The sequence below is a fragment of the Euprymna scolopes genome, chromosome 46 (genome assembly GCF_053919585.1).
Source record: "Euprymna scolopes isolate OS-2025 chromosome 46, ASM5391958v1, whole genome shotgun sequence".
NCBI lineage: Eukaryota > Metazoa > Mollusca > Cephalopoda > Sepiida > Sepiolidae > Euprymna > Euprymna scolopes.
Window position 1 is genome coordinate 54,878,123 of NC_136527.1, and position 72,089 is coordinate 54,950,211.

Sequence of the window (72,089 nt, forward strand, 5' to 3'; positions counted from 1 at the left end):
ATACCTACTTTGCAGCAAATTTAAATGCGATATTCGTTTTCGTTTTCAGCATATCCGAAAACCTATCGAAGTCGTATTGTTAAAGATGATTGTTAAGGTGGAAAGTAAATAACAATTTACTAAAACGGCTTTCAGGCAGTCCAACAAAACAAAGAAAAAGTTAATTAGCCCCCTCCCCAAAGCGAGAGTTCAGTAAAAGACCTAGCTTCACACAATCAAAACAAGAGACAATGCATCGCGGATAAGTTCTACAGAAACCCCAAAATGTAAGAAAGTCCATTTTATTTTATACCTTGCTTTTCCCAGTTGTTAAATATGCTTAAATATGATCTTTTACATTTGTCCAGATTTCGTATATATGATTATAGAGTCGTGATGCCAAAAGTAATAAAAACATATTTGGGTGTCATCAGCTAGAATCGAAACCAAAATCAAAACTGTAACATTCAAAGCTGGTGACGTTACCACTGTACAAATATAACATTCAAAGCTTACCACTGTACAAATATAACATGCATATTACCACTGTTCAAACATAACATACATATGAACTGATTAAAAATAAACTAAGATGAACGTACAAAATGTGTAATAATTTTTGTTTAATTCTGACCCTATAGAACTCATGAAAGTGGTGCCAATTTGTAAAAAAACTGACCGTGGAGTCATTCACTTCTATGGAGTCAATTTTTAAGACTGAGGTTGCAAGTGCAGGTATCTGTTGATGTCAAAAGTAGTAGAATATCTGCAGGACCATTAAAAATAAATTTAATAAGATCACTGATTACTAGTTTCCACCGAAGCACATCCTCACCAACATAACATAAAAATATAGAAATAACTCCGGAAAATAATGACACTTCACAACGAACTCAAAATCACTGTATTAAGATGGAATATTAATTCAAATCATTTAAACGTAAATGTTTTCTTGTAACGAGTTTTCATTATGCCGGCTTAGCTAAATGTGGACCTCGTGAGAATATCATGAAGTTTAAGATTTTTATGAATAGAGTGTCACACGTGGCTTGAAATGAATGTGAATATTTTCTGAGAGAAAAACAGTCATTAAACTAGGTACGGGCAATTAATGTCTACTTTAGTAGGGGGTATGGTTTTTAACGCCGGTTAATCATAATATTTTTTTTAATTGTCGAGTACTTTTTATTGTATTTGAAAGATTATAGTTTAAAGTTAATTTCGCAAAGAAAAAAAGTGTGTGAAAAAAATACATGGAAAAATTTTATCTCAAATCTGAAAAACCATAGATTTCACGTAAAAATTCATTATGGCAAAAATCGTGTTTACATTTTTCTGGCAAGAAAAATATAAGTTTTCTGGAATTATTTCCAAGTTAAGTATTTAGTTAAAGTCTTAAGATAATGAATTAATACAATAAATGTACTTAACTTTAAAAAAAAGTAATAATTATCAAAAAATGTATCACTGGTAGCAACGAGACTTGTAATGTGGGAAAATTAATTTCCTAAAAGTAATAAGACTGCTCAGAGTTGCGAAAGAATTGCCCTTCCGCGACGTGACAGTCAGTTAACAAAATAACTAAATCAATGTAATCATCAGCATCATCAGCAAAAGTAAACACCACTGAAATTGTAACCATCAGCAGCAAATTTCTAAATACAACTGAAATTGTACCAACCACAAGGCGGTTGATTACCTCCCTTTATAGGTCTGAAAAGGTCATGTGATCACCATCACATGACCAAGGTAAAGCTTTATAACGCTTCTAGGAAACAACAACTCTTTTGGTTAGTAACTGCACCTACTCCCCTCTCTCATGAGCAACCAGTAATTTCTAGTTTTCTCCACACTCTGGCGGCAAAATTGAAATATGTATGGAAGGACAAATTAGACATAATTCATGTCTTTATTCCGGCATACCGAGCGACTTTTTTTTTTAGTCGAAGACCCCCCTTCCTTCATTTAAAAATGCATAAAATTTAATTAAATTCATTAATTATACTACTGACAATTTATTCTTTGAAAAAAAAGTTAGCACGATTATTTATTAATATTAATACAGAATTACGATTGGTTAATCATTAAAAAAATTACACACTAAAAAAATACAGACATACGTAAAAATTTATCATAATGTTTACGTGAAATGTAAAGTTGATAAACACAAACAGGCATGGAGTTGAAAAGAGGATGAGGAGGAGGAGGAGGAGGAGGAGGGTGGACAAAACAGACTGGTTTTCTTTTCAACTCTGCACATCCGTACTTACCACCATGGAACATTCGTACAATTTTTGCCATTTTTTAATTAAATTATTTTTCTATGTTCCTGTTTTTCCATTCAATTTTTTTTACTTTATTTTCCAAGATTATCTGAACATTATTTTACGTTGATAATTATACGTTTTGCGTGCAATGGAAATATTAAAATCTTACATGTAAAGATTACGTTAAAAATGTGAGCGTAAAAAAAAGTAGAAATAATTTCTGCTATTTTTTGTGAAAATATTAAATAAACAATGCTGAATTCAATGATAATATTGGTAGTTCGAGAAATAAATTTTTCTTCGAGTTATATCGAATTCATTAACACGGATTTCAGGGGCTTTTTCGTAATGTTCCTGTAAAAATTATTTTATTTTTATTGTTACAAATTACGATGCTTTATTTACATAAAAAAAATAGCAAAAAAAAAAAAAATTCTTGCATTTTTTATTTACTACTGAAAACCATAACTTTAGTAAGGGTGTTTTTTGTTTAAACAAAATAATACATTTTCGCTAAGATTTAAATAAAAATAATTAGTTCATTATATTTTGTGATCATTATTTGATAAATACTGAAAATTTCATTAAAATTGGTTAATTTCCTGACTTTTGGTGATTTTTTTAAGTAAAGGGACGGGTCAAAATGTTTATACGTTTTGAGCATCGGCATTAATTTTGCCCGTACCTAATAGAAATAAAACGAACTTTTTAAAGAAAAGGAAATAATAAAATCCATTCAATAATTGATATTTTAAAGTTTATTATCCATTTTCATATTAAGTTAGGCACCGCCAAAAATGGCCGCAAAATGAAGTTGTTGTTGTTTTTTAAAACTAAATTACATTTATTAAAATCCATTATTTCTGAGTAACTTTTTTTTTTCCAGAAAGATAAAACCCTGAATTTTATCATATAGAAAACAGAATAATGTAAAACTTTTTCTACTATTTTTAATTAAATTTTAAATGTTAAATTTTCCCAAAAAGTTAACAATTGACATTTTTTGTCTTGCACAAAAAACGTACTTAAATATTTAAAAAAAAAGGTTTTTGAAATAATTAATTTATTTATTTATTGTCTAACTAAGATTTAGGATGATTTTCTAAGAGAATATGCAAAAATATTATAATATAAGTACCTGAATTTCAAATAATTCCACTTATTCATATAGGTAACCAGATATTTCGCGTTCATGTAGAGTCGAGATCGACTCTGTTTACGTTTGCGGATTATAAGAAGAAAACTATGGAAGACCAAACAGGCCAAAAAAACTTATTTTTCAGTGACGAAAATTTCAATGTATTATAAAGCTGAGGCTGGCCAGTACCAGATGGGTGACCATTTGTATGAGTTTGGTTTTTAATGTATATGTGTGTGGGGGCCAGACTCCCCAAAATGGGGGGGGGGCAATTTAAAGCAGAATAAAAAAAAATTATTTCAGCGCGTTTGGTCCACCGTAGTCGAAAGGCGGCAAACGTTTTCAAACGGGATCGAAAAAAATGATGCTATTTTTAACACAAAGGGCACAACATTTATCGAATTTTTTTTTTTTATATCAATTATTCAAAGCATGCCCTGTTTAATAATGGTCATGCATTATTCGGCTCGCTAAAAAAAAATTGTTAATTTATTTATCAAAAATTTTAAAATGGCTTTTTTCGTATAAATATTAAAAAAAATTTTTTTTTGTTTTGCTTAACTTAAATTAATTATTTTACTTAACATATTCACCGAATTTCACACTTCAAAACTCAAAAGCGGGATAATTAAACACAATCGAAGTTCTGATATTCAGACGTCAAAATAAGGTATGCAAACAATTTTTTTTTTTTTTTATCTATAATTCTGTCCCTTACAACAACACAATATGTTTTGTTCAGTTTCAGATGATTATTTTAAGCATATTTGTTCCCACTTCAAAACAAGGGGGGTTTTGTAAGCAAAAAAATATATATATATAAATATCGTTTATGAAAAATAAGTAGACTGTTATAAAGTTCATTCTTCTCCTAATAATCGCTGAAAATTTCGTATTGATCGGATAATTACCTGATTTTTGGTAGATTTTTAAAAAGACGGTCCGTCAAAAAGTACTGACCTCCCCCCCCCCAATTTTGGCGGTGCCTATATTAAGTTAAATGAAATGACTAAAGAGAAAAAAAAATAAACCACGGTAAAAAAAAATAAAAATAAATAAAAAATGAAAATATAAACTACGATAAAATATTTAGTTTAAAATGCAAATAACGATTTAGCGACGTTTTATTTACTGGATATTTCTCCGACATTCGCCGGAAGTTATTATCTTCCCTAGTAAGTTTGATTTGTTTCTATTTTTAATCCTTTTAATTAACACACGCTTATCGAGAGTAGATAAAAAAAAATGAAAATGAAAGAAACAAAACAAAAAAACAAAAAAAAAATATTGTTGATAACACAAAGAGAAAAGATAAGAATCAAGAAGTTATAAAAGGCTGAATGGGGAATCGTATGTGTAATGAAATAAACAACACAACTAAAAGTAAGGGGGGTCAGCCATGTGGGTAAAGAAAATAAACAAAGTTCGTAGTTAAGATGGAATAATAAAAAAAAAATTACGTTAAAATTATTAAAAAGTGTTTTTAAAAAGGAGATATATAATGTTTCTTACCGGAGATAGTTTTAAACGTCGAAGGACAACAGAAGATAAAAGAAGACAGAGACATTTGAGACTAGAAGGGGAACCGACTACAACTATGGAATGAAACACCGGTCAACCTGCCGGTGTCGAGTAAGAGGAAACTCTAAAAGAAAAATGTCCGGCCAAGAGAGATAACTGTTAAAATGCATGCAAAAATAGACAACTATTTTAAAAAGAAAACAACTTTTATAATTATTGTAATTATTTATAATAAAAAAAGTTTTTTTTTTTAATTGAAAAGAGAGTTTAAGAGTTTATCTTGGAACTTAACTCTACTGTTTTGTTAAGTAAACTACTTTTAATTTATTCGATTTCAAAATATATTTTCACTTAAAATTATTTATGCATGTATGATATATATATATATATATATATATATATATATATATATATATATATATATATATATATATATATATATATATATATGTCAGGTCATGTCATGTGCTACTGGTACAATGTAACCCAGTACTACCTGCCTCATGGTCGGGTCACCGGCGACTAAACTGGTTCCCCCATCAGACTTGTTTGGTGAGGAGGGCAGCTAGTCTCCCTGAAGGATTAAAAACAAGACCTTCCAAAGGGCGAATGATTCTTTTTCTGGGTCAACGGCCAACTAGCACCATGTATATTTGTGTGTGTATGTGCGTATTGGGGTGGAGAGGGCTCCCGTAAGCCGTGGTGAAGGCAACCTGTCCAGGAGAAGCAAATCTCTGATTTAAAAAACCCATAAAGCGGAAGACCATTACTCGCATTAAACTGGTCTGAAGTTTAATTTGTTGCTGGCTATCTTGCTCTTGCTTGTTGCTGGATCTCAACATTTTGAACCGAGAGAGAAACTTAGCTGTCGTACAAAGCTAAGACTCTGTAACATCATATTTGTATAGATACTCCCTGAGGCATTTGGGCTCATGGATTTTAAATGTCTGAGGGAGAGGCACTCGTCTGACAAGACGTTGCAATCATCAGCATATATATACATATGTATACTGCTAAATTATATAACAAATTACTGTAACATCTACAAACAAAAAAAACATCCACCTCAAATCTTCATCTATCCCATCTTTTACTGCTTAATCCTCACAGAATAACTTATATCTCAAATTTATTTTAATCCCATTTAACCCTATTTATCCACCATACAATTATCCACTGTCATATGTCTGTTGTTCAATCATATCGGTGTCACTGGTCACATGTGTTTAAAAAAAATTAGGTATGGGCATTTTAATGGCTGCTTCGGTAGGGGAGCATGGCTTTAAACGTTGATTAATCATAATATTTTTAAAAAATTTCGATTACTTTTTTTTATTGTATTTGAAAGATTATACTTTAAAGTTAATTTCTGAAAGAAAAAGTGTGTGAAATAAAAAAAATACTCGGAATAATTTTATCTAAAATCTGAAAAACCGTACATTTTACGTAAAAATTCATTATGACAAAAATCGCGTTTACACTTTTCTGGCAAGTAAAATATAAGTAGCAATATGGTAGCAACGAGACTCGTCCATTCGCATCAAATTAAATTCTTGCGGCAAAATTGAAATATATAAGAGTATTAACAGGCATTTCCACCATACTTGGTTTTAAGTTATTCCCGGGACATAAACGGTTTAGTGTTACGTAAGAAAAGAAGGATTTCTAGCCAGCCGTATCCAAAAGACAGTAAAAATAGACTGAGCACACTTTCGCCTTCATTGATATTTTGAGGAAATATACAATTTTTCTGTCCCGATAATGATGTACGTCCCATAATGGGTTTGGGACTTTTGGGGGCACATAATAGAAGAATGGTTCTTAAAACCACAAACGGCGCAATGATGAGGAAAACCCTCTATCCCCTTGCAAACAGTCTCGGGGTGCTCACCAAGGCCCGTTCGTAAAATACGCTTAAATATAATATTTTAATTTGTTCAGATTTCGTAAATAATATGATATTGTTTCGTGATGTCAGGAGTGATAATAAAAAAGTATTAGTGTGTCATCAGCTAGAATCGAAACCAAAAGTTAAAAAAAAGTATTAAAAGCTGGTGACGTTACCACATTACAAATGTGGCATGCATATAAACTGATTAAAAATAAACTAAGATGAATGTGCAAATTGTATAACTATTTTTTTTAATTCTTACCCTATACAACTCATGGAAGCGGTGCCAATTTGTAAAAACTGACCGTGGAGTCACTAACTTGTAAGAGTGTGACTCTGTGGTCACCCATTCATAATCGGGATCTATCAATTTTTAAGACCGAGGTTGCAGGTGCAGGAATCTCTTGAAGTCGAAAGTAGTAGAGTATCTGCAGGACTATTTAAAAATTTATTTAACGTGATTGCCAGTTATTAGGTTTTCACCAAGGCACATCCTCACATACATGAAATAAAAATATAGAAATAACGACACTTGACAAAGAACTCGAAATCAATGTATTAAGATGAAATAACACCATTTATTTATGTGTTAGGAATATTAATTCAAATCGTTCCAACGTAACTGTTTTCTTGTAATGGGTGTTCATTATGCAAATGAGGATCTCGAAATTTAAGATGACTGATTTTTATGAACAGTGTCACGTGAAAATTTTTTGTGAAAATTGTTATCATTAAAAGTACAATTATATTATTTTTGTGAAAATATTGAATGAATACTGCTTATCGTAATGTTCTTGCTTCTAGCAGCTCCTGCCCAGATGTGGCAACAGTACTTCATCCTTGGACGCACTTGGCTCTTATATATGTAGAGAATCGCATCAGCAGTGGGATATTAAACGGAATGGTAGAACGATCCCACCATTTCCCCAGCAGCCCTGGAAACGGATTTGATGTATGTGTTCCATCTCAGATCAGGAGGAGTAAAGGTCAACCCCAGAAGTTTGTCCAAACATGGAGCCTACTCAACATGAGAACCATTCATTTCAATTGATGCCAGACGCGGATCAGAGCGTTGGTGATGGAAAGATAAAAGTTTGGTCTTAGATGCATTAAAATTTACCAGCAACCTCTTCCCCAATTGCACCACGTACCCAAGATCAGAGGAGAGAGAATACGAGAGAACTTGGTCGTTTACGGCCTTTGAAGTGTTGCCATAGATGGTAGGGTCGTTAGCATAAATCTTTACAAATGATCTAAGAATGAGATTTGGGAGATCATTGATGTAGATCAGAAATAGACAGTTGGGCCCAGGAGCGATCCCTGAGGGACTCCAGCATTAATTCTGTAAGCTTCTGATTTTTGCCCATCAACCACTACTCTTCTGAACCTAGAAGGGAGAAATGATTCAATACTTGAAAAGACGTTTCCAGCTATACCATAGCTGGAGATTTTGTAAAGTAGACCCCTATGCCACACCCTATCAAAAGCCATTGATATGCCAAGGGAAATTGCCTTAAAAAGGGAGCCTTTATCTAGAGATTCGCTAATCTTATGAGATATAATTGCTAACACATCAACTGTAGATCTAGCAGAACGGAAACCATATTGCATGACACTGAGGTGGTTGACTACTTCTCCATTTAATACAGATTCTAGCAAATTACTCATGATGCGCAGGAGACTGATTCCTCTGTATTGAGAGATAAGTGATCCCCTTAAGATAACGTTTAAATAGCCTTGTAAGTATGTGACCTAGTTCTGGTTGAAGCTTTTGGAGCATTATAATAAAATGCCGTCAGTTGCTTTACTGGAATCGAGGTTTTTGATTAGTTTGGCAACACCATGGACAGATATTTGTATGTTTCACAATGCGTTTTCATAAACAGGAGGAAATACGGGATTGACGGCCCTGATCTCATAGGGTAGAATTAACTGCAAAGTTTTGGCAAAGAGTTTGGCTTGTCGGATGCTGACGAGATTACTTCCGGTCCCATAATAATGCTTGGGATAGAGCACCCACTTCTATTCAGGATCCTGTTTGTTATTTGCCAAAATTGGTGGGAAACAAGCCACTGTTCATCTACTTTGGACTTGACAGACTGAGCATATACTTCTCCCGCGTTCTTTATTACTCTTTTACAGTGGTTGCTGGCTGTTCTGAAAGTCGTTTTAGTCTCAGTACATATATTACGTTGGAAGCAATGGAAAAGTGATTTCTGGGCGCAATGGCAGACGCCCATTCTGGAGAGAACTACGACTTGCTGTTAGTTTTTTGCTGAATTTCTTGGAGGGTGTGAATCGGTCTATACTTACAATAAAAAAAGGTAGATCTTATATACATGTACGGAAGCTATCCCAGTCCGCCATAGAGTATCAATACACTGTACAATGCATAGGTATGCCGGATGACTTATTACATTGTGTTTTTATCTTCACAGAGTTTGAAGATTCCAGTGGAGACAGAACGGAAGACGAACATAGCTCAGGGCAAAATGTGATAAAAAGATCTAAGAGACTTGCATATTGACAATGAGTATCTTGCACACGGGTGGGTTCATGAACAATCTGAATAAGGTCATAAGCATTGGAGAAATCGTGACAGAACCTACCCTCATCGTCTGTCTTGTTTGACTGGGCTAACCATTCCACATTGTGAACATTGAAATCTCTATAGACGTGCATGTTAGCCGAAGGATTATCAGACAGGATGTGATCAACTTTCTCAGATATGCTCTTTAATATACTAACTCACCTGTTATGGGGGCGATAGAGGGCAAATATAAACGCAGTGGTTTGAGCAAGTGCAATCCGAAAGCACATATATGACAATTTAGGGCCTTCTCTAGAGATGTCCGTACCAGATGGAATGCACTCTCTAATGTAAGCATAGATTCCATGCCCATGTCGATCTTGGGGGGGTCAGATTTGGATGTTTAATTAGAATATCCTTTAATTAAAAGCTCCTCTAGTGAAATAATCGGTCCAATGCTAGTTTCGCTTAGAAAGAAAAGGTCAGGCTTTGTCTCCCATAATTGGATTTCAATCCCTGGAAAGTTGGATCGTAGACATCTGATGTTGGAGAAGAGAAAAATGGTAGTGGAGGTCTACGTTGGAAGTTGGAGTGTATTTTTTCTGGATGATGGAGTTTTGGGATTTGTGGAATAGGTCAACAGATTTGGTTAGAGCAACCCAGAGAAGGAAACTAAAGGAAGAAAAAGAAGTGAAGAAATATGTTTTGTTTGTAGAGAGGGAAATTGTTAAAAAAAAGAAACTGATAATAAATATAAGTACAATAGGCGATCGGTTCTCACAAACTGAAATATAGAAAGAATTAAGTTGACAATTTTTTCCTTTGTAATTCTTGGATAACTCGGCTAGAATTCCCTCGAGTCTTTCCCGGCTTGATTTGTATTGAAAATAATCTACCCTCGTAATTTCTCGTTTGCCTTTGTCACATAAAATTAGTATTGTTAACAATGTGGAAATTATATACTTTCAGAAGACAAATAAATAGAAAATCTCTCTCTGTTGTTAAAAAAAAAATCTGGAAGTAAAAGTTGAATACATTAATTGATAGAGAATCCTGAGAATCCAAAGTCAAATTCTGCAAAAGTACTAATAATCCAATACAGTTATTTTTTATGAACATTTATCCCCAACTTTCTTGTTTGAGAATTTCGAAATTAATAGCAAACGATGTCATAGATCTTCGTTTGCCTTTGTTAAATGAAATTAGTATTGTTAACAAGGTGAAACTGCTATGCTTTTAGAAAACAAATGAATAGAAAATCTCTCCCTGATGGTCAAAAAATTTAGGAAAGGCAAAGTTGAATACATTATTTGATATTTCACATGCTCATGCAAGCTGCCTTTTTTAAGTAGTGACAATACTAATGTAAAATGCAACAAAGAAAATTGCCAGACTAAGCACATCATATGCATTTGCCTTCTAAAATAGAAAGTTATTTTTGTTTTTAATTTATTATATAATATCTATATTGTGAAGGGGGTAAATATAATATCTATATTGTAAATATATCTATATTGTTCAGATGTTGAAAGAAATGAATTTATATAAAGCCGTATCTTTAGAACTACTCTTATTTTAATCCCAATGCTGCTAATCCAACACCAACTTTTAACTTCCTTGTGACATGCATTAAATTGCCACCCCCTCTCATTTTCTACATCTCATTTGTTTTATTTTAATATTTTTTTACTTTCTATATCTTATACTCCATATCTTGATAAACGGCATAATCACATCAAACAACACGTATCTATTTAACTGCTTATCTCTTTCTTTCTTTTTTTCTTCTTCAATAACTTACACCTCTCCTGTTTATTTTTTCCCTTCCCTTTGTTATCTCTTTGTTAAATTTACCGATGTTTTGTTTGAATCTGTATTTCGTACTTTTTAATCCGTTGTAATAAATATTCAGTCCGCCAAGTAAACTGATTAAACTATCAGATCATTAATTCGAGCCTGGTAGTGGAAACATGGGTAACTAAGCAGACAAAAACGGTAATAAAACATATTTTGCTCTACAGTAGTATTGAGCTCTTTTTCAGGTTTATTTACTCATTATATTTACTGTCCTCTTTTGAGAAACTTTACTTATTATATATATATATATATATATATATATATATATATATATATATATATATATATATATATATATACACTCTTCTTTTCTCTTCCTCTTTTCCTATTCAATAAAACAATGTAGTATTGAGCTCTTTTTCAGGTTTATTTAACATTTACTCATAATATTCACTGTCCTCTTTTGCGAAACTTTACTCTCTCTCTCTATATATACATATATATATACTCTTCTTTTCTCTCCCTCTTTTTCTATTCAATAAAACAATGTGAATGAAAATATTTTTATTATGTACAATATATATATATGTGTGTATCAACCTTGAGAATAATTTTTTGAAAAAAACTTCTAATGAAAACAGGAATTTCTGACAGAAACTAGCATTGCTTTCAATTGAAAAAAATATTCTTCACTAATACACAAGAGGTCAAGTTGAAAATTATCTTTTCTTGCAAATTAAAACAAGAATGAAGTAAAATAAAATATTTATTTCTATGTAAGATTTTATTAAGTTTATATATTTTATGTGTATGCATATGTATATATTTTTATATGTATGCATATGTATATATTTTTATATGTATGCATATGTATATATTTTTGTTTTCATTTTACAAAATATTTAAACAATAGGTGAAACTTTTCTGCAGCAGTGTAACAGAGCACATGTTTTATTATTTTATATTGCCACCACTTTGTTTTACGTGTGTTTTGAACGTATATAAACATATGGAGGCGTTGTCCCGCGTTTAAACAATTATTGTGCTATCCGAAAACTTTCATTTTTATCTTTTATTTTCTTAACAAGTTTTTGAATAGAATTGATTTTGTAAAATTGTCGTTTTCATCTTGCTTTAAATAATGTCGTATGGTCTTTTCTTCCAGGTATTGCATCATTCTTTTGGAGAGTGGATGTCTTTGCGTCTTACCATCTTAATTGCTGTCAGGTTTAAGGGAGTGCCGGATATACAAGCCAGGCTCTGATAGCATAATTGTGTGAAATTGGAAATTCTCATATGCATAGATCCAAATATAAATTGAATAAAATTATAAAACTAATAAATAGAAAATCGAAACAAGTAATTGTATTAAGAGAAGAAACATTATTAACTAAAAAATTAACTTGGATTAAAAATTAACAAATTCATCTATAGCATTATTATATTTAAATGGGAATTGTCTTTCCATTCCGATTAAATATCTTCATTCTGTTAAATCTCCATGGGCACGTTTTATCATCTCTAAGTCTTATGTGTGGCTAAGCGTTCATAGATTAAAGATTGAGACTTCAGTTATTGGTACATAGTGCTCCACCAGTTGAGTCACTAAAACTGCTTTTAACTGAAAGAAACTTGATTAGAGTCTTCATCTTATCCCGTTTCACACGACGGATTAATGAGAGTTAGTGAGTTGGAAATAGGGTCTAGAAGTGTAAGCCATTTTTAGTTTCAGAACAGTTTCAGATGGTTTGCTGTTACATACAAGTTCTGGGAGGTGACGTACAGTTCCACAGAACAAAATATTCTTACCGTGTCGAAACCCGGGAATAGAACATGTGAAATTGCTCCAGAAAAGGTTTAATATTTATGTATCAATTCTGGTTTCTGATTGGTTGGTAGCAGAATGTGAATTAATTTAATTCGTCAGTTCTTAACAGCAGAGATTTATAAATAGAATCGTCCGACTGTGTGGGATCATACCCCATTAATCCCAAAATATTGCAACATATGGATATAAAGAGTCAGCGCCCAAGTGGAAGAACACGCTAGCCTGCAAAACATGCATGGGAAGCTCCGTCCGCATTCCATGTTAAAGGTTTCTCAGGGTATTAGCAATAATTATAATAAGTGATTGGTGAAGTTCAAAGTCAATTATATGTTTCGTTTCATTAATCCATTATCCCAGGCATTATCTACTTATTTCGGATCACAGATATCATATTACTTATTGCGTGAAATATGGCGATAAAATTAAGAAAGCTGTTTGCAACTGATAATTAATTTGATATTTTTAAGAGCTTAATTTTTAGAAACCTTAATCCTGAATATGAATTGACCTTGTGTTTAACTTATGCCGTAGAATGCATTTAAACAAATCATACTTTTGTAGTATTTCAGTGTGTGCTGTCCTTTCTGAAATGTAGAAGGTCTTATCTATATATTAGTTATAAACGATTAATCACACTCCACTCTAAAATTATTCCCAATGTTTCTTAGGGTGATTAAATTTTATTGTATGGATGAATAAACTTAGCAAACTACCTACGTATACTTTGTAGTGGTGGTAAATTCCTATCGTTATTTCAAAAACAAGTTCTTGCAAGAACATGTTAAAATATTCATCACAATTGTTTTAAACTATAACAATTACAAGGTTAGCATGAATATAAAACAATCCCACAAATTACAACTTCTACACAACTTACTATCTACGCCGAGGCTGTATATGACTAATCAGTTTACAATTGGTGATTTTTTATCGATATCTGATGCTGTAACAGTAAATAATAATGCCGCAGTCTAATTTCTAATATAAGTAGAAGAACGAAAATTGCCACAGTTATTAGTTTGTGTTTCTAGATAAGAACATCACAGAGTTACACATTTCTTACATCGTTTAATGCATCTCTGGAGATAATTTTTGCATCTTCTACACAAACTAAGAAAGCAAGCTGCATAATTTGGAAAACGATTTCCTTTCATAAACAACTTTCTGGCTGTAAGATGTGAAAATGTGATGGTGCAAGGTAATGCAGAGTAAGTGCATGGAAGAGGATTTTATAGACGTCTGCACTTCTGGTCTCGATCATGTGTGTTGTGCATCGGTGTGATATTTTGCAGAGGATATTTGCTGATTTGGCCCAACCTCTTGATTTGTATAGTGTTACATATATTTCCTGAAAACTGAAGCATAATAAACTTTAGTAAATGTGGGTACGGGTTTACACACCTACAGTGAATATTGCTTTGATACAGTATAGTAATCGATGCGTTTCTGCTTCTAGAAAATTGTGAGTTACCTAGAAATCCGTCAGATAATTTCCACAGACCCTGCACTAATCATGACCTTTTAGGCGATTTGGCGAATAGTCAAGCATGGATGTTCAAAAAAGGCAGCCTCACCATAGCTGAGAGTTTTTTATCAATGAGAGATGGAGGGCAACCAATTTGGGTGCTCCTACAGATTTCATGACATTGAAATTCACAATGACAACGTTTTACAAGATCAATATGATGTGACATCGGTTCTTTTAATTTCATCAAGAGTTTCCTGTGGTGTGCATGATTACAAATTAACAAGAATACCAACATACGCATATAATAAGAATACCGACACACACATATAACAAGAATACCGACACACACATATAACAAGAATACCGACACACACATATAACAAGAATACCGACACACACATATAACAAGAATACCGACACACACATATAACAAGAATACCGACACACACATATAACAATAATATCAACACACACATATAACAATAATAACAACACACACATATAACAAGAATACCAACACACATATAACAAGAATACCAACACACATATAACAAGAATACCAACACACATATAACAAGAATACCAACACACACATATAACAATAATACCAACACACATATAACAAGAATATCAACACACACATATAACAAGAATACCAAAATATGGTTTTAACTTTTTCCAAATTTTATCATTTGTGAATGTAACATACTACCAGATGCCAGACATTCACAAAATCCCAAAATAATACAATTGTGTGTTTGCATGTTTGTCTAAAGCTGATGTCATATAAACAGAAAAGCTACATTACAAAAAATATTTTCAGTTTTTCTTATTTTACTTTGTAGGGAAAATCAAAACTTACTTAGCTAGCATGTGTTCATGCTTCAAAGGGTCAGTTGTGTAACAAAAAAAGAAAGAAAGTGTAACCCAATTGGTTTGATGGATAACGGTCATGACAGCGATGGAGAAAGTCGCCATTTCTATGCAAAAGAAAAAGGTGAATTTTTAAAAAAGACGTGTACCGAATAGAGGACGAGTTAAAAGAAAATGTGCTACGTATGTAGGCATGTACAAGTGAACTTGAAAACTTTTTACAACAGAATGTTGAGTTTTGGAGTTGGACGTTTTACCAACAGAATGTGGAGTTTTGGAGTTGAAAGTTTTGCCAACAGAATTTTGAAAACATATTAAACACATCAAGTTTTGGATTTGGCATTTTACAACAGAATGTTGAGTTTTTGGAGTTGAAAGTTAGAAAACAGAATGTCAAGTTTTGGAGTTGACAGTTAGACAACAGAATATCGAGTTTTTTTTAATTTTTGACAACAGAATATCGAGTTTTCTTTTACTTTTTGACAACAGAATATCGAGTTTTGAAGTTAATAGTTTTGAAAACATTTTGAACACATCAAGTTTTGGATTTTGCAGTTTAGCAAACGAGTGCATATGACACAACAAACATTCCTTCTATGCAAAGAACCACATTCACAGGAATGAGGTTTGCTTTTTTTATTCAGTTATTTTATTTAAGGGGTGATGGCAATCCTACCGGATGCAACACACTCAAGCTCTCATACATTTCAACCGACCAATAATTTAAAGTTTCAGTCTCTTTTCGTTGAATCGTTTGAATTTCTCTTGCAATTGGTTCACAAGGTATATTTGCGAGGTAGTGGTTAAAATTTTTGTATGTTCTATTAAAGTTCTTTGTATTTAGTATATTTTTACACATGACAAAACAAATGTTCCTTCTATGCAAATCTCTCTTGTACTTGGTTCATCAGGTATATTTGCGAGGTAGTTATTAAAATTCTTTAGTCTGATTTAAATTTCTCCTATAATTACTGAAATACAGATTTTCTAAAGATTACAGTTTCTTCTCTATGTCATTCATAAAATCCTGGTTTTTCGTTATATTTTTTCTCACTCTAAGCAAATAATATTCGTGACATAAACTTCTAAGGTTGCTTCTTCCTCCTTCGCTCATTGTTTTATTATGTCAGCTTTAATAGCTTCGTTTTCTAAGCACGTAACTGTAAGAATCGTAGTCATAGTCGATGGTGTATATGTTCAACTGTTGTTCCCAGGACTTGCTGCAGCATTCAATATACATCATTTTATAGATGATGTGGATATATTTACACAATCCATTGTATTTCATTGTATAGAAGCCATCCTCTAGCAAATGTCATATTTGTAAGACGGTCTTGTACAAAATAGTTGGCTGACTATGTGATTGAGGTTGTCCTACTGGTTCTTGTTTCATGATGCTGGTATACAATTTTGAGGTATGGATTTTAGAATATCATCAGATATTGTTTTCCGTATGTGTTAGTATATGATGCAATAAATCTGACCTCTGTCCAAAGAAACTTCACAAGAATGTGGTTAGTATGTTTTAATTTTTTTAAAACTTTCTTTTCCTGAGATAGGACGTCCTACAGGATGTAAAATATTCTACCATTAGTTTAGTTACTCCGAGAGATCATTTTAAGATTCTAACTGTACCTTTAAGCGCTATTGTTTGTATTTTTACACTTAGTTCAATGGGTATATTAGCAAGATAGTTTTTGAACTTCTTTTTAATTAGCCCGGTATAATGACTGGTATAATTTATACCTTCTTAAGAAGATTCCAATTTCTTTTCATGTCCTACATATGTTCTTGGAATTTTGTTCTTTTCTCCCTTAAGGCCAACATCATAAAGAACGCTTACTTTAGCAATGGTTGCCACATTCCCCTTGTCTTATAACACTATGTTAGGCCTTGGTATGTGTTTTCATATGACGCAACAAATTTGACTTATGTGCAAAAGAAGAGCCACATACTTCACAAGAATGTGGTTTTTCACCCGTGTGTGTTTTCATATGACACAACAAACTTGACTTCCATGCAAAAGAAGAACCACATATTTTACATGAATGTGGTTTTTCACCCGTATGTATTTTCATATGACGCAACAAATATGACTTCTGTGCAAAAGAAGAACCACACACTTCACAAGAATGTGGTTTTTCTCCCGTATGTGTTTTCATATGACTCAACAAATTTGACTTCTGTGCAAAAGAAGAACCACATACTTCACAAAAATATGATTTCTCTCCTGTATGTATTTTCATATGACTCAACAAATATGACTTCTGTGCAAAAGAAGAACTACATATTTCACAAGAATGTGGTTTTTCACCCGTATGTGTTTCCTTATGACGCAACAAATTTGACTTCTCTGTAAAAGAAGAACCACATACTTCACAAGAATGTGGTTTCTCACCCGTGTGTGTTTTAATATGACACAACAAACTTGACTTCCATGCAAAAAAAGAACCACATATTTTACAGCAATGTGGTTTTTCACCCGTATGTATTTTCATATGACGCAACAAACTTGACTTCCATGCAAAAGGTGAGCCACATACTTCACAATAATGTGGTTTCTCCCCTGTATGTGTCTTCATATGACTCAACAAATTTGACTTCCATGCAAAAGAAGAACCACATACTTCACAAGAATGAGGTTTCTCTCCCGTATGTGCTTTCATATGAGTCAACAAATTTGATTTCTGTGCAAAAGATGAGCCACATACTTCACAAGAATGTGGTTTCTCTCCCGTATGTGTTTTCATATGACTCAACAAATTCAACTTCCATGCAAAAGAAGAGCCACATACTTCACAAGAATGTGGTTTCTGTCCCGTATGTGTTTTCATATGACTCAACAAATTGGTCTTCTGTACAAAAGAATAACCACATACTTCACAAGAATGTGGTTTGTCTCCCGCATGTGTTTTAATATGAGTCAACAAATTTGACTTCTGTGCAAAAGAATTACCACATACATCACACGAATGTGGTTTGTCTCCCGTATGTGTTTTCATGTGACGCAACAAATGCGACTTAAATGCAAACAAATAACCACATACTTCACAAGAATGAGGTTTGTCTCCCATGTTTGCTGTCATCTAATTTCACAAAAATTATATAACAATGGATACATACGCTAATAAATTTCGACTTTACCAATTTATATGAAGAAATGTTATTATTATAAACTTATTTAAATTACCAATGACGTAAGTTCCTTCTCAGCCATTAATGGATTTCTTTGTATTTTTACAAATTCTGCAAATATAAAAAACAATGAAAAAATACAGTATATTTATCAAAATTTCATTTAATATGTTAATTTTTATAAATATGAAGTTATTATTAATAAAATTTAAAATGAAATTAGTACAGTTTTAATCAATACTGGTTTGTTAATAAAATGTATTTGTCTCTATTTTTAAATATTAAACTAAAAATCTTTACATTAATTAATTTCAGAGATGAAGATTGATTATTCATATTATTTTGATTCTTCAGAATACTGTTTTCATTTTGGGTGTTATTTTCACAACATTTCTATGTTACCTCCGATCTTATTCAGGTGTATTTTGTGGAACTTAGTAACCTTTCTCTTGAACGCAGAACTATATACAAAATTATGATGTTTGTTTGTTTAACCAGCATATAGAAATATATACAAAATTATGATGTTTGTTTGTTTAACCAGTTACATATAGAACTTCTGTTTTTGATACTTTTGATGACGATTTTAGCTGGGTATATTCGAGTAGTGTTTTGGAATAGTTTGCTATTTGATGGCATTTATACTTATGGTAAAGATTTAGCTCTTTAAAGGAAATTTAGAATGGTTTTAGGTTTTCTTTTTCGAAGAGTTTTTTAAAGTTTTTTGCTTTGTAGTAGTGTTGATGGATTTGTGTGAGGTCATAGCAGAGTATGCGAAGTGTACAGATTGAGTTATGTAATTAATTTTTTATTAACTCAAGCAGTAAGCACGTGTTGTTTTAGCAGGTACTTTAATCATGTGAATGTAACTAACACCCCAACTGAAAAATAGTACAGTCCGGTAACATTATTGATGAGTGAGCTGACATTGTCATTGTCAAAGAAATTTCACATCGCATTGTGGGCCAACATGGACTCCAATATCAACTACTTCCCCAGTGACAAGATCAGCTACTTCACTCATTAATAAATCTCCAGACCGTTACATTTGTATTGTAATAATTGTTTTCTTGAATTGTGTAACATTGATGACACGCAAGACAATGTTGAGACAGAGGAGGAATGAAAAAAATATATGGAATATTTTTTGAAAATAGATAGGGGAGGGATTCCGTGTGTTGAATATGCACACACACAAAGCAAAACATGACAGCTCGTAAAAAACGCATGGAAAGATGGGCTCAGGTTGTCAGTATTGATATGGTCACTGGTAGAAAAGTTAACTATTTGATGCATGCAGCTATTGAAAATAAGCGCACTTGCCAAAAACAGGTCACATATATAGCCCAAAGGAAAAGGCAAAAGATAAAAGAAGCTTACACTCAGCTGACAATCAACATTGCACATGTGTGGCCTAATCCATACTAGCTAAGAATATCAATAGCATATCTCAGAGAATATTGGCTCATTTTAACAATGATCATATCACTCGAGTACTGACCACCAATACCCACAGTAGATGTCAATTTTAAAGTTTTGTAAATGGTACTCTGAGAAATGATGTCATGTTAGCAACCGATGGAAATAAGGTGCCCTATATCCAAATAGAACTAACAAGCACGTCTCCTTGTGACGATCATTAGGAGTTTTTCATCTTTAACCTCAAGATGAGGAAGGAGATTAAATGTTTACTTGTTTACATCCTCCCAGATGATTATCAAAGGTAACATTTGAAACGTATCCAAATTTCATAACAAACACATGGCTATGTATGAATCTAAAAGTTAGATACACAGGTTCGTTTACTCATAGCCAAAAGAAAAATAAAAGTTCATACAAATAACGACTCCTTACTTAATTTCCAAGGATACAAGGCTATGTTCAATCATAACTGGAAGAAAAATAAAAGTCCATAACAATAGCAAAGTAGAAGTAACAGCAATAGTAATAAATAGCAAGAAGAATTAACAATGAAACTTACAATCCAGCACCAATTAATCACTATTAGAAGTAATAAACAAGAAGAATTAACAATAAAACATATAATTTAATACCAAGCACATATAATTCAGCTGAAAGAAATTATGAAAGAAACAAGAGATATAATACTCAAATTTTATTTAAATGCTGCACATATAATTCAGCTATCCAAAAACATGTTTTTGTAATATAACGTGCATGGTGCTCATGTGAGAAAATCAGCAGCAACTGTAGAATAGCTGACTAGTGAAAATATAAGCAGCCGCCATCTTAGCACATATGCAAATAAAGCAAGTGTGCACATGCTGACGTTACAAAAAGGAGAAGAGAAAAAGGCAATAAAAGGACAGCACACGATAACAAAAGGCAGCAATCAGACGCGTTTTCATTCATATGTAGTGAGAGGAAAAATGTGCTGCATGGTCGAAAAAGTAGAAACGCAGGTGAGGAAAATGACACATACAAAAAGGGCATTTTTTACAGAAATATACAACGTGGAAATGATATTTTTAAACACAGTGAAGTGGGTTGTGGGAAATTACTAGAATAAATGCTTTTGTATCCACCTAAAAAAATGATAAGTCATATTTTAATGTATTTCCTTCTTACATTTTCCCTGCGATGGTATCAGACAATGTGCAGGTCTGAGGTTTTTTAAATGCATGGTTCAAGTGCAAAAGCTACATTGCATATTCTCATCTCAATAACTGATCAGTGAGATTCGAAACCAAAACCCCAGTGTCTTTGTTAGGTGCTCTACTTCTGAGCCATAAACCCTACTATAAACAGTGAGGTATTAAGCACATTTATATTTTATTTGTGATAATTGAAATTATTCAGTTAATTTTATACAAAAGCAGTGCCTCAAGACTGTGGAAGCCATTATTTCTATAGCAGCAGCACCGACATCTCATGGTTTGAGATTTTGAATATTTGTTTTGTAAGCTGTGCTGATTGCTGCTAGAAGTCAACTTCCCTTCTAGCTTACCAAATAAAAAGCTATTACTCGGCCAAGCTGAGCATATGACAAATGCAGTTCATCCACTTATGAAAACCTCATTAATAATAATTCCAACCTTTTAATCTATCACAATTAATAGTTTAATTTTATGTCGGCTTTATTTTCAAAACAAAATTATAGTTAAAGTGTACAATCACAAGCCGGTAAGTAAATATTCGACAAATGTTATTTTTACAATGTTTGCATAATAAATAGCACTCAAGATGAGAACAGTAGTTTAATTTTATGTCGGCTTTATTTTCAAAACAAAATTATAGTTAAAGTGTACAATCACAAGCCGGTAAGTAAATATTCGACAAATGTTATTTTTACAATGTTTGCATAATAAATAGCACTCAAGATGAGAACAGTAGTCTTAATAATCTAAATAATACAAAGAATCATTCCTCCTCTAAAAAAATCCAGAACCGTAATATTTAATTTGTTTGAGAATCATGATTATTTTTTTAATTTAGTCAAAGTTATTTGTGAGGTTTGTTATTTTGGTCAATGTCTAGAATGTTTTCAAGCCCCCCAAAACTCTTTACAATGACAACTTTTATAAGTTTTCGAGGGTGCTGAAAACAAATATAGATTTCAAAAAATGGTGCAGAGAAATAGTTTTCATGATATGAAAAAATGACTTTTTCAAAAAGTGAGGGATCACATTTATGGCCATGTATATAGGGGGTCAACTTTGCCTTTATTTTTTGAGCGAAAAGTATTTTTCTTTTCTGATTTCCTCTTTCAATAAAGACACAAAGACATTAAAGATCAAAAATAAAGTAGATGTAAACAGATACGTTTCATTCATTATGTAATCAGTGGTGAACATTTTTGTATGTGCAAGTGCGCAAGTAGTTTTCCAAATATTAAGCATTGTAATTCCTTATGTTATCAATGCTGGTCAATTTTGTATGTGCAAGTGCATACTTGATTAGCTACCACTGATAACAAAAATACACTTTTTAATATCCAGATACTTACTTGTTTGCAGAAAATTTAAATGCGATATTAACTTTCACATACCCGAAAAACTTATCAAAGTTGTAATGTTAAAGATGATCGTTAACGGCTTCCAGACAGGCCAACAAAACAAATAAAAAAGTATCCCTATGTGGCCAGAAAGTGGGTGCTTATTTTACATTAAATTTATATGGAAAACTGATCCTCACTTTTTGAAAAAGTAATTTCCTCATATCATGAAAAATAATTCTCTGTGCCACTTTTGAAGTATATATTCATTTTTAGCACAACCGAAAAACTATAAAATAACCTGCTGAAAAAAAAATGAAAAAACAAAAGACAATTATTTTTTTACTTTAAACTTGTGAAACAGTTAAAAACATAAAAAAAATTAATTATTTTTTCTTTGGTAAACGATAAAGAAGTTTTTTACTTTTAAGTCAGTATTGAAAACAAAAAAAACAATCGGCATTGAAAAATTTTCAACAATAAATTAACATTTTCATTAGGATTATTCGTTTAGTAAATGTAGTTATCTCCCTTACATTTTTAAGATACTAAATTCATATAGTAATACTTACGTTTTTGTTTTATAATCTGCTTTCGATTAACTTTATCTGCTTTTGTAAAGGAAACGATTTTTCAAATCTGATTGACTTTACAAGCTCAAGTTAACATTCAAGATGACGCACAGAAGAGCAAGTTCGTAGAAAACAAAATAGAAGACGAAAAATTAAAAAGAAATCATTTCAAAATAGAGCCGATCTATTTGATGAATATCATGGATAAAATTAGTATTATTTTATTTAACATTTTAATATTTACATGAGAGAGAACAGATTACAAGTTTCATCTTTCTTAATTCTCTAATTCGGTGCACGTGCAGTTAAATGGCGGTAACTGATAGGGTAACATAATTTAGAAAGCTGTCTTATATATTTTATATGTATTTCTGATTATTTCTTGACTGTTTGAAAGATTAAAGTCTAACGTTAATCTCTATATTAGAAAAAATTACACGTGGAAAAAGTTTATAATGAAAAATGTTTTCACAGCGGCTTCAAAGATAATTAGTAAAGTCTTAACATATTGAATTAAAAAAAAAAGATAGTTGTATTAGCCCCTCTCCCAAAGCGAGAGTTTAGTACTAGATCTAGCTTTGCACAATACAAACAAGAGAAAACTCGTCGCGCATAAGTGCTACAAAAAATGTAAGAAAATCGATATTATCTTATACCTAGCGGGGGAAAGGAAGGTGCCTGGCTATTTTAAATTGCTCCATATAATAGAGTCGTGATGTGTTCACCCATTCATAATCAGGATCTAATGTCAAAAGTAGTAGAGTGTTTGCAGGACCGTTAAAAGTAAATTCACCGATTACATACATGAAATAAAAATAACTCTGGGAAATAACGAAAATTTACAAAGAACTCGAAATCATTGTATTGAGATAAAATTACATTCATTTACGTGTTAAGAATATTAATTCAAATTGTTCAAACGTAAAAGTTTTCTTGTAACGAGTGTTCATTATGCAGGCTTAGTTAAATGGTAGGTACGGGCAAAATGAATGCCGATGCTCAAAATGTATAAACATTTTGACTCCTTCCTTTACTTAAAGATTCATACAAAATCAGAAAATTAACCAATTTTAATGAAATTATTTATAAGATAATGATCACGGAATAGAATGCACCCATTATTTTTATTTAAATCTTAGTTGGAAATGTATTATTTTATTTAAACAAAAATATATTTATTAAAGTTATGGTTTTCAGTAGTAAAAGAAAATGAAAGAATTTTTTTTTTTTTTTATGAAAATAAAGCATCGTAAATTATAAAAAAATTTTAAAAATTATTTTATTTTTCCAGGAACATTACGAAAAAAAGCCCCTAAATTTTACTTCAAAATTAAGCTGAATTGGTTAGCTTGCCGTGAACACATTTTTCATAACTTTTTTGTTTGTTTTACGTGTACAAATATATATATATTTTTTTCTTTAGGAAATTGACTTTATTCTCTAATCTTTCAAATCCAATCCAAAATTAGTCGGAAACAATCCTATCGCCCATTTTTGAAAAAATGAAATAAAAAACAAACAAACAAAAAATATAGCGTTAAGAACACCAATAGAAAAGATAAGAATCGAGAAGTTATAAAAGGCTGAATGGGGAGTCGTATGCGTAAGGAAATGAACAATACGACTAGAAGTAAGGGGGTCGGACATGTGGGTAAAGAAAATAAACAAAGTTCGTAGTTAAGATGAAATAATATTAATAAAAAAACCGTTAAAATTATGTAAAAGTGTCTTTAAGAAGGAGATATATAATATTTCTTACCGGAGATGGCTTAAAACGGCGAAGGACAATAGAAGATAAAAAAACAGCGACATGTGTGACGGCCGACTACAATTAGGGGACAAAACATCGGTCAACCTGCCGGTGTCGAGTCAGAGGAAACTCTAAAAGAAAAAATTGTCCGGCCAAGGGAGATAACTGTTAAAGGGATAAGGCATGTAAAATAGACAACTATTTTAAAAAGAAAGCTTTTATATTTATTGTAATTTATTTATATAAAAAAAAACAACATGTTTTTTTTAATTGAAAAGGGAGTTAGGAGTTAATCTTGGAACTTAACTCTACTGTTTTGTTAAGTTACTTTTAATGTCAGACCAAGGGAGATAACTGCAGAAGAGACTAAACTAAACGATAAAATACATGCAAGATAGATAGCAATTTAAAAAAAAATCTACTTTTATGATTATTGTAATTTATTTATATTTTAAAAACCATACTTTTTTTTTTTAATTCAAAAGAGGGTTTAAGATTTAACCTTGGAACTTTACTGTTTTGTTAAGTAAACTACTTTTGATTGAAATTGATTTTGAACTTTGATTTCACTTAAAAAATATTCGTAGATTTATGTATATATATATATGTGTGTGTGTGTGTGTGTGTGTGTGTGTGTGTTTAAATTTGTATGTATAAAATAAACAAAAATAAAAAAATATATATAAATAAAATCTCTACAATAAAAATGTCCGGGCAAGGGAGATAACAGTTAAAAGAATAGATACCCCGCAGCAGACGACGCATCCTGGCGGTGGCAGGCGCACAATTCAACTAACACCGGTGATTCGACCTTGACATTGGCACAAGCACTTGGCGTCGGTTGTTTTTAAACACGTCAAATAGCAAACATGCTCGAATATTCAGCAGCATTTTTTAAAAAATATATTTACAAAACCTTTGAAGATTTAAAAGAAAAAGTATATATTTACAAAACATTTTGGGTTTGTATTACTGTACACATAGATTCGAAAAAGTTGTCAAAAAACAAATATATAACAAATAAATGTTACCAAAGGCAAGATAAATTACTTTTCTACCAAACTAGATATAATTTTCGTGTTTTTATTCAATTTAAAATGTTTATTCAGCTCAAAAAGCATACAGTGTTTACCGATGTATTGGAAAATTCAAAATGGCGGCCGACTCTCTCTTTAACACGGTAAGTTTGGGAAAAGGTGTTATAAATAATAAACTAGACAAAATACTATTAAAAAACCACCGAATATATGTCAAGTTATGTCACGGTAACATATATTGAGCAAATTTCTAACAGTATTTTGTCTAGTTTATTATTTATTACACCTTTTTCTGAACTTACCGTGTTAAAGAGAGAGTCGGTCGCCATTTTAAAATTTCCAATACATCGGTAAACACTGTATGCTTTTCGAGCTGAATAAACATGTTTAATTGAATAAAAACACGAAAATTATATCCAGTTTGGTAGAAAAGTAATTTATCTTGCCTTTGATAACATTTATTTGTTATATATTTGTTTTTGTTTTTTGACAACTTTTTCGAATCTATGTGTACAGTAATACAAACCCAACATTTTTTTTTAAATAAGTAACAAAACGAACGATATTTAAATAAACGGGTGTCTCTTTCTGTTTTGGATTTTTGCGACCAAGATTGATTTTTATGTACCGTGTTTTGGGGGGGTTCTGTGTGCGTTTTTAAGACAATTCAATATTTATTCTTTAAAACATTAACTTCAGCGACAATTAATATATTTTCAAAATAATATTTTTACATATTACATATTTACGAATATTCGCGAGCAAGATTTTTTTTTTAAATAAAAGATATTTCAATAAATGGGTGTGTTTCTGAGTGCGTGTTTAATATATTTACAGAACGTTTTAATAACTATTTTATTCTGTTTATCAAACAAATATAATGACATATATATTATGGACTGTTTTGGAATTTTAAAATTAAAGTTAGTTTTATTTAAAAAAAAAAAAAAAGACGAGGTGTTTTTTTTCAATTAAATTATAAACTTTATTTGAACTTTCAACAAACTTTTACAGACATAAAAATAGACTTTATAGATATTTTATAATAATTTTTTAAAAATATATTTAACGAAAAGTTTTTTTTTTATCATTTCATTGTTGAATAAAATTTCAAAGTAATAAATGGTGAAAAAAATATCTCGAAAAGAAAACACACCTCGTCTTTTTTTTGTTGTTTTAAATAAAACTTTCATTTTAAAATTTCGATGTTTGAAAAACAGTCCATAATATATATTTCGTTATAAAAGTTCTATTTTTGATTGATAAAAAGAATAAAACAGTTAATAAATAATAAAAAGCAACAGTCCATAAATTCAAATAAAGACTGTTTGAATAAAACTTATAAAAAAGATTTATTCTATACGGTTTTGGCCATTTTTATTTTGTGCGTTTTTAATACAATTCAATATTTATTTACAGTGCGATGTATGTCGGTGGTCAGTGAAGGAGAAATCCTTTTAGGCCGAGGCAATTTTTTATGCATAATAAAATCACAAGTATAAACAATCGAGATAAAAAATATATCATTTTATTCACATATCTTTTTATAACTTTTATTTTTATAAAGATGAAATGTAGTATCACAAGATAGAAATCTTTTTATAATTTTTATTTTTATTAAAAAAAATACGCACTCAGAATGACACCCATTTATTTAAATATCTTTTATTTAAAAAAATATATTAATTGTCGGTAAAGTTAATGTTTTAAAGAAAGAATAATTAAATAAATACTGAATTGTATTAAAAAACACACAGGAAAAAAAAAGAATTATAAAACACTTTACATAAAAATCAATCTTTAGCACAAACATCCGCGAAACATAATTATTATTCTAAGGTTTATCTTCAAAAGTTTGTAAATATATTTTAAAAAAAAATTGCTGGCGAATATTCGAGCATGTTTGCTATTTGACGTGTTTACAAACAACCGACGCCGTAGCAGTATCAGAATTTTTGTAGGAATTTTTGACACCCCTAACACGAAACTGCGAATACAATATAAAAATCTCGTAATTTCTCTGTTAAAAGTGGGTTATTTTTTTTTCTTTATGGATTATACTTCCAAAATAAACTATTACAGTTGTTTTAAAAGTAATAGAAATATTTTTTTTTTTTTAAAACAATAATGAATTTTCCGAACTCAATATTTTTCAATTTTTAAACTTTAAAAATCTATCAAAAATTTTCTATTGATTCTATTTTTACGATATTTTCAGGGTCAATGTGAAATTTTATGTTCTTTCCAATAAACCGAATATAATATTTTAGACAAACGTTTTTTTTTAAATTCACGCCCCCCCCCCAAGTGTCACCCATTTTGAAATGTCTATTAAAAAGGTTATAATTAATTTATGTCGCACAAATTGAAGAGAAAGGGTCAATAAATAATATATTCAAATTTAAAACAAAAAAAAATCGCTTTTTTAGAAATTTACCTGTAAAGTCCGAAGTTTAAAACCTTATTTTATAAGAACACATTGTTTTTTTTTGTCTTTTTTTGTCTTTTTTTTTTTTAATGAAACCTTGGTCCTTGCTCCTTTAATTGAAAAAATAATTAGGGCTTGAATTACATTTTTCGAGGAGTTATAAGCTTGAAAAGACAGGGGGTCGAATAATTCACGCCTCTCATTTTGAAATGTCTATTAAAAAGTAAATAATTAATTTATTTTGAATAGTTTTATATATCACAAATTGAAGAGAAAAGGTCAATAAATAATATATTCAAATTTAAAACAAAAAAAAACGCTTTTTTAGAAATTTACCTGTAAAGTCCGAAGTTTAAAACCTTTTTTAAAAAAAAAACACATTGTTTTTTTTTTTTTTTTTTTTTTTTTAAATGAAACCTTGGTCCTTGCTCCTTTAATTGAAAAAAAAATTAGGGCTTGAATTACATTTTTCGAGGAGTTATAAGCTTGGAAAGATGGGGTGGAATTATTCACTATTTTCACGAAATTTCTGACGCCGTGTGCTTGTGCCAATGTCAAGGTCGAATCACCGGTGTTAGTTGAATTGTGCGCCTGGCACCGGTAGGCGGCGTCGTCTGCTACGAGGTATCTATTCTTTACTTGATCCGAAAACTATTTTAAAAAGAAAACAACTTTTATAATTATTTTGTATCAAGTGAAGATACCCTGTAGCAGACGACGTCGCCTGGCGGTGACAAGCGCACATTTCAACTAACACCGGTGATTCGACCTTGACATTGGCACACGCACATAGCGTCGGTTGTTTGTAAACAAGTCAAATAGCAAACATGCTCGAATATTCGCCAGCATTTTTATATATATATATATATATATATATATATATATATATATATATATATATATATATATATATATATATATATATTTACAAAACTATTGAAGATTTAAAAGAAAAAAATATATATATTTACACAACATTTTTTTTTTAAGTAAGTAACAAAACGAACGTATTTAAATAAAATATATTTAAATAAATGGGTGTCTTTCTGTGTCGGATTTTTGCGACCAAATCTTTAAAGTTATAAAAAGATATGTGAATAAAATAATATTTTTTTTTTTATCTCGATTGTTTATACTTGTGATTTTATTATGCATAAAAATTGTCTCGGCCTAGAAGGATTTTCCTTCACTGACCACCGACATACATCGCAATTTAAATAAATATTGAGTTGTATTATTATAATAAATAATAATGAACCTCTTTTTTTTTAAATAAGTTTTATTCAAACAGTTTTTATTTGAACTTAATGGACTGTTTTTTTTAATTATTATTTATTCACTGTTTTATTCTTTTTATCAAACAAAAATAGAACTTTTATAATGAAATCTACATTATGAACTGTTTTTCAAACATCGAAATTTTAAAATTAAAGTTTTATTTAAAAAAAAAAAAGACGAGGTGTGTTTTCTTTTCGAGATATTTTTTTTTTCGCCATTTATCATTTTGAAATTTTATTCAACAATGAAATGATAAAAAAAACTTTTCGTTAAATATATTTTTAAAAAATTATTATAAAATATCTATAAAGTCTATTTTTTATGCCTGTAAAAGTTTGTTTAAAGTTCAAATAAAGTTTATAATAATTTAATTGAAAAAAAAAACACCTCGTCTTTTTTTTTTTTATTAAAATTAACTTTAATTTGAAAATTTCGATGTTTGAAAAACAGTCCATAATATATATGTCATTATAAAAGTTCTATTTTTGCTTGATAAAAAGAATAACACAGTTATTAAAAAGTCCTGTAAATATATTAAAAACTCACTCAGAAAGTCGCCCATTTATTGAAATATCTTTTATTTAAAAAAAAATATTGCTCGCGAATATTCAAAATTTAATATTTAAAAATATTATTTTAAAAATATATTAATTGTCGCTGAAGTTAATTTTTTAAAGAATAATTAAATAAATATTGAATTGTCTTAAAAACGCACACAGACCTCCCCCCCCACCACCAAAAAAAAAAAACATGGTACATTACAATCAATCTTGATCGAAAAAATCCGAAACAGAAGACACCCATTTATTTAAATATCTTTTATTTAAATACGTTCATTTTATTACTTACTTAAAAAAATGTTTTGTAAATATACATTTTTTCTTTTAAATCTTCAAAAGATTTGTAAATATATTAAAAAAAAAATTGCTGGCGAATATTCGAGCATGTTTGCTATTAGACGTGTTTACAAACAACCGACGCTATGTGCGTGTTGCCAATGTCAAGGTCGAATCACCGGTGTTAGTTGAAATGTGTGCTTGTCACCGCCAGGCGGCGTCGTCTGCTACAGGGTATCTATTCTTTACTTGATCCATTAGTTTTTGTAATTCATATTTTCAAAAGAGTTAATTTTTGAAATTTACTGTTTTGTTAAGTAAATTACTTTTGATTCATTCGATTTTTTTTCACTTCAAAATCGTCGTGTATTTATGATTATATATATATATATATATATATATATATATATATATATACTTCTAAATTCTACACTAAGTACAACCATTTGCCTCATATAACTCATTCCTGTAACATCTACAAAAATAAAAACATCCACCTCAATCTTCATCTATCCTATCCCGTCCTATCTTTTACTGCTTTATCCTCCGTCTCCTCCTCACAGGATAACTTATATCTCAAATTTATTTTTAATCCCATTTAACCCTATTTATCCACCATAAATTATCCGGTGTCATATGTCTGTTGTTCCATTTAGTTAAATTTATCTCATCAATTATATTAATTTCTACCCTGAATATAATTCAATCCTCCATCTCCTCATTCACTAATACTATTAAGTGATTGACACTCTATATACTCCACTCCTTGTATATATATATATATATATATATATATATATATATACTAGACTACCCGTGACCCGTTGGGTCAGTATGTTATATTAGGTATGGAATTAACATATGAACGTGACTAGGTGTGTCAGAATTTTGGATGGATGTTTGACACCCCTAACAAAAAATATAAAAACTCGTAATTTCTCTTTTTAAAGTTGGTTGTTTAATATACTTCCAAAACAAACTATTAAAGTCGTTTAAAACATATTAGAAATATTATTTTTTTAAAGACCAGTGTTTACAAACTTCCCTCATGAAGCCATTTTGTTTACATAATGAAATCAATTAAATTTTACGAGCTAATTTTTTTTTCAATTTTTCTAACTTTAAAAAATCTATGAAATGCAGAAAGTATTAACAATTGTTTATTTAGATAATTTAAACGTGAAAAATACACTTGGGATGCTGAAAACGTACACTGTAAAACAGTACTTTTTTGTTGCGTTGATTATTTGTTAATGTACGCACGCACAATCTGAAGTCGTAAATCGGATGTTGGGTTACAACATCCGTTACAAGGTCATCTGAATGTTATAATATATATAGAGAGACTACTTTGAATATGTGTACATTCGTTTTTCCCTCATATCTATTATAGTGAAATTACAAAACTGATGAAAATGTTCTTGAAATTTCATATGACTACATCAGATAAAAATACTATTTTTCAACCTTGAAATGAATTTTTGAAATTTCTAAGGAACACAATCAGTTCTGAAAGAAATTAGCATTACTTTCAATTTAAAAAATATTCTTCACTAATAGACAAGAGTCAAGTTAAAAATGATCTTTTCTTACAAATTAAAACAATAAGAATGAAGTAAAATAAAATATTTGTTTCTATATAAGATTCTATTAAGATTATATATTTTTATATGTATGCATATGTATATATTTTTATATGTATGCATATGTATATATTTTTATATGTATGCATACGGATATATTTTCATATTTGTTTTCATTTTACAAAATATCGAAAGAATGGATAAAATTTTTCTGCAGCAGTGTAACAGAGCACATGTGAGAAAATTAACAGCAGCTGCAGGATAGCTGGTTTGCGGATATATATTGCTAAGTACGGGTAAAAATGGGCGGGCAAAAATAGGGGGACCTAGTTTTGAAAGCCGATTTATCATAATTTCTTGTAGGTTTCCGATTATTTTTTATTGCATTTGAAAGATTAGATACTAAAGTTAATTCCTAAAGGAAAAAAAATATTTGTACATTGGAAAAAAAGTTATGAAAATGTTTTCACGGCGAGTTAACCAATTCAACAAAATTTTGAAATTAAATAAATTCATTATAAAAATCTTTTAAAAGATTAATATTAGTTTTCTGGGTCTATTTCAAAGATAATTAGTAAAGTCCTAAGATATTGAATTAAATATAAAAAACACCTTGTTTATACAAAATACAGCTTAATAAGCCCCCAAAAAGCAAGTAACCATGCCGTTTGGCAAAACGCAACCGATAAAAGTTTGTAAACACGAATATACGGAAGCCCAAAATTTCAGCCAATTACAACGTTGTTTCAAAATGAAGTCATGATAGTAAAAGGAGGTAGGAGTTTCAGATTTCTTTTTCCCCCAAACGTGTATCCATACATTCCTATTTTGAACGTTTGTATCAATTTTTATCATTTTTAATTTAATTATTTTTATGTTCCTATTTTTAAGTTAATTCTTTTTTAATTATTGTTCGAGATTATATAAAAACTATGTTACGCCGAAAGTTTCACATTCTTGCGAGCAAGAAATTATTAAAATCTTGCATATAAAAATTATGCGAAGTCTGTAATTTAAAAAAAAGATAGAAATATTTTTGCTAATATAATTTTTTGTGTGAAAATATTAAATAAGCAATGCTTAATTCCATGGTAATATCGGTAGCTCGATAAATTCATTTTTCCTCGAGTTATATCGAATTCATTAATACGGACTTAAGGGGCTTTTTTGCATTGTTACTGTAAAAAAAATATTTTATTTTTATTGTTACAGATTACGATGCTTTATTTATATAAAAAAAGATCATTTACTACTGAAAACCATAACTTTAGTAAAGGTATTTTTGTTTAAACAAAATAATACATTTCCACTAAGATTTAAATAAAAATATTGAGTTTATTATATTTCCCGATCATTATTTTATAAATACTGAACATGTAATTAAAATTGGTTAAATCCCTGATTTTTGGTGAATTTTTAAGTAACGAGAGGGGTCAAAATGTTTATACCTTTTTGAGCATCGGCATTCATTTTGCCCGTACTTAATATTGCCTTTAACCTTAATAGCTATCTGTTTTGAAGAACTGCTAAGATTTCCGACCAGGTTATGTGCGAAATTGGGAAAGATTATCTCTTTTCGAGGAATCAGATTAGGGACAATTTTTTGTGGAGCTGGATTTTTTTTAATATAAATTGAAATTGTGTCTAATATTGCTGATGTAGTATGACATTGATATGACATGTGTAAAATATCGAATCTTCGTTCTGTTAATAGAACTGTTTTATTATTTTATATTGCCACCGAGTCATTACTTTGTTTTACATGAGCATGCTTGTGTTTTGAAATATATGGAGGCGTTGTCAAGCGTTCAAACATTTATTGTGACATCTGAAAACTTTCATTTTTATCTTTTATTGTCTTAACAAGTCGGGTATTGCATCATTCTTTTGGGGAGTGGATGTCTTTACGTGTTACCGTCTTAGTTGCTCTCGGGTTGAAGGGAGTGCCGAGCGTATAACCCAACTATGACAACATAATTGTGTGAAATTGGCAATTCTAACACGCATAGATCAAAATATAAATTGAATATGATTATAAAAATAATAATAATTAGAAAATCGAAACAAATAATTGTATTAAAAGAAGAAAAATTAACAACGATTAAAGAGAGGAATTCATCTATGACAGTTATATTATAATGGAATTTGTATTTTCATTTCAATTAAATGTATTTATTCTGTTAGATATCCACGGACACATGTTTCGTCATCTCTAAGTCTCATGTGTGTCAAAACATACATGGATTAAAGACTGAAACTTGAGTTGTTGGCACGTAGCAGTCACTCTACCAGTTGAGCAAATGTAACTGTTTGTGACAAGGAGAGAAACTTGAATGAAGCTCTTCATCTTATTCTCTTTCACACGACGTGAGTCGGAAAGAGGTATTTGAAGAGTCAGCACCCAAGTAAAAGAGCACGCTATCCTGCAAAACATGGCTTGGAAGCCTCGTCTGCATTCCACAGGAGAGGTTTCTCAAAATATTTACAATAATTATATTAGGCGATTGGTGAAAGCCAAAGTCAATTATATATTTTGCTTCATGAATCTATTATCCCAGGCATTATCTACTAATTTCGGATCACAAATTTTATATTATTTATTGCGTGAAGTATAGCAAGGGTACTAAGAAGGCTTAATTTGGATTAATTTGACATTTTTGAGAGCTTAATTCTGAATATGAATTGACCTTGTGTCTTACTTATTCCGTAAAAAGCAAATAAACAAATCAGACTTTTGTTATAGTATTTCAGCGTTTGTTATGTCCTAGAAGCATCTGCTCGCAGACTTTCTGCTGTCAGAAGGCGAATGTGTTTCTTTTCTATCACAGCATTTGTTTCATTATTACAAGTTATATTCCGATTATGAAATGAATTTGCCACTCAGTGAGGCTGATGAACAAATGCAGATTTTGAAATGGAATTCAATTGTTGTATTCTGTTGTGCAGAAGGTTTGAACTATATATTAACTATATACGATGAATTGTAATGTTATAGAAGACGTTCCCAGTCCGTTCTTACTTTCGTCTGTCGACTCCATCGAAGTGCAAAACAAATAAAAGAAATAATTTAAACTTTTTTGACATTTTTATTTCCTGTGTTTTCCATTATACATGACACATCTTGACAGAACTGTCACCGGCTAGCGGGAATTCATTGTCGTCTGCTCACATCTCTCCCACTCCACTCTTTGTTACTACCCTTGCTTCTATCCATGCGAGACGTCACCAGTCCTGCTACCTCCTACTGCTCCTCTCTCTCTATTTCACTGCGGCGACTGCTGTCTACGCGACATTGCAGTATACTATAGCACAGAATCACATTCCACCACAACATTATTACCAAGGAGTTTCTTAGAGTGATTATTAAATTTCATTTTGTGTGTATGGATGGGCATTCTTATTTGAGTATTGCAGAAAAAACAACTTAGCATAGTACCTACCTATACTTTGCAGTGATGATTAATTCTTATCCTCATTTCCAAAAACAAGTTAGTTCTCACAAGAACGTGGTAACTCAAAATATTCCTAACCTGCGAAAATTGTTATAAACTGGGAAATAAACATATCTTGGGACCGTACGCCAGTAACAATTCTACAAATATGTATGAATTTGGGCGAGGGTTAGAGTCATACATCTCAGTAAAACCTGTTGGCAAATGGGAATACGCAATGCTGCAGGTGACATAATTGAAAGTTTTGTTCCCTCGAAAAATGCATAAGAAATGCAATTGTCACATGATTTGACAAAAAACTATCTTACATGTTTAAGGATAGAAGAGAATTTCTGGCTTGTGAAGATATTAGCAGCAACCATTAAAGCATGTATGAAAATTAGTAAGTTTTCTGTCCTAGAAGGATCTGCTCGCAGGGAAAACTTTCTTCTGTGTAGAAGGTTTTAACTATATATTAGTTATATAAGATGAATCACATTCCACCACAGAATAATTACCAATGAATTTCTTAGGGTGATTAAATTTATTTTTTTGAATAGATGGATGTGCTATATTTGAGGATTGTAGAATAAAAAACTTAGCATAGTACCCACGTATACTTTGTAGTGGTTATTAATTCCTATCCTCATTTCCAAAACAAGTTAGTTCTCATAAGAACGTTTTAACTCAAAATATTCCTAACCTTTGACAATTGTTATAAACTGGGAAATAAATACTCTTAATGTTATATATTAGGACCATACGCCTCTAACAATTTTTTTCATTTCGTATGAATTTTGGCAAAGAATTAGTCGTGCATCTAAGGATATGTCACTCTACCTGTGACGTGTTTAAAACTTTATAATAAATATGCGCGTCACAATTTATTCTTCACCAACTAACCTAGCAATGGTTATTGTAAGAATATTCATTGAAATAAAAAAAACAAGATTTTAATGCTAAATTATGTCTACGTGGTAAAAACAAACAATGCAGAATAAAAGTATTTAATCCCAAATTAAATTAATAAAAATATCTATTCTAACATTTTAACTTTATTTCATGTTTTTGCTCCTCGAACAAAAGAAAAAGGTCAAGAAATAATTTAACATTTAATGTTGTCATATCACTGGCGACTTGGATGGGCGCATTTGCACGACTGGTTTTGTTGATGTTTCCAAGCCAACTGATTTAGACATGAGAAAAATGTGTAAGAAGGTCAGTAGAATTACACTTCACACAAAGTATTTTCATCTGATAATAATAAATCAGTTATTTTAAGTAGAAAAATTCGTTCACAAAAATATAAAATCCCTCAAAATATAACGACTACACAATTTACTATCTACATCGAGGTTGTAAATAGCTAATCAGTTTATAATTGTTTAATAGCTTTTGTAGAAGTGCAGAAATTGAGAAATAAAGCTACATTATCTGGAAAACACTTTCCTTTCAAAATCATGGTGAGTGTTCTCCATAGTCGTCAGTTGTTGGTCCGATTCCTCTGAAGACATCACATGATTTTAACTTGGCAGAATACATGGGTCGGTTGCAATTACCATTGCCAGTACAGTGACATCTGACTCGTCTGTCCTTAGATCATCTGTTTGCACCTATTCACTGTCCTTAGATCATCTACATCAGAGTTACCTTCTCCTAGATGCATGTCTTTACTAAGTCGAAAGTTGCATCTCTCCTAGTGAATTAATGCATCACCGGATACCAACCTGTAAATTTTTTTATGATCCGGCACAGTACATACAGAAACTAGCCTTCCCAAACGGTCACCCATCTGGTACTGGCCAGGCTCATCTTGGCTTAACATTGGTGATGTGGTGGGAACTGGTGTGTCAACATAATTGTACTGTATAATAAGCTTCTATAATTGTAGTCATAGAAGAATGCGAGCATGACGTTGCCAACAACAGTCTGCGTCATTATATATTTTGGATGTGGTGAGTTCAAGTGCTTCTAATACATTAACTGGGCTTTCACCATGGCTTACAGTTGCCTCATCAATGACAGATGGAGGGCAACCAGACCTAGGTGCTGCTGCTACAGATTTCATGACATTGGAATTCACAATGCCAACGTTTTGCAAGAATAATATGATGTGACATCGTTTCTTTTAATTTACTCAAAAGTTTCATGTGATGTGCGTGATTTCATATAAAACAACTGATCACTGCATGACACTTGACAGGCTTCATTTAACTTATTTCAAACACAATTATTAGTTTAGAGTTGTAATTTGCCACATGGTTTATAGAGATATAAATCATTGCATATGCAACATATCTACTAGACCAAACAAACGGAAGTGGGTCAGGGTTATTACTTATTTAACGTCCATTGTATTTCAAATATTTTGTAGACTAAACATTTTTATGAAAACAATAGTAAAAGGCTAAAACCTAAAGTAGATATTTAGACATGAATACTCCATATAAAATAGACGTTTTATTGAGATTTATTAAATTTAAAAAGAAAAGTGAAAATCTGTTTAAATGTGACCTTGGCATAAAGACTGCGTGTACTTTTGGGTGGTTTTTAGATAACACAGATTTGGAACACAATTTTTAACACAATAATACCAACATAGATATAACAAGAATATAGTTTTTTTTTTACTTTTTTCAAATTTTATTATTTTAATTCTCATTATGACTGGAACATACAACCAGATGCTATAAAATTACTGTTATGACAGACGTTCAAAACTTAATGCTTTGAACTAATTTCTCATATAAGCTGATTTCATAGAAATAGAAAATTAATAAAAACAGATGCCAGGAATTCACAAAATATCAAACAATACAAAAATATTTTTAGTTTTTCTTATTTTACTTTATAGCAAACATCGAAACTTACTTGGCTACGAAAAATGACTAAAATGCTTTCACCCAGTTGGTTTTATGGGTGATAGTCATGAGAGCCATACAGAATGTCGCTATTTCTATACAAATGAGACACGTGAATAAAACAATGGATGAGTTAAAAAAGGAAGGCTAAGTATGTAGTCACGTCCAAATCTACTTGAAAGAGTGTCGAGTTTTAGAGTAGGAAAATTTGACAACAGAGTGTCGAGTTGTGGATTTGGACGTTTTGAAAACAGAGTCTTAAGTTTTAGAATTTGCAGTTTGGCAACAGTGTTGAGTTGTGGCGTTCTAAGTTATGATAACAATGTATTGAGTTTTGGTGCTGAAAGTTTTGACAACAGAGTTTCAAGTTTTTAATTTGGAAGTTTTGCCAAAAGAGTGTCGAATTCACCTGATAAATTGTTAGTTAAACCATAAACTTTAGTTAGTTTTAAAAGATCCTCACTTGATTTTATTCTGATATGAATTCATATCCGAGGGCAAATTTATGGATAGTTATTATCTCAGTGATCGCTTAATGCATTGTGTTTAGATATTTAAGATTTTTCATTAGTTAAGTTAGTATATATACTTTGTCTTTTTTGGGTCATATTCTTCAGTCGAGCTTCTCAGAAATCAAAGGGTTCCCTACACAGGGTCGCCTCATGTACTCTATATGAGATACACAAATATTTGAATGTTCTTTTAAAGTTCTTTTGTCTTCTGTATGTTTCTGCATATGACGCAACAAATGTTCCTTCTAGGCAAAAAATCACAGACATTACAAGAATTTGGTTTTTCCTTTTTTTAAATTTATTTTATTTAACAAAATCTTATTAAAATTCATACATTTCAACCTATTATTATTTAAGTGCTATTGGTTGTATTTCTCTTGTACTAAAAAGATTTGAATAGAATTAGACAAAGTACACTACATACTCTTGTAGCAGCAGTGAATATCTTTAGTTTGTAAACTCCGTGCTGATTGGTGCAAGCAGCCAACTTCTGGCTTGCCCAATCAGATATCATGCACGTGATGAAGTTTATAAAAAAGGTTAAACCATGGCAACTCTCTCTATCTCTCTATCTCTCTCTGTCTCTCTCATCTTGGGCTGACAACAACTCCATTTGTATTAGCCAGGTTGTTTCAATAATGACTGGTATGATTGATACGTCCTTAAGATTCCCGTTTTTTTCTACATAAGTTCTTGGTATTTTGTTATTTCTCCCTCTCTGCTCTGATAAGGACAGAATCATTAGAGTCGCTTACTCCAACTAGTCGTTACACTTTCTCCTTCTGAGCAAAAGTATGACAACAAATTTGATTTTAGTGCAAAAGAAGAACTACATACTTAACAAGAATGTGATTTCCCTCCCGTATGTGTTTTAATATGACTCAACAAACTATACTTCCATGCAAAAGAAGACCCACATACTTCACAGGAATGTGGTTTCTCTCTTGTATGTGTTTTCATATGACTCAACAAATATGATTTCCGTGCAAAAGAAGAGCCACATACTTCACAAGAATGTGGTTTCTCTCCCGTATGTGTTTTCATATGATTCAACATATTTGACTTCCATGCAAAAGAAGAACCACATACTTCACATGAATGTGGTTTCTCTCCCGTATGTCTTTTCAAATGACTCAACAAATATGATTTCCATGCAAAAGAAGAACCACATACTTCACAAGAATATGGTTTCTCTCCTATATGTGTTTTCATATGATTAAACAATTTTGATTTCAATGCAAAAGAAGAACTACATATTTCACAAGAATGTGGTCTCTCTCCTGTATGTATTTTCATATGATTCAACAAAGATGACCGCTGTGCAAAAGAAGAACTACATACTTCACAAGAATGTGGTTTCTCTCCTGTATGTATTTTCATATGATTCAACAAAGATGACCGCCATGCAAAAGAAGAACCACATACTTCACAAGAATGTGGTTTCTCTCCTGTATGTATTTTCATATGATTCAACAAAGTTGACTTCCGTGCAAAAGAAGAACCACATACTTCACAAGAATGTTGTTTCTCTCCTGTATGTATTTTCATATGACTCAACAAATTTGACTTCCATGCAAAAGAAGAACCACATATTTCACAAGAATGTGGTTTCTCTCCCGTATGTCTTTTCCAATGGCTCAACAAATTTGACTTCCATGCAAAATGAGAACCACATACTTCACAAGAATGTGGTTTCTCTCCTGTATGTATTTTCATATGACTCAACAAAGATGACAGCTGTGCAAAAGAATAACCACATATTTCACAAGAATATGGTTTCTCTCCTGTATGTATTTTCATATGATTCAACAAAGATGACCGCCATGCAAAAGAAGAACCACATACTTCACAAGAATGTAGTTTCTCTCCTGTATGTGTTTTCATATGATTCAACAAACTTGACTTCCATGGAAAAGAAGCACCACATACTTCACAAGAATGTGGTTTCTCTCGCGTATGTGTTTTCAAATGATTCCACAAATTTGACTTCCATGCAAAAGAAGAACCACATACATCACATGAATGTGGTTTCTCTCCCGTATGTTTTTTCATATGACTCAACAAATGTGACTTCCATGCAAAAGAAGACCCACATACTTCACAAGAATGTGGTTGGTCTCCCATGTTTGATTGCATCTGATTCCACAAAAAGTATATTGAATTGAGTGTATATGATAATAAGCTTCAAATTTAGATCATTTCCATGGAGGAATTTATAATTATTTTCAAACTTTTTAAATCACCAATAAAGAAAGGTTTCTTTCATCCATTACTGGGATTCATGTCATTGTTGCAAATTCTGGAAATATACAATAAATTTGAAAAAATAAAAAAAGTAAAATTCATGTGGTAAAATTAAATTTATTATGTTTATTTGCATTAAAAATATCCACAACATTATTAAATTAAAAATAAATTGAGTATAGTTGTATGCAAATTAACTCGTATCTATTACCAAGTATTAAACTAAAATTTTCACATTTCTTCAAATAAGAGGATTGATTACTCGTATTCTTTCATTCTTCAGAATACTGTTCTCATCTCGTAGCATTAGCGATGTCTGGGTAAAAATCCTATGTAATTTGAAATTTAATTTTTAATCTCACTGAGGATTGAAACTTCAACATTTATGAGTATTTAACTTACAACTGACTTTTACCAACTACTCTAACCATTTGGTTTTTGCAGATAATCATAGTATAAATTTTAGGAAATATTTTGTTTCTAAATGTTATCACTAATTTTTATTACATATATATATATATATATATATATATATATATATATATATATATATATATATATATATATATACAGTGATAGCAAAAAAGTCCGCACTTGTAATTTCTTTTCAAAAACTACAAATTTAAGCTAAATTAAATATAACTTCTAATTAACATATACATCACATGATTCACCTTTTATACCTCTATGATTTTACTTTTTCATATTTAACTTTTAATTGACATATCATAGTGTTCACGTCAATTAAAAAGATTAACTTCTAATCAGGAAACCAACTGCTATTTTAACCACACATGCTAGCCAAGTAAGTTAGGATTTTCCCTACACAAATTCATTATATCCACTTATGAAAGTCCCATTAATAATACCTACGACCCTTTACATCTATCACAGTTAATGTTCCATAAAATAAAAAATAGATTAATTTTATGTCATTATCACTTTCAAAACAGAATAAAAGTTAAACACAATCCGGTAAGTAAATATGGAATTTCCATTATTGCGAGGAAAAACAAAAAACAATTTTTCAACATGTAAAAAAATACATGTAAAGAAAGAAAAAAATGTGATTTATTCGTATCATTTGGATTATTTGGACTATTGTTCTCATCTTAAGTGTTATTTTTACAATATTTGCACAATAAATAACACTCAAGATGAGAACAGTAGTCTTAATAATCTAAATAATACAAATAATCACTCCTCATCTAAAAAATTCAGAACCATAAAATCATAATTTGTTAAAGAATCATGATTATTTTTTTTAATTTAGTACAAGGTAATTTGTAAGGTTTGTTGAATGTATTTTTGAGAAAACTTTAAAATACATAATAATAAGTTTCTTTAATTATCAGCATTCTTTAAACAAACGAACAAAAATCTGATAATTGCATTTCCAAATAAATTAACATAAAAACTCTTTGGTATATTTACCTGTGTGCACAGTTTCTAATACATCGATCCCTTATATTGAAAACACTCGACGAGAATACAAACACTTAATTTAAAAAAAAAGGAGAAACAATAACTGAATGTCCAGAAGGCTTAATTAGGGAAATTTGGCTAAAAAAAGTCGATGTTTCCAAAATGGGGGTTCGATTTACTAGAGTGTTGTATTAGAAACAGAGTACACCTTAAAAATGGTAAATATTGAATTCTTTTTTATATAGATTCTGGTAGATTTGTGGGAGTTGAAAACTCTCGCCCTTATCATTCTTTCCTGTATATTTATGCAATAAAATTGCATTTGTTTCGTTGATATATAACGGTATATTTTCGTCTTCATTATGCGACCTTTCGTCTTTTCAATTCCTCTCCCATTAAACATATACACCATATTACACACATGGGGACAGGGTCGTCTATCATCACTGCAGACCGTCCTGTCTCCAACAGAGTGGTAGACTCACGACGTGAACTTTTTCAAAATGGTGACTTAACGGACATTCTCATAAAAGTTTAACAATCAATGTTCCCCAAAACTTTTAAAACGTTCTCACTGTCGCAAATGTAATATGCCGTTATATCTTAAATAATCAGCGAAATATACTCAAAAAAGAAAGAAAAAAACAAAACAAAAAAAACAATTTCCAAAAAACAGGAGAAAAACTTTTTCGTTGCATTTTCAATGCTATGTCTAAACACACATGCATCAATTATCTATCGTCCGCCATCTTTTTTTCTTACCACTCGTGGACAGATAAATGTAAACAAATCACCTCGAAAAAAATATATTTCGTCGCAGCCTAAATAATAATAATAATAATAATAATAATAAAAATAATAATAATAATAAAAATAATAATAATAATAATAATAAAAATAATAATAATAAAAATAATAAAAATAAAAATAATAATAATGATAATAATAAAAATAATAATAATAATAATAAAAATAATAATAATAAAAATAATAATAAAAATAATAATAATAATAAAAATAAAAATAATAATAAAAATAATAATAAAAATAAAAATAATAATAAAAATAAAAATAATAATAATAATAATAATAATAATAATAAAAAAAAAAGAACAATAAGTTTTATCTATATTCACGCACTTAAAAACATATACACATTATTATCTTCACATTTTTTATAACGAAGCGTATTTTTGAACAACAATGTCTGTTAAAATTTCGACGATACCAACGGACTACTATTTTCATAAACATTTCGATTTTCCTCGCAAACGATGCACATTTCCGTTATAATCCAATCGATAAAATAATTTTAATGACGTCCTGAATATAATGCGCTCCCTGAAATATTCTTAGACTTTCTTTTTGCGTCATTTAACACAAATTTTTTTATTCTGTTCTCCGTCATAATCGAAGCAAAATATGACCTCGAGAACCTAAAAGGTCAAATTTTCCTGTTGCCTTCATTCTTAATAATCAGTTTGTTCAACAAAACTATTTTCCAAGGACCAGTTCTTGTTTACCTCAGCCGAGAAACACTTCGCCAAAGAGACATGATTACGCGCATGTAATGAGCACCTGCAACGAACAAACGTCACACTATAGCACAGACATAACTCTAGTAACATGCATCCACTTCTACAACGAACAAAAATTACTTCCTTATTTGAACGAGGTTCCTAACAACTGCAATAGCAATTTCAACGCGTTTTCCACGTATTTGCAACGCCAGAGTTTATGTATGAATTTTGCAGTGGACGACGAAGTCTCAAAACATTCCGTCACACACGCGTTTTACCTACGTATCAAAACTTTAAACTTTCTTCACTTTACCGAAATATTTTTTTGTCATGTGCTAATATAAAAAAAAATATTTCAGCTTTAAATTTCATCATGGAGAACGTGTGGCAACAAGCCCACTGCAAAACTCAAATAGCAACTCTCACGCTATTTCAACTCCAGTTTTCCACAATTATGGAAAGGAAAAAGCGTCAAGAAGCTTCTCCAGCGTCATGTTACGCGCATCAAGCCTCTCCAGCATATCAACCCTTTCCAGCAACACCTCACAGGATATCAACCTTTTTTAGCAACAAACGCGACAACCAACACACAGATGATCACCAAACACTGTACACTCCTGGATTTTACAAAAACTCACCTCACCTCACCTCACCGAAGTTCTCCAGCTAACATGAGTAAGCTGCATCATGCACACTGATACACTCATCCTGGACGTTTCAAACTGTACCGACCCATTGAGTACGCCCGAGCACCTGAACAACGTTGATACTGCTGTCTACGGACGGACAAATATCCTCGCAGACCCACTTGTGACCGTAAGCGTGTAGTCGACACATTTGCGACCAACGCGACCCAACTTCAACCCACCGTGCTGACCCTAGCGCATGCTTCATAGACTCCATGACAATACAGTCTATGACCGCAACACTTGCACTCAAACTCATAACGTCATTCCTATGACCATTCCACAGTTGTACAAGTTTGAACACTTTTTTCCTGATATCCTTTAACATCGCAACTCTATATTTTCTGCTTAATGGTGGAGCCATGAGCCACCACCGCGTCCTGACTCGCCAGTCAACCGCAAGTAACGTTACTCATCTTTCATGAACTCTATTTCTTCTATCATTCTTTCCTGTATATTTATGCAATAAAATTGCATTTGTTTCGTTGATATATAACGGTATATTTTCGTCTTCATTGTGTGACGTTTCGTCTTTTCAATTCCTCTACCATTAAACCCATACACCATATTACACACATGGGGACGGGATCGTCTAACACACTTCAGACCGTCCTGTACCCAACAGATTACTGAGCATTAGACTTTGTTGAAAAAAGATAAAATAAAAAAAGATGACAATAAAAAATATACACAGTGGGAGGGTATTGCTTCCATACGTGCATCCAGCATTTTTTTTTTTTTTTTTTTACCGTAAACATATGAATCTGAAAAACATGTCAATTTAAAAAATTGAAAAAAAGAAAAATTTATAAAATTTTTCTTTTTCTTCAGTAAACAATAAATAAGTTGTTTTGGTTCACGTCAAGAATCTTTACAATCCTCCAAAAAATCTTTACAATGACGACTTTTTAAGGTTTTCAGGAGTTCTGAAAACGAATATATACGTTAAAAGTGGCACAGAGAAATAGTTTTCATGATATAAAAAATTTACTTTTTCAAAAAGTGGGGGATCACTTTTCATTATAAATTTAATGTAAAATGAGCACCCACTTTATGGACATTTAGTAAGGCGGGCTTTTTAAAAAAAATTTTATTCTGATTTAATGTTTCAATAAAGATACAGGGACATTAAAAAAAAAAATCAATAAATATGTGCTCAATTCTGAACGTGAAAACGCATTCATAATTGGCCACCACTGATAACATAAAGAATTACGTATCGACCTTTTTTATGTTTAATTCAGTATTGAAAACAAAATCTGATTAATTAGCGACCATTCGATAATAATCCGATGAAAAAAATGAAAAAAGATAAAAATAAACAAAACAAAAAACCCACATATGTGCGCCATGTAGTAATACTTACGTTTTTTGTTTTATAATCTGCTTTCGATTAACTTTATCTGCTTTTATAAAGGAAATGATTTTTCAAATGTGATTGACTTTAAAAGCTGAACTTAACATTCAAGATGACGAACGGAAGAGCAAGTTCGCAGAAAACAAAATTGAAGAGGAAAAATAAAAAAAGAAATTATTTCGAAATAGAGCCGATCTATTTGGTGAATTTCACGGATAAAATTAATATTATTTTATTTAACATTTTAATATTGACATGAGAGAGAACATATTACAAGTTTCATCTTTATTAATTCTCTAATTCATTGCCGATAGTTTTTAAAGCCACCTTTTCGTATTTTTTTTATTTATTTATGGTAGATTCCTGATTTTTGTAAAAATTATTGTGTTTGAAACATTTAAGCCCAAAGTTAATCTGATGATGCTTGTACAGTTTAGCAAATATATTAAAAATAAAGATATTGGTGAACAATAGTTTACCATAATTTTTTTATAGATTTCCTATTTTTTTTTATCGTGTTAAATTTCTAAGTCGTTGCACGTGCAATTTAATGGCGGAAACAGATAGGTGAACATAGTTTTGAAAGCATATCATATTTTTTTTTATCGATTTCCGATTTTTTTTTATTGTGTTTGAGAGATTAAAGCTTAAAGTTAATCGATAATCTTAAATGATTACTTACCATGGGTGTAATTCGGCTCAAGTGAATAATTTTCCACGAATGCCAATTAAGACAGCAAAACATTGAACCGGAAATGTAAATATGAAACGAAACGTTTCGTTTTTTTCTCCCATTTTTCTCAGTTTTTTATTAATGAAATGAAACGAAACAGATTTATTTTTATTTCATTTTTTTTGTCTCTTTTTTTATTTGTTTTGTTTTTCTTTTATTTTTGTTTTCTTTTTTATTAGTTTTTTTTTGGGGGGGGTCTTCTATTTAAGTAAACGTTCAAGTCTCAAATTTAAAATTGCTACAACTAAGGTTTTCTGGCCGCTGAAAATTAAAACACCGTTTAAAATTTCAGGAACCAAAATATTTTTCAGACATGAAAAAATTATCGTGTGAAAATGAGGGGGATCACTTTTCTATATTAATTAAACGTAAAATGAGCACCCACTTTACGGCCACCTTTGGGGGGGTAATTTTTTTAAGGGGATATTTATTTGGTAATTTTGACCAAGCAGCCAGCAAAAATGTGCACGTGCTTTCGCTTGCTGTATCGAATTTGACTTCAATCGTCACCAACGCTCACAATAGTAACACAATAACCTCGTGACTATAAACGACACTGCCTTCCTCTCACTCAAGCTTTTTATGCAGTTTTTCAATCTGTCTCATTTGCATGTGTGCCCTCTGTTTTCTCATGATCTTGCGATCTCGCGAGACCACAGTTTATAAAACACCAGGCGCCATCTTTTTTTCTTTTTTCCCACCCAACACTTCCCTGCAGCAAGTCCACCCCTCCTCCATCATGACACTGTTTACACACACATCTTCACAATGCACAAATACGCGGACGCTTGCTACTCTGGTGATTATTACACTCCCACCTGATCCGATGATCACACAGAATGCACTGCAGGGTTGGTCTCCTAGTCTGCTTACTTTTGCGAAGGGGAACATTCAATGGCTCTGGTTCAGGTTCTGTTTCAGATTCAGATTCTGGTTCTGGTTTTGGGTCTGGTTCTGGTTTTGGGTCTGGTTCTGATTCTGTTTCCGCCGTGTCAGATGAACTATAATCATCACTCTCTGGTCTGTTGATTTCGTTCATCAGTAGCTCATCACTTGAGGATTCATTGTTCATCACTTGAGGATTCATTGCTCTCCTCTGTAGTCGTATAATGCACCTCAAAAGCTGGGCGAAGATCGCGAACATAGCATGGGGTTCCATCAACTAGGACCAACTGCTGGCTGATCACGTCCTTGCTTGAATTTGGTGGTGCACCGGTTTCCAGGTGGCCTCACTCAGCTGAATCCCCTTCAATCTAACACGATGTATATGGCATTGGCCGGTGCTGTTGTAGGTAATTTCCCATTCTTTGGCGTGACGTTATACCAATATGTGGCCTCCATAATGGTACATTACTTTCTGGCAGCAATTCTCTTAATGCTACAATGGCTCCTCTCAGAAATACCATTCCATGATGGCACATGAGTGCATCGTAGCCGTAGTTGGACGCCCCATTCATCTAACAGCTGCCAAACTTGTTGGTTGCAAAAAGCAGCATCGTTATCTGTCAAGATCTCTTCTGGCACACCCTGCTCAAAAAAGGATTCATTGCTCTCCTCTGCAGTCGTATGATGCACCTCAAAAGCCGGGTGAAGGTCATGGACATAGCGAAGGGTTCCGTCAACTAGGATCAACTGATCACCCCAGAGATTCGTCCTTGCTTGAATTTGGTGATGCACCGGTTTCCAGGTGGCCTCACCCAAACTGGATTCCCTACCTCATATTTAGCATGTCTTTTCTGGTTGACAAAAAGCAGCATCGTTATCAGTCAAGATTTCTTCTGGCACACCCTGCTAAAAAAGATGGATGGCAAGATGCAAACAACACTTGCCGAGTTCTGTCTAATCATGTGTCGCCATACCGCAAAACGTGTAGGTCAACAATCGATAAGAGTTAGAAAGGGTTTACCACTGTAATGGGCAATGTCCATCGCCACCCACTGCCACATCTTCTTGACGTCCAATCGTCCTTTTTTCCATTGTTCTGGTACAGGATTGAAGACTGACACGCCTCACAATGCCTGACAATCTGCCTGACATCTGCTTTTGTTACTGCTGGGTCCACACGCCTCGCAAAATACACTGTTCTCTTGAAACCTGGATGTCCGCTCTATGCATGAATCTTCTGTATTTGACATAGACTAATCGTGCCAATTCAAACTGCGCGAGATCGAGCAGTGTGCTCCACACCCATCTTCACAGTTCCATACCATCTGTGAGGTACGCAGGTTAGTTTGTCGGCACGATTACAATGTGATGTTACCAGGATTACACCCACTGTTAACCAAACTCTTCATCATGTCTAACCTTTGCCGGATCAACATCTCACTGGCTGCCTTAGTGCGGATTCTTGCCCATCCTGAAAGCGTGTCAGACACCCAGTGGTAGATTCAGAGAGAATCCATGTACAGGTGCAGTTTCTTCGATAGCCATTGCAGTGCGAGATTTATTCCCTTTACAACAGCGTCCAGCTCTGTTAAGTTGATGTGCTGAGCATCACTCACAGGTCGCAGCCAACATGCGTCTTAAACACGTTCCCTTCTTTCTCCAATGCGACTCCCAAATGCCAATGAACTAGCGTCGACCCACACATTTATGTGGTCTGCATCAACATACCATTTTCCACGGACAGGGTCCTCCTTGCTGACTCTCTCCAGGGTCTCAGTTACCATCAAAGTTAGAAGAGCATCGTCAAGCACATCATTCCAACCTGTGGTTACCAAAGTCGCTCTGTGTTTGATGACACCCACAGCTACACGGAGCCAGCGACAGGCTGGTAAATGTCCAACAAGTTTCCCACACCATGATAAAGCAGTCCACCTCATAAAAACGTAAGCCATGCCTAGAATCCCACTGCGACGCCTCCATTGTAGGGTCCAGTCTTCCTCACAGATTTCTAATCCCAATACGCACGTTCCATTCCTCAGACGTTCAGGATTCTTGCACTGCAGACCAAACTGAGCCAATTTTTCTTGACACACGATACAGATTTTATGTCCTCATTGATGTTGCGTTCTTAACGGTCTTTTCCTGAGACAATACCGCATTTACAATGGTCTTCATGATCTGCAGTGCCACATTCAGAGCAAAGCCAAGTCATGTTAGGCAGTAATTCTGACCTCGAAACCACACTGTCTGGAACGGCTACAACGTCTCATCTACTTGCACCTGCAAATATTCCTTCTGCAGGTCTACTATCGACACATTGGAGCCCTTCTGGCACCATTCCCTCAGTTTGCTAGCGCACACGTCAACATCGGCAGTGTAAGCCTCAATGTACTGGTTGAGCTCACAATAATCCAGCACTGGTCTTACTTTTGACTTGTTATGCTGGATAACCGCCATTGAACGTATCAGACCCTTGAGCGGACCAAGTTTCTCAGGGTACGGGATCAGCCATCCATGTCTGATCCACGCCTCAAGCTCTTGCTCGTACTGCGACGCCATTCTTGAATTTTGCTGATCACTCTTCCTAGTGTTTTGATAGCATCGTAGCCCAGCAGTACGTAGAACCCCAGAAAATCCCCTCGCGTCATCAACACATTAATTTCCACGGCCACACCAGAGTCTATGTGGACCTTCATAGTTTGTGTCTCGCCGCCTATTGTGGTGACTTTAATGTTCCTTTTAGTCCAGATCCGACACAATCTGGCACTCATGATTGTATGTGAGCAGCCAGAGTTGAGAAGAACTGAGCAGGACACTCGGTTCATGTACACAGTTATTGTAGGTTGCGCATCACTTAGATCTTGTCGGGGGAGCAGGGCAGCGCTGACATCCTGGTCCCTGACGCATTTCCTGCACAGTTTTGGGCTGGGTGCCCTAAGCCGCCAGATTGGTAACAGCGCAGTCGCCCCCACCCTTTGTCAGTGCAGCTTCTCGAAAAATGACCTTGCTGACCACAGCGATAACATCTTCCATTAGTCATGGGGCTCAGACTGGGAATCTCCCCGGCCTCCTTCTGAGTGCCTTTGTCGCCATCACAACTGGTTCCCCCAGGTCCTCCTCATCTCTGATGATAGCCCGGGCGCATTCCAACAAGTGCTTTATAGGCGTTGCGGACACACTGGTAGAGGCTCTCAACAATTGTTTAACACGGGTGGGAAGGTCGGCCACAAATGCACATGCCAATGTCCTCTCCAACACTCCATTGCGGCAAGTTTCTTCAATTCTGCAAAGAAATCATCCACATTTTCTCCCGGCATGAGCTTCTTGGAGGCGAATCTTTCATAAGCCGTGCAAGGATCAATTGCAAATGCCTTCTACAGTGCCTTTTTATAGTCATCAAATCAGCCTTCACGGTGGCAGTAAGTTGCTGATACACACTCAGAGCGCCCCCAGCCAATCTCAGAGGAATCACGGTGTGCACTCTCTTTACCTCAGAGAGATTGCAGGTCAACTCGACCCTCTCAACCAAGTCAACGACAGATGTGGACCCATCAACTTCTGGAATCAAATTTAGATCAAACTTTGAGTCGGTCATTTTTCACAGCAATAGCTATTGCTTGTATCGAATTCAACTTCAATCGTCACCAACGTTCGCAATAGTAAAACAATAACCTCGTGACTGTAAACGACACTTCCTTCCTCTCACTCAAGCTTGCTTTTTATGTAGTTTTCACCCTGTCTCATTTGCATGTGTGCCCTCTGTGATCTCACGATCTCGCGAGACCACAGTTTATAAAACACCAGGTGCCATGTTTTTTTCCTCTTTTCCCACCCAACACTTCCCTGCAGCAAGTCCATCCCTCCTCCGTCATGGCACTGTTTGAACGCACATCTACACAATGCACAAATACGTAGATGCTTGCTACTCTGGTGAGTATTACACTTTTAACAATGATTACTAGTAGGTTATCAGAATTTGGGGGGAATTTTTAAAACCCTTAACACAAAACTGCGAATAAAATATATAAAAAAACTCGTAATTTTTATTTTTAAAGTGGTTTGTTTATTTTCTTTATGGAATATACTTCCAAAATAAACCAATAAAGTTGTTTAAAAAATAATAATAATATTTTTCTTTTCAAAAAACAGTGCGTGCGTTCAAGCAGCCATGTTTTACGTAATGAAATCAATTGAATTTTACGAGTTAAATATTTTGCAAATTTTTAAATTTAAAAATCTATCAAAATTATTCTATTGGGTCAATTTTTACGATATTTTCAGGGTCAATGTGAAATTTTATTCTCCTTCCAATAAACGAATATAATAATCTAGACAATTTTTTAATTAACCTTTTTTAAATATCTATAAAAATGGAAATAATTAATTTTCTCCCCTCGGATTTTTATATCACAAATTGAAGATCAATAAATAAAATGATCTAATTTAAAACAAAAATAAAAAATAGTTTTGTGTAAATTTACCTGTAAAGTCAAAAGTTTAAAACCTTTTTTGTAAAGTCAAAACCTTTTTTTAAAACACGTTGATTTTTTTAAAAGTGATACCTCATATTTTTTAAATATTGTCCTGAAAAAATTGAACACCTACAACAATGTTTTTTTTAGATTTAAAAAAGCACTGCATAAAGAAGAAATAAAATATATTAAATCAAAAACTCATGTATTTCTTTAAGAGAATAAAAAATGGAAAATTGGTCGAGTGGATTGTGTTTAAACGGCAAAAACTGATAAGTTAAATGTGATCATTTTTCAAGTACGGTGACCCATCTCTTACATACAAGGCACGACGCCTCATCCATATGTGTGTTTTTACGTTTTTGAAATAATTAATTATGGCCCTGTTAGCAATCCGTATTTGACAACTGCAAGAAAGCAAGGAAACACCGCTTCGCTAACACCGAGTAATAGCTTACAGAATGGCGATCTTTTCCAATGGTTGGTTTAAAATTCTTTTATTTAAGAAGTAAATGTAATATAAAATATAAATATGGACAAATTCTTAGAAATTAAAAATGGAAGAAACCATTGATAGTATTTTATATATGTAAGTGATTTTTTGAATTTATATATATTTATTAAATTTAGATTTAGTTAAAATTCGTTGAAATCTTTTTTAAAGTAAACTGATTTTTAAAAAAATTGTATATTTTTCGATTAAACCTTTTATTATTTTAAAATGTGGTCTTTGCTCCTTTTATTGAAAAAAAATAGGGTTTAATTTTAATGGCGACTTCTGACACTCCTAGAGCTTATATACAGCATTTAGTAGAGATCCTTTTGTTGCATCACTTCACTACCCGGCGTCTATATCCCAATGAAACGGTGGGCGTTTACTTAGCTGATTTACGGAAGTTATCAGCACCATTTAGTCGTGTCAACGACAACATGTTAAGCTGTGTCATTTTTGCTGGGATGATCTAGGAATGTCAGTAGACTTTTGCAAGCGTCGTTACCTATTGACAGATTAACAACGGACGAGTTATTGGCCGAAAGGTGAAACATCCTTAAGGAACCAGAACCAATTACAGTAGCAGCCGGCACTAGTCATGCAACATCTAAACCTATGGAGATAATATAGATTTCTTCCCAGCTACCGCTATGCAGGAGATCCCTGTCTGCTATAAATGTGGGGGCCCTAACCATTTTTCTAAAAGTGCCAGAGTCAAAGTTGTACGATGAAGGTTTATTCACAAGCACACAGAACACTATAATGTTTTCGCTGCATGTTCACTGGGACTGTCACAATCTGCACTGAGAAAGGTATCGCAGCTGAAGTTGACATCCTGGTGATGCAAGAAAATCCCTTCGATTCAACTTATTACTTGGAATTGACGCAACAAGAGCTCTAGAATGTGTCATGATTAGTGCGGGCGGAGGTATATCGCTTGGTAGAGGGAAAGAAATCTGTGCAGCTTTGTCTATTGAGGAAAAGGAGTTCTCTGCTATGTTTGATAACAAAGAAAGGGCCTGAACTGCGATGTGGAAATTGACCAATATCGAATCACCAGATCAGTTATGCAATACCATTCCAGAGTATGCTGTTACAACTAAGAACCGGGCTGCATCTGAGGAAGAACTCCAGAGATGGGTTGATAACGGTTGGTTAATACCATACCCAAAAGAACGTCTAGGACCACCCAAAGGATTAATTCCGCTTATGACTATTGAGCAACCGACTAAACACACAATTCGACTGATGATGGATTATCGAGAATAGAATCAGCATGTTGATGCATTTACCGGGAATGCAGATGTGTGCGCTGCTAAACTAGCAGAGTGGCGTCAGGAAAGGAGTAATGTAGCACTGCTAGATTTGAAGAGAGCCTACCTACAGATACGGGTCCATGAGTCACTGTGGCCATTTCAGACAGTGATAATCAAGGGGAAAACGATATTGTTTGACACGCTTAGGTTTTGGCCTAAACGTAGCACCTTAATAATGACATTAATATCATTAAAACTGTTTTGATGCAAGATGAGACCACAGTGGAAGCTACTTCAGCTTACATTGATGACATCTACGTTAATGAAGACATACTGTCTGCAGATGCGGTTAAAATGAAACTGGAATCTTTCGGATTAATCAACAAGGACCCTAAGCACTTAAAGCATGGGACATATGAATAAAGGAAGTAGTTCAGCGGGTTCAGCTCGAGGAAGGGGGGGCAATGAGTAAAGGGTACAAAGCCAAGCCGGAGTCTTTTGAAACTTCTAAATAGTTTTTACAGAATAAATCTAAGTTTCTTGATATATTTTTTTTTATTAAGTTGCAAGGTTGAAACACAGAATAATTACGAAAGAACCCCCTTACATTGTAAAGAATGGCTTTCAAAATAATAATGTTATTATCTCAGCAAGGTTCCAAAAATACATAAGTACCGGAGTTTTTTTCTGAATAAGTACTCCCACAAATGTTAGCCACGACTCGCCAGAGTATTATTATATATTATTTATTGTTGGGTATATAAGTACGGGACAAACATACTAAATAAAACCAATAAACAAATGTAGGTTTAGCACATTAACATTTTTTACTTTTAAATGTGGATTTATTTTTCTTTTTACTTTGACTTTATAAGTTTCACGATATATTTTTTGATTAAATTGAATAGTTACGAAACACCCCCCTCTTCTATTGTTAAGATGGCTTTCGAAATAATGTTATTATCCTAGCATGGTACGTAAAAATATATAAGTACCTGATTTTTTTCTGAATCAGCACTCCCACAAATTTTAGCCATGAGTCACCAGAGTGTTATTCTATATTATTTATTGTAGTTATATAAGTACGGAACAAACATACTAAATAAAATCAACGGCGAATTTAGACAAATGTAGGTTTAATGCATTAACATTTTTTACTTTTAAATGTGGATTTATTTTTATTTTCACTTTAACTTTCTCATGTTTCCCTTTATGTATTCTATATTTTCATAAACTTATTGTGTGATTTTTATCTATTTTTTCTTTTTCAGCCAGATTATCGCTCCCCTTTTGTGAATCCTACTATAAACTGTGCGTAATCTTTCTGCTATGAAATGCATATAAGCAACTCATGTATTAAGCTTATTAGCGGATTATATTATTTGTTCATGTTAGGAAACTATCATCACAAACATTGAATCGATCTTACAGAGTGTGGTTGAGTTTATTGCCTTTAACCTTAATAGCTACTTGTTTTGAAGAACTGCTAAGAGTCCCGACCAGGTTATGTGCATAATTGGAACATATTACTTTGCAGATTATCAGATTAGGGTGACCGTTTTTATGAATCTGGATTTTTTCTAGAAATTGAAGTTGTTTCAAATATTGCTGATGTGGGAAGCATGTAAAACATCGATCTTTGTTTTTGTCAACAAAATTGTTTTCTTATTTTATATTTTGCAACCGAGTTATTTCTTTGTTTTACATGTTTTGCATGCTTGTGTTTTGAACGTATATAAACATATGGAGGCGTTGTCAAGCGTCTAAACCATTATTTTGTCATCCGAAAACTTTAATTCTTTATCATTTTTGTACAATGGCCGTTATCATCTTGCTTTACATAATGATTTATGGTCTTTACTCCGGGTATTGCACCATTCTTTTGGAGAGTGGACGTCTTTGTGCCTTACCATCTTAGAGGCTATCAGGTTTAAGAGGGTGCCAACAGTACCACCCAGCTTATGACAACGAAATTGTGCGAAATTGGCAATTCTCATATGCATAGATCGAAATATAAATTGAATACGATTATATAAATAATAATTAGAAAATAGAAACAATTGTATTAAGAGAAGAAACATTTCTACCTAAAAAACTTAATTAGGATTAAAAATAAACAAATTTATCTGTAGCAGTTATATTTTAATGGAATTTGTCTTTTCATGTTTATTAAATACCTTTATTCTGTTGGATATCCAGGGACACATGTTTTGTCATCTCTGTCACATGTATGGATAAGCGTACATAAATTAAAGGCCAAAACTTCAGTTGTTGGCTCGTAGCGTTCTACCGGTTCTTTTCATTTTTATCCTCTTTCACACGACGGGTTAATGAGACACGCGAGTCAGAAAGAGGGATTTAAAGATTCAGCATCCACATGCAATAGCAAACTATCTTGACATACATGCCTGGGAAGCCCCGTCCGCATTCCACGGTAGAGGTTTCTCATGGTATTAGCTATAATTATTATAAAGGTGATGGTCACAGACAAGTATATATTTTGTTGTAAATCCATTATCCCAGGCATTATCTACTTATTTCGGATCACAAATGTTATATTACTTATTGTGTGAAGTATGGCGATATAACTAAGAAGACTGTCTGTAGATTAATTGGACAATTTTCAGAGCTTAATTCTGAATATGAATTGACCTAGAAACTGAAGCTAGACTCCAACTATAAAATGAATTTATCACTATGTGAGGCATGTGAACAAATACAGATTTTTGGATATAACTAAATTGGTGTATGTTGTCACTGCAGAAAGTTTTAACTATATATTAACTATATACGGTGAATAACATTGCACCACAAAATTATTACCAAGGAGTTTCTTAGGGTGATTAAATTTCTTTTTGTGTTTATGTATGAACATGAAATATGTGAGCATCGCAAAATAAACAACTTAGAATAGTACCTACGTATACTTTGTAGTGAGGATTAATTCCTATATTCATTTCCAAAAGCGAATTAGTTCCTATAAGAACGTGCTAACTCCAAATATTTCTGACCTTAGACAATTAGTTGTATGAATTTTGGCAAGGGTTAGAGTATGTTGCAATATTTTTTATTCTAATGGGGTATGGTCCCTCACAGTTGGCAGATTATATTTAGAAACGCTGCTGCTAGGAAATGACGAATCAAATTAATCCACTTTCTGCTACCAACCAATCAGAAACTAGAATTGCCCCCCCAAAATTAAACCTTTTTTGTAGCAACCTTGAATATGTTTGCTACGAGATCATACGTATGCTACACAGGAACAAAATTATCACAAGAATTATCTAGAGAGACAATGAAGGGTTTCAAGTTTGAAAGGAACTAAGGAACATAATTTAGTACTTAGAAAATTAAAAAATCGCCTAAAATTAGTAGGATTTTCAGATTCAGATTTGGGAAACAACGAACATCGCAAAAGTATATCTGGATATTGTTTTAGACTGTCAGAAAATGGGCCTATTATTCATTTATTATTCATGGAAATCTAAAAAGCAACAGATTGTATCTCTCTCTACTTGTGAAGCGGAATTTATCGCGCTAACACATACTACACAGGAAGCACTCGACCTCAACAATGCCCTAAAGACTATTCTAGAGCCAGAATTAACTAAAAAACACGTAAAAATTAATTGAGATAATCAAGGCAGTATAGTCTTAGCACAGAACACAGTAATCCACCAAAGATCTAAGCATATAAATATTAAATATCACTTCATCAGAAACGAGGTGAAAAAGGAATCCGTTATTTTAAATTACAAATCAGAACAAAATATCCCTGATGTATTCACAAAACCAGCGATAAGAATAAAGTTAAAGCGTTTTGTCTTAAAACTTGTTGGAGAATTTGGATGCGAATAATTTTCACGGGTCTATGCATGTGTGTATAAATATATATTTCTATATATTGAAAATATGTCCTGGGCAAGACGTTAAACTGCATCCTTTTTGTTTGTATTAAGACTTTAACCTACAAATGCATAGCTAATACTTTTACTGAAATAAAAAATAATTAAAAATAAAATAACTTTTTTGAAAACATCCTTTTTGCATGCTTATTTTAAGGGACGCATGTATTACTATTTATTTTGTATTAATTTTATTTTACGCACATTAGTTTCTTATTTATCGAAAGTGTCCTATTTTTTTAAAATTGTTTCCATTAAGAAAAAAAAAGTTTTAAAATCAGTTTTTTTAAAACATTTTCTTTATAAATATTTTTTGACAAATATTGTTGCTTATTTTTAGGCGCGCATAAATTACAATTTAGTTTTACTTTTCTTTTACGCACATTAGTTTCTTTCTTATTTATCAAAAATGTTATATTCTTTTTGTAATCTTTTAATTAACGAAAAAAAACTGTTTAATGGGTACATATTGCATATATATATATATATATATATATATATATATATATATATATATATATATATATATATAAAGTGGTGTGTGTGTGTGTTTGAATGAGACTGCATATTTAAACTTAAGAAATGGCTTTTACAGGTCCACTCTTTTTAAGATAAAAATAAAAATCCATTTCTTTTATTTCTCTTCTATACACATATGTATATTTTTTAACATTTGAAAAAATTTTAAATGGCTTCTTTTTGCATGCTCAAATTTTAAGATCCAAATGATTTTTATTTTTATTATGTATAATTAAATATAAAAATATATATTTATTTTTAGTTTAATATGAAAATATATATTTATTTTTTGCACAGAATTAAAAATGAACCCAAAGGACTTCCAATTATACAAAAACTAGGGAGATGCAATATTTTTGGATTCATAAGTATGTGTGTATGTGTATGGTACTTCACAGTGTGGAGATTCTATTTATAAACGATGCTGCTAGGAACTGACGAATCAAATTAATTCACGTTCTGCTACAAACCAATCAGAAACCAAAATTGCACCATAACAATAATCCTTTTTTAGCAACCTTGCATATGTTTTCTTCGTGTCAACACGGGAAGAATCTTTGGCTACAAAATTATAAATTCATGAACTTGTACAAAACAACTGTCTACTGAGAACCAGTCATCTCCAGGACTTGTATAGAACAACTAATTACACTAGTTTACAAAGAAATTTAGGCAAACACAAAAATACCCGTTTTTACCTAATTTGGGGCTGAATTCAAATTTGAAATCCGTTTTTCTCATCACCTCTAGTTTTTTAGATATGCATAAATGCATAGTGTGCATTTTGTGCATATACGCTACATAACTAACATAAATAACAAGTGTATATGAATTCACGGTTCATTTAAATATACGCTACATAACTAACATAAATAACAAGTGTATATGAATTCAGGGTTCATTTAAATATACGCTACATAACTAACATAAATAACAAGTGTATATGAATTCACGGTTCATTTAAATATACGCAACATAACTAACATAAATAACAAGTGTATATGAATTCACGGTTCATTTAAATATACGCTACATAACTAACATAAATAACAAGTGTATATTAATTCAGGGTTCATTTAAATATACGCTACATAACTAACATAAATAACAAGTGTATATGAATTCACGGTTCATTTAAATATACGCTACATAACTAACATAAATAACAAGTGTATATGAATTCACGGTTCATTTAAATATACGCTACATAACTAACATAAATAACAAGTGTATATGAATTCACGGTTCATTTAAATATACGCTACATAACTAACATAAATAACAAGTGTATATGAATTCAGGGTACATTTAAATATACGCTACATAACTAACATAAATAACAAGTGTATATGAATTCAGGGTTCATTTAAATATACGCTACATAACTAACATAAATAACAAGCGTATATTAATTCAGGGTACATTTAAATATACGCTACATAACATAAATAACAAGTGTATATGAATTCAGGGTTCATTTAAATATACGCTACATAACTAACATAAATAACAAGCGTATATTAATTCACGGTTCATTATTGTGAATATTATGGCTTATTCTTTAGTTATTATGGGCTCCACGCATCTGTTGTAAACCCTGCTACAATAGACTAACTGCATGGTTTAATGGCAAAGGAAAGCGGCTTTCAATTTTGCAGTCCCAATCGTTTGGAAAGAGCAGTGAAACCATACAGATGACTGCTATTTTTGTTTAGCTAATATAACTGGTTTCAATGCATCTTCTAGAAAAAAGATCAAATATCACAACCTTCGATCTGCTGTGACACCCGTTTCCCATTCAGATAATCTTCGTGTACCCACACCTCCAGTAAATAACGATCTTATTTCCTCATCAGATGAAGAAATTTTTTCAAGTGAGGATTTTGCCGAGTCAATATCTTTGGAAGATAACGAGTCTACATATTCAGGAACAAGTGGCAACAAGCCTCAGTGGATCATGCAAGAAGACCTGAATGATCTTTCTCGTGATTTGTATCTGTCAAAACAGTCTTAAACAGTGGAACCTAGTCCAGGAGGATGTAAGGATCACCAGTTTCAGGAATTGGAACGAAGACCTTTCTTCGTTTTCAACATGGAAAACAAGTTGCACAAACATATCTGGCTTGAATTTGTCCCTTGGTTTGTCATATAGTCCTTCAGATTGGCATCTTTTCATAGACTCTTCTAAGTGCAGTCTCAAGGGTTTTTCTGCACAACAGAAATAAATATCCTAGCATTCCCATTGCACACTCTGTCCATTTAAAGGAGTTCTATGACAATATGGAGTTTCTTTTAAAAGCTATTAAGTACAGCGAGTTCCAATAGAGTCTGTTTGGTGACCTCAAGGTCATTGGTCTTCTTATGGGTACGCAAGCAGACCTCACAAAGTACTGTTGTTTTCTCTGTTTCTGGGATAGTCGAGCTGTATCCCAGCATTACAAGCAGAAAGATTAGGAGTCTAGAAGCACTTTTGTTCCTGGCGAACACAGCTTTAAGGAGAATCCTCTAATAGACATGAATTAGGTACATCTTTCTCCTGTTCATATCAAGCTTGGTTTGATAAAGAGATTCGTTAAAACATTGGACAAAAATGGTGTTGCCTTCCAACATTGTCTACTGTGTCTCGAGGTCTTAGTGCTGCTAAGCTCATAAAGGGCATCTTTGTCGGACCTCAGATCCGAGGTGCTGATTTTGTGGAGCTTCTTCACTTAAAGGAAAGGAACCGAGACCATGGAAAGCATTCAAGTTGGTCTGTAGTGGATTCCTTAGTAACACACGTGTATCAGATTACCAAGTCTATGTTGCGAAGTCGCTAATGTCTTATGAAGATATAAAGTGCCGAATGTCACTCAAGATACATTTTCTCCATTCCCACTTCAACTTCTTCCTACCAAACCTTGGAGCAGTGAGTGATGAGCATGGAGAAAGATTCCACCAAGACATTACGAATATGGAGAGCAACTATCAAGGCAAATGGAGCCCCGGCATGATGGGAGACTTCTGCTGGATACTCTTGCGTGACATCCCGGAGGCAAAATACACCAGATCTTCTAAAATACACTTTTGACTGTCTGTTGTACTTTGAATTGTGTAATTGTTTCATCCAAGTATATTGACTCAATCAATGTTCTTTATCTATGCTGATTTATCTGTCATAAGCTGATGCAACTCTTGAAATATTCACATATATTCTCTGTTTATACTAAAATCAAACTATTTAAAAACCAGAAAACTAGATGGGATAGAGCAAAACTATTTATAAATTTGAATTCAACCCAAATTAACAAAAAACAACTATTCTCATCCTTGCCTCAAGCCAACATTTTTTTTTGTAAACCAGTGTTATAAGAGAGTAGTACATCTAAGAATACTTTGTCGACAAACGGAAATGCTACAAGTGGCGTTTTATTAAAAGTTTCATTCTCTAGATAAATGCATGAGAACTGCGTCACATGATATGACAAAGAAGGAAGTCTTAATTTGGAAGCAGGACAGACAAAATGCGTATGAAAATGTAAAAAAATAACCTCGATGTTTGGTCGTCTACGTCTCTCAATTTCTATTGTTAAGACTAACTTTGAAGAACTGAATAAAAAATAATCAGTTAATTAGATATGAGTTTTTTTCTCCCATGAACAATTTTTATTTGAATAAAACATTTGAAAACTAGATAATCTTCATTGTGTCTTACTACATTTGTAATTTTTGTTCGTTAAGCTTAATCAAAAACACCATGATCACAGCAAGTCAGGAACAATAATTAAATCGACTATAAAATAAAGAACTTGATCGCTTGAAGGCGAAAACACAAGTGAGAAAAAAACTATGCATTTATAAAAAAAAACTATGAACTTTTGTTGAACATTAAAATATTACATTAAGTCAAATTAACAAAACCTATATAATTAGTGCCTTGGGTAACAGGATCAGATTTCTTTATTGCAGTTATAGACCAAGGTTTCATCCGGTGTAATCAGTCTTTTGAAAACGTTTGACACATAATCTTAGCATATCTCAAAATGCATCCTAGAGCAATCGACATATACAAGTCATAATCACGTTGCACATCAATTTTCGTTATTTCACTCAAGTTAAGCAACGTTTAGCCTTGTCAGTACCAAATTAGTAATTATTTGGGAATACCAGGCGCTATATATAGAAAGACTAGCAAAAACCTAATGTCGTCATTTCTTCTAAGAGGGATATACATGCAAATGGAGGATGCTTTTAAATTAATATTACCATGAAACTTGGTTTTTTTTCGACTGAAGCCAGTTAAACATATCTAGAGTGAATACTGCTTCTACACACTATGATACTCGATAAAGGTTTTCTTTTGGAAAGTCGTCATCAACCTAGGAATCCATCAGATAATTTAAACAGACCCTGCACAAATCATTAAATTTTCGGCGATTTGGTGAATAGTCAAGCATGGATCTTCAAAAAACGTCGCCTCATCATGGCTTACAGTTGCCTAATCAATAACAGATGAATAGCAACCAGATGTAGGTGCTGCTGCTACAGACTTCATGACATATGGGAATTTACAATTAGTTCAGAGTTGTAATTTGCCACATGAACCATAGAGATATGAATCATTGCAACATTTTTACAAACAGAAGTGTGTCAGGTCCATGATTTATTGAACGTCTCTCGTAATTAAAAAAATATTGCACAATAAACATTTTATGGAAACAAAAATGATAAAATGGTAAAGCCTTAAGTAGATATTAAGACATGGATACGTGATATAAAATAAATACTTTATTGAGATGTATTAATTTTTAAAAAATTATTAAGACATGATACGTGATATAAAATAGCTGTTTTATTGAGATTTATTACATTTTTAAATTACTAAGACATGGATACGTGATATAAAATGTTTTATTGATATGTATTAAATTTTAAAAAAATATTTAAAACAGAAGAGCTACATTACAAAAATATGTCTTTTCAGCTTTTATTTTGTGGAGCAAACCGAAACATACTTGCCTGGTATGTGTGTATGCTTCAACGGATCAGTTGAGTAACAAAAATGCAAAAAAAGACTAGAATGGTTACACCCAGTTGATTTTATGGGTGTCGGTCATGAGAGCGACACAGAATGTCGCCATTTCTATGCAAATGAGACGGATGAATATAAACAGACATGAAGCAAATACAGAGCATATAAAAAGAAAGCATTCAACAGACGTGTGGAAATTAACACGAAAGAGTGTCGAGTTGTGGATTTGGAAGCTTTTACAAGAGAGTGTCAAATTTTGGAGCTGAAAGTGTTTTTATTACAATATATATTCATATCCGTGGTCACATTTATGGACAGTTGTTATCTCTGTTATCGCATAATTTATAAGGTTTTGTCTTTAAGGAATTGTGTTTAAATATTTCTTAAGATTTTTCATAAAGCCAGTTTGTATATTTCATATACTTTCGTCTTTTTGGTTACAATTTTCCTTGGTTGAAGTTCTCAGAAATCAAGGGGCTCCCTACCTCGTGTTCACACTTGAATTCTATATGAATATAAATAACTCTCTTTTGATATTTAATTCGTTAGTATATTGTGTATAAAATGTATAAAATGAATGTTCTATATGGCATGTTAGTATATTGTGTATAAAATGTATAAAATGAATGCTCTATATGGCATGTCAGGTATTTCGTTATTTTCTCCTCTCTGTTTAGCCTAGAAATGTGGTTGTCTCTTTTTAATTAGTTTTTTAGGCTGTTGATGGCGCATCCTATGAAATGTCTTGTATTTACCTTTTTTCTATATTGTAAGGCCATGATATTTCGTTATTTTTTCCTCTCACTCTGTTTAGCCTAAAAACGTAGCTGTTGTTATCGGAGCCATAGTATATTGTGTATAAAATGTATAACTATTGTTCCAAAAAGTTGTTACAGAATTCAATATGTGACATTTTACAGATCGTAATATATTTACACATTCCATCGTATTCCATTATATAATAGCAATCCTTTAGCAGAATCTGACAACTGTGATACAAACTGTACTTGGAATTTGTCATCAAGCTTTGATACAGAGCAATCACTAAAATTCTGTCTGGATTTTGTTAGAGATATCCTCTTTTAAGCCAGTCAAGGCAGCCTTCCTAAATCCAGAAAACACTCGCTACACTGTATTTTGCCACATTTTTCCAATTTTCTGTAATTCTTGTTTCAAGATGCTGGTATACCATTTTGAAGTCATAATACTGGAAGGTCATCATACATTGTTTCCTGTATGTGTAAGCAGATTATGCAACAAAGTTGGCTTCTGTGCAAAAGAACCACATACTTCACAAGAATGTGGTTTCACTCCCGTATGTGTTTTCATATGACTCAACAAATGTGAGTTCCATGCCAAAGAAGAACATTGTGGTTTTTCTCCCGTGTGCATTATCAGATGACAACACAAAGTTGAGATTTCATATGACTCAACAAGCCTTGTCTCCATGCAAAAGAAGAACCACATATTTCACAAGAATGTGGTTTGTGTCCCATATGTTGTCATATGATTCAATATATTTGACCTCTGTGCAAAAGAAAAACCACATTCTTCACAAGAATCTGGTTTGTCTCCCGTGTGCGTTGTCATATAACTCCAGAAAGTTGACTTTCAAGCAAAAGAAGTACCACTTATTTCACTAGAATGTGGTTTATCTCCCATATGTGTTTCCATATGATGCAACAAATTTGACTTGTATGCAAAAAGAGAACCACATACTTCACAAGAATGAGGTTTGTCTCCCGTATGTGTTGTCATGTGATTCAACAAACTTGACTTCCTTGCAAAAGAAGAACCACATACTTCACAAGAATGTGGTTTCTCTCCCGTATGTGTTGTCATATGACGCAACAAAGTTGACTTCTGTGCAAAAGAAGAACCACACACTTCACAAGAATGTGGTTTGTCACCCGTGTGTGTTTTCATATGATTCAACAAAGTTGTTTTTTCTGCAAAAGAAGAGCCACATACTTCACAAGAATGTGGTTTTTCTCCCGTATGTCTTTTCATATGACTCAACAAATGTGACATTCGTGCAAAAAAAGAACCACATACTTCACAAAAATATGGTTTGTCTCCCGTATGTGTTTTCATATGACGCAACAAAGTTGACTTCTGTGCAAAAGAAAAATCATATACTTCACAAGTATGTGGTTTGTCTCCCGTATGTGTTTTCATATGCATCCACAACGTTGACTTCTGTGCAAAAGAATAACCACATACTTCACAAGAATGTGGTTTCTCTCCCGTATGTGTTGTCATATGACGCAACAAAGTTGACTTCCGTGCAAAAGAAAAACCATATACTTCACAAGTATGTGGTTTGTCTCCCGTATGTGTTTTCATATGACGCAACAAAGTTGACTTCTGTGCAAAAGAATAACCACATACTTCACAAGAATCGGGTTTGTCTCCCGTATGTGTTGTCATATGACGCAACAAATTTGACTTCCACGCAAAAGAATAACCACATACTTCACAAGAATAAGGTTCGTCTCCCATGTTTTCTCGCATCTAATTCCACAAAAATTATATTCAATGGATAGTATGATGAGATGCACTAATAAATTTTTACTTTAGAAACTTTGCATGAACAAATTTTATTATTATGCACTTATTGAAATCATAAATGACGAATGGTCCACCTGATGCAGTAATGGATGTCTTTTCATGGTTGCAAATTCTGAAAATATACAATAAATTTGAAAAAAAAATTCATTTGGTAAAATTGAATTTATTATGTTGATTTTTATAAATATAAATTCATTATTCATGAAATTCAAAATAAATGCGTATAATTTTAATCAATACTGGTTTGTAAACAAAGTTAATTATAAGTGAGTTATGTACTTATGTCCTATCCACATCCGTGATAAGACTACTTTTTGCATGATTTTATGGGATTTAGTCAGTTTTTTTTTAAGTATAGGTATAATTTGGAAGGGTTTTATTCAAAAGTCCTACATAGTTTGAAATGATTTAGATTTAGAATTTAGTGGTAAATATCTACTCTCAATAAACCTATCTTTCAATACCAATATAATACCAAGTTTTGTTCATGAATGGAAACCCACTGTATATCTTGCGCCAATTAAAAATAAATTGAAATTTGTACATCCTAATGTATAATTAATGGCTTATGATAAAATAACAATTATCAAAAAAGAAAAAATCAACTTGTAATGCTAGTAGTTTTAATCAATGCTGGTTTGTTAACAAAATTTGTTTCTATTTTTAAATATTTAACTAAAAATTTTTACATTCATGCATTGTAGAGATGAGGATTCATTATTCATATTATTTGGATTCTTCAGAATACTGTTCTCATCTTGGGTGTTATTTTTACAACGATTCTATGTTACCTCTGAATATCGACCTTCGTTGGGTCATTTATGGCTGTACATAAGGTTTTACATTTTTTAAACTTTCGGTGTCGATTTTCGCTGGGTATATTCGGGTAATGTTTTGGAATATTTTGTTATTTGATGGCATTTATATTTTATGGCAAAGTTTGCTCTTTTTAGGAAATTTAGAATAGTTTTAGCTTTTTTTAAGTTCTTATAAGTTTGGGGCTCTCATGTACTAAACAATGGGTTCAATTCCAAACTACATAATTTAAAATTCTCTTTTCAATCTCACAGAGGATTGAAACTTCAACGTTCAGGAGTAAATTAGAACTGAATTTATTTAGTACATGAGAGTAGCATGCTGTGTGTTGTTAGCGATTGACTGATTCTTCTTTATCACTATTTATTACTCCATATTATATGCATGTGATGTTTTTCTAAAGCCAGCTTGGTCTTCACTGTTCTTTTCCATCTATAATTTTTACTTTATCCTATAAATGTAGATGGTTTCTTTTTTCCATCCACATATATTCCGCTATAACTAATTTTTAAAACTTTGAACATATTACAGGTTTTCCATGTTTTTCTAATTTTACTGTTAGTGAATGACATGTTAAACATTTGTATAATTTTCCACATTTACCTGGAATCTCTTAGTCACTTTTTCCCATAAGGGGCTTTATATGCACAACATGTTCTGGAGAGTCGAACCACTCTTGATTACTATCCTGACGTTTTATAGATTACAAATTCTTTCAATTTTTTTCTGACAAGTCCTTCATGTATGGTGTACAAACCGTTATCCACATAACATGACAGCAGCATTTAGGACCGATTTTTGATATTGTTATTAGTACATATTGCTTTTGCTCAGTGTTGTGGGAAACAGATTGTTACTTTCTTTACGTAATATACATTGTGATAATTGAAGTTTTGATACTGGTTCCATATTTGAAGATATATATTATTATTGCTGTGTTATGAGAGTTTTTTTAATGATGTTAACCCTATGTGGCATCACATGACCTGGAAAGTAAAAGCGACAAGAGTTTAATTGCTTTGTGTCACATGTTGAAGGTGCAAACATGCATGACAGCTGGTAGCAAATGCACTGAACGATGGTGTCAGGTAGTCATAATTAGTATTGTCAGTGGTGAAAGATCAACTTATCTATCTATCTCTCTCTCTCTCTATATATATATATATATATATGTATATGTGTGTGTGTATATATATATATATAGTCTTTGAAGTTTTTTAACATTTAAAACTACACAAAAAATTACTTATTATCATTCGTTAAAAAAACACTTAGTCAGTAAGTCATTTAATCACCTGCAATCACTGCATCAACTCTCTCGAATTTACTATAATACCAATTTTTTTTCTTTTTTCAAGGGATCATCAGTTGTTTACCATGAAACACTGTTTCGGGGATTTAAAAACAAAACAGTATATTACTTCATGGCTCCCCAGCAGTGTTGATCAAACACCACCACCCTTAATCTTAGGAAGAAGATATATATATATATATATATGATTAGTTTTTTTTCCTTTGGAAAAAGACATCCAGCAGAGAGCTCAATTAAAAGGAAAATCCGAAAAATAAGAGCGTATTTATATTTTGTATTTTCCGTTGTGTCACATGTTGAAGGTGTAAACATGCTTGACAGCTGGTAGCAAATGCACTGAACGATGGTGTCAGGTAGTCATAATTAGTATTGTCAGTGGTGAAAGATCAACTTATCTATATATATATATATATATATATATATATATATATATATATATATATATATATATATATATATATATATATATGATTAGTTTTTTTTCTTTGGAAAATGAAATCCAGCAGAGTGCTCAATTAAAAGGAAAATCCGAAAAGGAAAATCCGAAAAATAAGAGCGTATTTATATTTTGTATACAGAGAGTTCTTAGATGTGACAAGTCATTGATACCGTCGGTTTCAAGCCCGATAATTAGGACCACCACTTTTTTGGATCATATAGGGATGATAGAGTTCGCCTATCACGTGACTGTAATGGACGAACACTAGACTTGATTATTCATATTTGTATGATTTTTTCTCGTTCATTTTGAAATTCGTCTGTGTCTGTTACATCGCTCGGCTGAAATCAATTATTCACAGTCACTTACAATTGAATTTTACTACTATTTATCACTATTTATTACGCCATATTATATGTATGCGCCGTTTTTCTAAAGCCAGTTTGATCTTCACTGTTCTTTTCCATCTATAATTTTTACTTTATCCTATAAATGTAGATGGTTTCTTTTTTCCATCCACATATATTCCGCTATAACTAATTTTTAAAACTTTGAACATATTACAGGTTTTCCATGTTTTTCTAATTTTACTGTTAGTGAATGACATGTTAAACATTTGTATAATTTTCCACATTTACCTGGAATCTCTTAGTCACTTTTTCCCATAAGGGGCTTTATATGCACAACATGTTCTGGAGAGTCGAACCACTCTTGATTACTATCCTGACGTTTTATAGATTACAGATTCTTTCAATTTTTTTCTGACAAGTCCTTCATGTATGGTGTACAAACTGTTATCCACATAACATGACAGCAGCATTTAGGACCGATTTTTTATATTGTTATTCGTACATATTGCTTTTGCTCAGTGTTGTGGGAAACAGATTGTTACTTTCTTTACATAATATACATTGTGATAATTGAAGTTTTAATACTGGTTACATATTTAAAGATATTATATATTATTATTGTTGTGTTATGAGACTTTTTTAATGATGTTAACCCTATGTGGCATCACATGACCTGGAAAGTAAAAGCGACAAGAGTTTAATTCCTTTGTGTCACATGTTGAAGGTGCAAACATGCATGACAGCTGGTAGCAAATGCACTGAACGATGGTGTCAGGTAGTCATAATTAGTATTGTCAGTGGTGAAAGATCAACTTATCTATATATATATATGTGTGTATATATATCTATATATATCTATATCTATATATATATATATATATATATATATATATATATATATATATATATATATATATGATTAGTTTTTTTCTTTGGAAAAAGAAATCCAGCAGAGTGCTCAATTAAAAGGAAAATCCGAAAAGGAAAATCCGAAAAATAAGAGCGTATTTATATTTTGTATTTTGTGTACAGAGAGTTCTTAGATGTGACAAGTCATTGATACCGTCGGTTTCAAGCCTGATAATTAGGACCACCACTTTTTGGATCATATAGGGATGATAGAGTTCGTCTATCACGTGACTGTAATGGACGAACACTAGACTTGATTATTCATATTTGTATGATTTTTTTCTCGTTCATTTTGAAATTCGTCTGTGTCTGTTACATCGCTCGGCGTAAATCAATTGTTGCCAGTCTTGCCTGATCAATGCTTGATGGGAATTCCCGATAATCTGGCTCAAATTCTGAAAGAGTATCAAATATTCATTTCTCGGGGTTCGTTTCATGGATGCGACTTTGAAAGATGATAATAGTTAACCGTTTGGACATTTGTGTGAAGTGTTAATATTGAGTTATGAAAAAAGATCATGAAAAAGACCAAAGAAATGAATTTTTTATTAACTTTAGCAATAAGCACGCATGGGAGTAATCGAGTGTCATCTACTGATGTTAATTTACCGTCAGATGATTTTCAACATGCATTGGGTGTTCCCCGTATTAAGACATTAATCTTTAGGTGAGTCTAATGACATAAATGTTGCTTTATCACCATACTTCATTCATGTGTATATAATTAACACCCCCACTGTAAAATGGTGCGGTCCATTGGCATTACTGACATTATTGATAAATGAGTGAGCTGATGTTGTAATTTTTGAAGGAATTTCACTGCATATTGTGGCCAACCTGGACTCCAATACAAACTGCTTCCCCAGTGACAAGTTGGAAACAGCAACCAACAACTGTCAAACCAGTACTCTCAAACCTGTTCGACAGGAGTATCCCAGTCCAGTCATGTTAGCATATATGGTAAATAAGAACCTCCAAGGTGCCCAGGCATAGGGGAAGGGAATAGGGCAAATGTAGGGGACGGCATTCATTACTCTAGTCAGGAAATAAGGCTAAGCACTGGGCGTCTCTGATGAGTCCTTGTGGCTACCTCTGCTCCTGGCTAATAGGCAAAGAAAGCCTATCTACTCCTTAAGCAGTTTAGGTTTGCAAACCGGTGATTTGATCAAGTCATCAGCTTTAGGGAGGTTGTCGTCTAGGAATGAGGAGGCTTCCCTTCACTGTTTGGTGCCAAGATGTATGAGGTCAGTAGCACAGGTTTACAAATCCGAGTTTTCCTTATCCTAGATGAATGACCTAACCAGATCTACTAAGCGGGTTTCCCTGCACCTAGTTTCAAAGCCATGTATTACTATGCTCCCGCATGGATAGTTAGGATTAATAGAGTTAGTATCAAAGAATTGGTATCTACTTTGACGTTACACTCCTCAGAATAGGATCAAGATTAGTTACATTTTTAAAGGAGTAGGGTGTTGATTAAAGGTTAATATCTACTAGGGGTAAGAACAGATTAAATATGGTTTGTGGGTTAGTGACTAATTGGAAATTTATAGTATAAGGGTGAGGTACGGTTCGAAATATTATTTAGGTGTTAGTTTTCAAGTAAAGATAATCACCAGTACTTTATCCCATCTAATGAAAGAAAGATATAGTTGCTAGTTAATATAGATCATTTATAATTTGGGCCCAAAACTGTGGCTTATAGTTATCTATTTTATAGATATTCTATAGAGCATAAATATAGGTAAAGCTAATGCATCCCTTAGCAATAGAAATATATAGATGTTTAGTATTTATCGATTTTGGAAAAGTCAGCCAACTAAAGTTTAGTACCGGAAGCTAAACCCACCTTCCAAGGTACGTGCAAAGTATGTGATTTTATATAAGCTCTGGGAGAAGAGCAATTGGTTTTTTATTCAGTTGGAACAGGAGACATGATATAACTTACAAGAATACAACATTAATATACAATATAGATATACAGGGATTTTGGAAGGATTTAAGAGTATAAGGATTTTTAATGTTTATCATGCAAAACAGACAGGAAGGCATCTTGGAGGCAAAACATTATCCATTTAAGGACGCTATGGACAAATTTATCTTTAGTTGACCTTTGACAACTTAATATTTTCGTTTACTAGCCAGAAGAAAAGTTACTAGTCAAACCTACATGATTTTTGGAATATGACATCTTCGTTCTGTGACGATTATATACATAATAAAGTTTTTTTTATTTTTTTATGAGTGTAATTCTAAATATGCATTTTATGTTGATAATTGAAGCTATAAACATTCTAATTTCTTCAGGTGTTGTTTTGGCAAACAGCCTTCGTTAATATATATATATATATATATATATATATATATATATATATATATTATTCTATTCAACTTTTATTGTTTAAATAATTTAACTTTCTTCGTTTTATTAAAAAAAGTTGAAAAGATATTTTTAACTCAGTAGAGAGCTTTGTAAGATTGTCAATTAAAGAAATACAATCGCCAAAAGATAAGCACTT